The sequence below is a fragment of the Symphalangus syndactylus genome, chromosome 16 (genome assembly GCF_028878055.3).
Source record: "Symphalangus syndactylus isolate Jambi chromosome 16, NHGRI_mSymSyn1-v2.1_pri, whole genome shotgun sequence".
Classification (NCBI taxonomy): Eukaryota; Metazoa; Chordata; class Mammalia; order Primates; family Hylobatidae; genus Symphalangus; species Symphalangus syndactylus.
The window spans coordinates 41127959-41200047 of record NC_072438.2 but is presented as its reverse complement, the minus strand read 5'-3'; positions in this window follow the sequence as shown (position 1 = coordinate 41200047).

Below are 72089 nucleotides of genomic sequence, written 5' to 3'. Positions count from 1 at the left end.
TTTCATCACAGGCTAACAAATCTTAATAAAATAATACAAGACATAAAATAATAAAATATAAGTAAGAGCAAGGCAAACTCACAGAGTTCACAGAACATTACAGAACTTCAGTGAGAATTATAATTTTTAAAAACAATAAGAAATCAAGAACAACTAGGTATAAAGCAAGAATGAATAAATATATCTGAACTCCTATATTGAACAGGCTCCACTGATCAAACAATAACGGTTACAATGGATTGAAACCAATCTAATATGCTTAATTGTGCTGTCTCACAATGATTTTTAAAAATCTATATTTGGATAGTAATAGGGAACCAATTATTGTTTTAAAAGTTAGTAAATAAAGAAAATCAATAAAGGATTTAGTCTTTATTTCTTATATCACTGTAACCATGTAGTATAGGAGTTGTGACTATGTATTAACGAATTTCAACTAATGAATGAAAAATAGTTCAATTATAATATCACTATATTGAAAACACTAATGAATTAATATATCTAGGCATGAGCTTCAATAGTTTTCTGATATTACAAAACATGAGGATAATTAGAAATATTTTTCTGATAAACACCATTTCCCAATGTCTTGACAGAGGGGCTCAACTTAGACCAATGATCTAGATTTAGTTGCTGACCTCAGGAGACACAGAGGTCAGAGCTACAAACTGAACCATACTGTGAATTTGCACTCAGCAACATCTGGCCTATAGAAAACTCTCCAGGTCAAATGGTTGATGCAACAGATAAATTTTAAGAAAATTAATGGGATGGATTCGGATATATTGAATGAAAAGATGGCAGACAAATCTTTTTTGTTTATTTCCCAATGGACAAGCCTATACTACCCTGCACACTTGCATAATATTTTTAATATAAGGAAATAGTTTCTATATAATTCAAGACTGTGATTACTTATGAGGGATGTGAGATCACTGTTGGATGGCCAGCAATGCTTGATTTCTTTTTTGGTTGTAATACCACAAGGGCTCACCTTATAATAATTCATTATGCTATACATTTTTGTTAAGTGACTCTCTATATCTGTGTTCATTTCACAAGAAAAAGTGTGAAAAATTAAAAAATAAAGTCACAATTCTCAAGGAATGGCCTGGATAGTTTGCTTGGAATTAGAACATTTAAAATCAAAATCTATGGATCTCAGCAAAAGCTGTAATTAAAGAATTTTAAAAATCCCCCAAATAACTTAACTGTTCAATAGAAACACATAACTTAATAAAAAATCTTAATATTAACTTTAAGACATTAGTAAAAACGCTACTGCATTAGCCAAGACAGTAAAAAGGAAGAAACAATTCTGTTAAAATTTAAAATTAAGGAAATAGGAAATAAATAAAAAATAAAGGATAAGTCCAAAAAATAATCTTTACAACAAAAAATAAATCCATAAATTCCTCATGTGCTCAGTTAAGAAGAAATCAAAAGAGTGAGCAAAATTATATATGCTTATAAATGAACTTGTAGATCTGACCATTAATATTTTTGTGGGTTTCACCTCCAGGAATACTCACAGTGATTACTCCAAATGAAGTTAAAGAAAATCAAGGAAGCTCTCATATTTTTATATAGGAACTTTTTTTAGTACCTGTGTTTTTTTAATAAATCTAAAACTTTTCTACATATAAAGTGTGTTAATTTATATTTGAAACATCTAACAATTTATACACAATACTAAAAATTATGTAAGTACCTAAGGAAACTAAAGTGATAAATATTCCAGATATATTAAGGCCCTAAAAATAATTTACTTGAAATTTTAAGAAGTTGCTGGGTCCTGCTGTTAATAATTCTAAATTGACCTTTCTTCATAACTTCTTAGAAAGTTTTGAATTAAATATCAATCATGTTTTACCTTCCGCTAATAAACATCTCCTGGTACTCAAAGAATATAATCTTTTTGCATAAAATACTACATAAACAGTAATTTAGCATATCCACAAGAAAGCAGTCATAAGTACTTTGTGAAGAGTTTCCAACAGCTAGGATAATATAAAAATGAGCACTTTCAGTCACTTTATCTTGTTCTTCAACTCTATAATTCTAGGCTGTATATTCACACCTAATATTCCCAACACAATTTGTAGTCTGAAGACAGAATTAAAAAAATGCATATTTTCCTTTTGACTGACTTACAGTAAAAAAAGACATTGCAAATGTGCATAGATAAATCTACAATGAATTTTAAAATTGGTTTCCGTGAATTTCACATATTGAGACTATTTAAATAATTGAAACTTATATTAACTGCATTATTAAAAGTATCCTGTTAAAATTTCTAAAATATAGAGATTTATATCAGACTTTTTTCTTTAGCATCTCTGGAAAATAATGGTTTCATGAATAGCTGATCAATTTTCTTATGTTACATAACCTATGTATTTTCATCTTAACTTGTACACCATAAAGCTTAAAATAAGTATTTTAACTGAGTTGCCTGTTCTCTCCATTATACTTCTTGTTTGATAAAGTTGCTTTTATTGAAGTTTATGTCACCTCAAATAATTTATACAAATAAATAGATAAATTAGATATAAATAAATAGGCAAAACAAGGTAACCAAACAATATAAAACAGCAGGATAACGAGAAGGCCTGTATTGTGACATTCACTTCTAGTAATGATGTGACCCATTAGGTCAGGCATAGATGTCTGTGATTGGGAAAGAGTCTGAGTATTTGGTAAAAAAACATGTCTCTGGTTCTTTTGCAATTTCTTGCTACCATTGGTAACCAAGCAATGAGAAATTTCAGTATTAAAAGGATGTAAAACTTGATCCAATATTTTAAAAAATGGCTCCTACAAGCAAACTATCCAGGCCATTGCCCACAGTCTTTATACAATTCCTCTTCAGAAAATAAAATTGCAAAGCATGATTTAGCTTCATTATCTTCATCAATATCTAAGAAAATATCCATCTCTAACATCACAACAACAAAATACAAAAATTAATTATCCTATTCCAAATATTTTGTTTACATAGCTCTTGCATCAGCCATTACACAATTGTCACATTTTGTTAGAATTTGTAGAAACCCAGTGTTCCTACAAAAAGTCTGCCCATCCAGGCCTAATCTTACTTAGATATTTATAAAAGTGTAAATATCTTCTGATCAACTTGGTTATAGAACTTTGAACACTGCTTTTTCTTTAAATTTAATTTATATATAATCTTAAATAAAATGTTTGTGAAAATTATAATTTTTATCCAAAATTAAAGTCAGAAATATACTACACTAAATCACCTGATCTTAGCAGAAAGGACAGAATGCAAAATGCCTTAAAAGACATGCAATGTGAACGTATATGAGTTCTTCTAAATTTCATTGTCAATAAATACTGAACAAACCTATTTATTCTGACATATCTAGCCACATGAGTTTCACCAACTCAATATTATGGTGATAATCCCCAAGTTTCCAAAGACAGAACATCTGGAAGAGTTGAAAGCATGTATATGCCAATTTCAATTTATGTGCATCGTGGATTATATCTAAGCCTGGGGAATTGGTAAATGCCTAATCTTCACATTTAATCTTGTAAACCTTTAAAGATTGGGGCTTAGTACAACAATTAACAGTTGCTCTGCAAATACAAAGGAAAAAAATGAATAATATTTCCAAAATTCTAAAAGCAGTCTCTTTTCTTTTCAGAATTGATATCTACAAAATAAGGAATGAATTGAAATGTATCCACAATACCTTCCCCTCTTCCAGAGAAAATCATATTTAAGATTTCATCCCTAGGAAACCTTCCTGGAACTTAAAGCCCACTTCTCAGAGATGCGCGTTTATTTTAACACCATCTGTTCTACAATTAAAGACATAAGGTAAAATACTCTTATGTGTGATAGCTCCAGCCTTTAAATGTGGAAAAAATGAAAGAGAAGACAAGGACTACTGAATTCAAATTATTGATAGTTTATGTTTTTACCTAGACCGGAGTCTCCTCTTTTTTACATTTGTGCATTTATATCCTTGTGTCGGCACCCTGTAGAAAGAGGAATTTTATGTACATATGTTCCAGATTATTGGAAATGTCCAGTAAAACCTCAGAAGTAAAGAAAGGATTTACTTCACTGGATCCTTGCTCTTCCTTTATATACATTTTTTGTCAAGTAGTCAATACAGGACCGACGGAATCATGCACAGCTATGCCACACGTGAAAATAGACAAAATTCTAACTAATTTATTAATTTATTCTGTTGAACAGTTGTTTAACAAATACATATTTTGCACCTCTTCTGCATAGAAGCCAGAGATGAAATGGTGAGATAAACTGACATTTTTCTTGCTTTTGTGGAATTTAATGGAGGAGGCAATCATAGTATAGCAGTTGTGTGCATACTGTAGATTTTCAATTCCAATCTATGCTTATTGCTACAAAGAAAATAAAAGAGCCTTATTAACATGCCTGAATTAGACCAGGGGGCAGTGGAAAATGAAGGGTTACCCCAGGAACTGAAGTTTCAGCTGACTTTGAAAGATTAGAAATTATTTCTCTTGTCTCTAAAATAAAGAGTTGAACATGCAGAGATTCAGTGTCAATTTTTCCTCCTGCAAGCTGGGGAGATTCAGATTCATTTATTCCACTGCAGTAGGGGAAAGCCATGGCACTGGTGCACTGAATACATGCAGAGTTAATGTCTTTGGGCAGCCTGCTACAAGTCCATTAAGAGGATTTGTCTTTCCTTCCTTCTATCTCCTTTTATTTTATGACTTGTTCTTCCTAGAGCCTAGTTTTTAAGACTTTCACCTAATCTCACAGCATCAACTCTTATCCCTATATGGCTGATCCTTACTTAAATCTACCAATCCAGTCCAAACCAATCTCTGTGATTTCAGCCTTAAATTTATAGCTGCCTGATTAATATTTTAACTTGAATATGCTAATCTTTCCTTAAACATAATATATCTGAAAAAAAATAAAATAAAAACTTATTTTTCCCTCTATCCCAATCCCAGACGGTTATCCGACCCTGGAAAGTTTAGGATAATATGGATTCCTCACATACTCAATATTCAATCTGTCAGGCCTCTGAGCCCAAGCTAAGCCGTCATATGCCCTGTGACCTGCACGTATACAGCCAGATGGCCTGAAGTAACTAAAGAATTACAGAAGAAGTGAAAATGGCCTGTTCTTGCCTTAACTGATGACATTACCTTGTGAAATTCCTTCTCCTGGCTCATCCTGGCTCAGAAGGTCCCCCACTGAGCACCTTGTGACCTCCACCCCTGCCAGCCAGAGAACAGCCCTTTGACTGTAATTTTCCACTACCTACCGAAATCCTATCAAACGTCCCCACCCCTATCTCCCTTCGCTGACTCAATTTTCGGACTCAGCCCGCCTGCACCCAGGTGAAATAAACAACCTTGTTGCTCACACAAGCCTGTTTGGTGGTATTTTCACACGGACGCGTGTGAAACAACCATTCATTTATTCATATTGATTATCTCGCTTTCTCTCTGTTTCTCTCTCTCTCTGTCTTTCTCTTTCTCTCCTCTCTGTCTCTCTCTGTGTGTGTGTGCCGGTCTAGATGTGTCATTTCTTGAGTTTTTAGATAATTTCCCATCCATGTGTTCCATGCCAATCCATACAACAGAATTTTGGTTTTGTTTTGTTTTCTGTTTTGGTTGACCTTTACATGAATGCAATTTTAACAAGTGTATTTGTTAAATATGTATCCACTCTGTTATGTGTAGCACTTTCTTTCATTTTATTTGGAGTATGGAATTGTATGCATATACTACAACTATTTTATACATTTTAAAATTGTTGAGCCTTTGAGTTATTTCCAGTTTATGGTTGTCATAAATAATATTGCAAAGATTGCTCTTGTAAATGTCTCAGTGTTCATATGTTTAAAATAATTTTAACTGTGCAGTCCAAAATGGTAGCCACAAACCATATGTCACTACATAGTGCCTTAAATGTGTTAAGTGTAACTGAGTTAAGCAATTGAATTTTTAATTTGATTTTATCTAAATTTTAATTTAAACTGTCACATGCAGCTACTGGCTACTTTACTGAACAGTACAAGTCTATGACATACACATAGAAGTGGAATTGCTGAGTTATATGCTACGTTCATCTTTAAATTTAATAAATAATACTACATAATTTTCCAAAATTATTGCAAAAATTTTCCTAGCAATATTTGGAACTTCCTAGTACACAGTATGCTTGCTAGCACTTGGCATTTTTAGGATTTTACATTTTCCCCACACTGATGGGAGTAAAATATTACTTTTTGATGTTTAATTTGTATTTTTCTTATTTCAAATGAATTAAATATCTTTTCATGTAGATATTTATTTTCTTTAATGTGTGTGTGCACACATCTGCACATGGGTTGCCTGCTCAAGTATGTTGCTTTCTTTTTGATTGCCTAGCTTTTTCTCCATAAAGATAGGTGTTCTTTATATTTTCTAGGTATTCGGGGTTTTTTTGTATTATAAACAGATATACACATTACAAATATCATTTTCTTCCTCTCTTTATCTTTCTACTCTTTATGTGCACATTTAATGAATAAAAGTTATTTTAAATGTAAGCATATTTATAAATATTTTCTTTACAGTTATTTGATTTTGGACCACTTTTAGAAAGGAAAACACTTGTTTTCAGTTTAGTAGGTTTTAAGAAGTCTGAGGTTAGCCATTTACTCTCTTTCTGTGTATATTTACACATACACACACTTACACTTACTATTTTTAGGTTATATGCTTTTTTGTCAACTTAGTCATAAAAACCTAAGAAGTTCTACCTTTAACCTATTTTTAGATTTACCTAAATTTTCCATTAGTTTTCCTGGCTTTCTTACTTCCTTTTTCTTTCTCCTTTCCTCCTTTTATCCCCACTTCTATCCTCTCTTCCTTCCATCATTTATTTTCTCCTATAGTCGTGCATGCATTTGACACTGTCATCACCTAACCTCTTAAAATTTCTATTTGTATTGTCTATTAGGTAAATATATTTTTAGAATTCATTTCTTCAGACTGCTGGAAGCTTTTAATTTAAAGGTCTCAGAAATCTGGTCAATGTCACCCCACCCTCATTTCTCACTTGAATTGTCTTTTAATATCCTTGTTTATTTCCTGTAGCACCCACTGTCTCATTCACCACTGCACTCCAGTTTCATTCTCTGTAGAGTAAGCTCCATTAGGCTAACCAAAGCACTTGGGTGAAATTTAAAGTCCACTGAGCTAGATGATTGGATCTATTTAAATACAGATTTTCTCCATGGCTCTGAGATTTATTTCCTGAATCTGAGAGATACAAGACGTAGTCGTTTTGACCACATTTGTTTCTAAATGTATCAGTGAGCTTTGTATTGTTTTTATCTGTGACCCCATTTGCCAAATTAATATGTTTCATAATGGTTCTGTCAACTCTGTCTTCTGAGTGTAAAGTTTCTCTAATCCAGAACATCTATTCAATCTGAAAGAATTTTGGTCTTAGAATTCTTGAAATTTTATCATTTTTTTAATCTTTTCTTATCTTATAATAGTCTAAATTATTGCTTAGAAAATATTTATTCATTTCTGTATCCCACTGAAAGTGGAATATATATCCCTGTACCATTGATACTGACTTTGAGTATTTGACCAGCTTTGGCTAATGAAATGTTAACACTTGTTTTTAAAGCAGAGTTCTTACACAGGCTTGTGATCAGGTTTTATGCTCTGAGAGGCATGTGCCCAAGGTAGACAGAGTCCTGTCAATCTAGAACCCAAACTAAAATTAATCACAGCCTAATGCAGAGGTAATTGATCCACAACCTGAAGAAGAGTCACCCAGTCAAACCAATCCTAGGTCAACTGGACCAGAGTTGCCCTGCCGACCTGCATAAGAATAAATGATCATCGTGCTGTAAACTATTGAGATTGGGAATGGTTTGTTATGCAACGTTACTATGGCAACAGTTGACTCATACCCGTCCTACTGCAAAACAGTTATGTCCGACATCTTTCAGTTCTCTGTTATCTACATACTTTTATCAGATTAACTTGATTTATTCTTCGAGTACCACCTTATTTTCTTCCTTAGACCTTCCTCAGTTTGTATAATTATTCATAATACAAATCTTTTAAGATGAAGATGCTTTGATTTTCTTTCTGCTTTAAGAGAAAAAGTTTTTTAAAGTACAGTCGTTGTTAGCACACTATGTCAAAAATAGCCTAGTGAATTCTTCTGTAATATAAAATAGGAAATAAAAAAGTTGTAGGACAGCACAAAATGTCTACTGCTGAAGCTAATTCTAATGTTTTAACCTGACTTTGTAGGACACTTCTATACTGGGAACACCCTTCCAATAGTCCAAATTTTAACTTAGTTTGAGACTCACTTATTACGAAGAGTCACTTGCTATATATAAATGTCTTGTTTCTTTTTAAATCCGAGTCTTCATCTATACTAACTGTATAGCTTTTATAATCACTGTTTTCTGAGATAGTCTAACTGGAATTCCCAGTATTCCCTTCACAGATCCATTCAAATGTAGTAGAAGTGGCAAATATAATGATCCTAGTCATGTAATAGATTTTCTCTAGTTGCCTGCTTTGTTATTGACTTCCTACCTTAACTTTGAGAAACTGCCTCTCAATAACTTTTTGGATATAGTTTCCCTTTAGGGGAACATTTTTGTGTACTCTCTGAGATTTTCTTTTTTTTCCTCTGTTAAGAGTTCTCTGAGCCCTAGAAATCCTCACTGATTTTGTCATGAATAAAATATCATCCTCTTTCCTAGCTCCACATTTGAAGGCCATTAGTTCCAGCTATATCATTCTGGGTATATTTCTTTTTCCTTTCACATAAGAATAGTTTTGCCTCCAAGATTTCAAAGTTGGTTTCTGTTTTCCTCCATTCTCTGATGTTTCTCTGGCTTTCTCATTGTTATTTTAAAGCTAAGATTATCAATTGTGCTACATTTGTATGCTCATGAGAGTTTGTAAATCATATTTTGTTGTAGATCCCCTGATATCAGAACATCTTAGAAGTAATAGCTGTGTAATCTTAGGCAATTTACTTAATTTTCTATGCCTCAGTGTCCCACTTGTTAAATACAGATTATAACAGTATTTACCTCACATAGCACTTTGGGGAACTAAATGTGATAGTCTATGTATATTATTTAGAATAGTCCTAGCACATCTGAAACACTTATTAAGATGTTGCTTCCAACATTATTATGTGAATTTGGTTGTGAGGAGTAAATGAGATATTCTATGTAAAGCAGTTAGCATAGAGGTGCTCTGCAATAAGTACGGTACAAACATTAATTCCTATTATCTGTATAACCAAAAGTACTTTGTCTGCCATCCAAAGTCTGTGACTGTTTCCAGGTACTTCTGATTCTCAAACCTGAGACTCTTCAGCAAAAAACCTGACTTAAAATAATATACACACATCAAATTTTATATTTACAATTTTTAATTTACATTTACCCTCTCCAGTATGTTCCCTAGTATGTTTTAGTTTGATACAAATCACACATTACTGTCTTCGAAGTAATAAAATATAAAGAGAAAAAAGATAAAGACCAATAAGCATAAAAAATATTGGCTTTATTACAGGCAAGTATGCAATAATCCCTAACCTGCAGTACTTAATAAAGTGGGTAAAAGACCAATGATAAAGCCCCCTACTCCAAGTCTAAACGTAGACCATAAGAAGTGGGTGAATTCCATCCATATGGAAGACTCAGTCAAAGAGCTACTATCCAGCTCTTTGGAGTATTGACTGCTTGACCGACACACAGTTTCTGGCATAAGAGTTAATACAATTCAACACATGACCTTACTAGTTAGTGTGACTCTATCTCCTAAAAAACCCATATCCCAGTTAACATTCTAGGTTTTGCTTATTCCAATTAGCACTACTTCTATTATGTGGAAGAGTGAGGGGGTGAAAAGAGTACAATGATGCCCATTTCAAACCTCTCTCCCCTATATAGAAGGAGCTAGATTATGTTCCTATAATAACACAGAAAGAAAATAAACATTCCTCTAAGCATTCACTAGATTATATTGCAATCTCCTTAATTTATGTAATATATATTGTATCCCTTTTTTTGTATTCTCAGTAATTACTGAATTATCTGGTATCCAGGACAGAATTAATAAATTGAGACACATTTATTGATTGAATATGTTGTAGATAAATAAATACGTTGATGCTAAATTAATCATAATTTGAAACTCTCTATGAATCTTTTCCATTTCCTTTATTCAAAAAAATAAGTTTGCTTGTTAAAGATGAGGCAAAATCTACTGCTCTTCTTCTTGACACTAAAATCTGCAGTCATGAACAAAGGCCATTACATGGCCCACTGACATTTATTTAACTTTTAATCTACTTATAGGGTGAGAGTAGTGGCTTGTAGTGTCATATGAATACCATGAATTCATATAATTAATACAAAAAAGGAATGCTAAGATATTAGATGGTTTATATGCAAATAACATATACAACATATTTTTTTTTCCACTACCCTCTCATTAAGCCCTGCCAATAAGAAATTCTGAACCAAAACAGAGAACATTGAAAACATTGGGAGGAATTTTCTGTCTATAAAAATCCATTGTAGATACATGCACGAGTGGACACTTATTCTGGACTTGTCATGTTCCATGCAAAGTAACTTTGGAATCAGTCTTTCCCTGTCATCGACCTTTATTCTATGTTTTCACAGATAAGATATGAGCTATGTGATTAATGTAATTGGGTGAATAGAGTGACCGTGCTCAGATCAAACAGCTCTTTTCTCATTTTCTTTACTAAAGCCTAGCTTTACAAAACAGTTACCCGCGTCTGCTCCCCATCACTTACTAAGAGGTCTGCAACTTTGTTTGACATACATGTGTGCCATGTCTTTCAATCTAACATTCACCTCTAATAAAAATGTTAATTTCATCTCCTCTCACCTGATTTTGCATCCCTCTCTCAATTGACTCAAATGTCACGTGGGAAAAGTGGATGCTTTTTGAAAACCTCTAGTTTCTTTAATATGTATTTATGTGTGCATATTGTGTGCATGTTTGTGTGGTGTGAATGTGTGTGTGTGTGTGTGTATACACACATCAACATTTTGAATGAATTGATTTTACCATTGTTTAAACATAAAGATGTATTTTACTCAAAACTAAAATACCTCTTTGGTTTTATAATTTATTCTGGGAACTCAAAACTTTCCATTCTAATGTGTATGAGGTTTATTTCGTTTGTTTGTTTTTTAATATTCTAGAGTATTTTATGCTGCATTCTATTGTAATTCAAAATGCCAAAGCTAGTTGATTTCACAGTTTCTCAGACCTTACATCTTAATTTTCCACACTGGAAAAACAAAAGCAAAACTGTAGGTCTTAGTGGAAACTAGCAGTTGCTCTGGCACCTTGCCCATTTTGGCTCTTCTTCCTGAGGTTTCTCTCAGATCACTTTCTTCTCTTTGGCCCCAGATGAGCTTCCAGTTTCTCCTTCTATGGCAAATTCTGACTGGGCAGATACTGTTTTACTTGTTCTTTCTGGGTACATATCTTGGTTTGGATATATTATTAACATGAACATGCCAGAATAAAAATGCATTGCTCTGTTTGGTAGATTAGACAGAACAACTAAGATTCTCTCCCAAAGGGACATAAAATCTAGAATCATTTTTCTATGAGAACAAAAAATTAAGCAAAACCATTTTACTGCAAATTATTTGTCTAATTAACACAAAGTTGTATCTTTAGCTGTAAACATTTTACTGTTTGCACTGAAAATATTAAATACTTCCATTCTGTTAAGAATGGCGTATATCAAAGAGAATGATTGACACATAGATAATATTTTAATGTTGAAGCAGAACATTTCTAAATCCTTCAAGATCTGTAGGCTCTTTTGATACTTCCAAGAAAGTTGTGCTTTTAGCACAGGGGAAATCTGTAGTTCATTTAATCAATTTTTGAGTGTTTTATATATATTGTAAGTTTTAAAATTCCAGCTCCACCTTGATTACACAGCATATCATAGTGTTTATTCCGGCTCAGATATGTACTTAATTCAATGACCTGAAAGAATTATTGAACCTTTTTATACTTCTCCAAAATAGACATAAAATAGAAAAGGAAATATAAATATAATAATAATAATATGGATATGAGCCTTAAGTAAGAAAATGCATTCCTGATGCTTACCTTAAGCATCAGGAGCTGTGAAAAAATAATTTTACCCCAGCTTTCAAAGAGCTTGAGTTGATCTCAAGAGAATGTGATAGAACATTATAGGGAAACTAGACATTAATATACTATAAGCGATACTGCAGTGTTTTAACTCTATGAATTAAAGTGTATTATGGATCTTATTGACAGGTGAGTGATGACAAAGTTGGGTTCTCTGAAAAGTAAAATCTGACAGATTGGCATGGAGGTCAGATTTTGGAGATCAAGCACAGAATCAACATCTGTAAAAGAGGGAAGGAGGTACAATTTGTCAGGTAGAGAAATTGCACAGCAATGTAGGCTCCTTGGGGACCTCTGGATCTAAAATGGCCCTTCAAAGTAGTTCCTAGTAGGGGAAAGAGGGCCAGACATTTTTATACTCCATGTTTATTTAGTGTGGCCACCATAGGAAGTTAACATGACATTGGCCAAGGTGTGTTTCTTCACTGAGACAATTCCTGAAATGACTAAGAGTTGAGGGCTGTTCACTGCAAAAATATCCAACAGCTGGAGAAAAGTCCTCCTGAAGATGTGTCTGAGCACACTGTGTGAGGTTTATCTCAGGGCAGAGACATAAGATGCTAGTATTCTGTGAAAATCCTGTAGAGTGGAATTTTCCCTTAATTCAAGTTAACAGGAGATCCTTGGACAATCTTAGGAATAGCATCACTGTATTTCTGATTGCCCACAATGGACTTTGTGAATGAAGATGTCAATTAGCCTAAAGTACCAAAAATAAACTCTCAGTTTTTATATTATTTACAATTTAAGATGTTTTAATATAGAGAATGCATAGGTGTATAAGCATAAATAAAGGTGTTGACAAAATGTAGATATAGATGAGAGATATAGATATAGATATAGATATTGATCATCTCCATACTGGTCTGATTTAGTATTAAAAGATCTAATTAAAAACTTTACTCCAGAAATAAACGCTACAACTCTTTTTATATCCACTCAACATTAAAGGGCTTACAAATTAACATAATGAATGTTAGAAATGATTCTTTCTTGGTAATGATCAGTAGTAAAAATATGCAGGTAAGGAAAAAATACTTGCAGAAACATCAGTTCTGGTAAGAAAAGTTAAAGGTCTAGTGAACCCAGAAGCCCTGATCAGAATGGAGTCTTAGGCTTAGAACCCTGCCCTCTGTTGGATCAAAATAGCAAACTATTTTGTCATAGGATATTTTTTAAAGGATAATTGAATGCTGAAAAATACTTTCCACACCAAGAATTTACCTGATTGTCTAAAAAAGTCAGAAATGAGACACTTCCTCAGGATTGCTGAAAAGGTTGCACAGCTGTGTCCACACACCTGTATGGAGCACACACGTTTGCTTGCTAACAAATATGTCAGAATATAATCTGTGACTTGGGTTTTATTATAGCATAGCTCATGATAGTAAGGTTTCTGAAGAGAAAATATCCAGCTGCCAGTTACCTTTAACTCTTGGAGGCTATCAATAGTTACTCAAAAAGCATCATAAATCTGAAAAACAAATTAGGTAGTTAGGTTGTGAAACCAAGAAACTTGAAGTAACTCAGATCATAACCCACTGGGTTAATATTTAAATATAAAAATGAAGTGTTTTTTTGTTTGTTTGTTTGTTTGTTTTTGATATGCAGTCTCGCTCTGTGGCCCAGGCTGGAGTGCAGTGGCGCCATCTCCGCTCATTGCAAGCTCCGCCTTCCAGGTTCATGCCATTCTCCTGCCTCAGCCTCCCAAGTAGCTGGGACTACAGGCGCCGGCCACCACGCCCGGCTAATTTTTTGTATTTTTAGTAGAGACGGAGTTTCACTTTGTTAGCCAGGAAGGTCTGGATCTCCTGACCTCGTGATCCGCCTGCCTCGGCCTCCCAAAGTGCTGGGATTACAGGCGTGAGCCACCACGCCCGGCCCCAAAGTTTCTTTTTTTAAACTAAGATTTGCTGTCATAACTTCCATCATACCCAAACCTGCAAAAATCATAAAGCTATGTAGTATTTCCTTCCAGTAAGAAAGATTATAAGGGATGGTTACAGCAAAGTTAAGCCACTTATAAAAAACTTGGAGAAAAATAAGTGAAGCAATCTGAACTCAGAATGCAGCTAAAGATAGATGCCACTTTTGTTAAATACAGGAAAAAAATTACTTATTCTGTGCTAAATAGAAATATCCATGGAGGAACAAACCCCCAAATGTTAATGGAGGTTACATTGCAGGGATAAGATAATTGCTAATTTTTTTCTTTATCTTCATAATTTTTACTTAAAAATTTTCTAAGTTAAGCAATAGGACTTCTATACTTAAAAATTACTGAATTTAAATAATTTGCTTTATTATTTAAGCAATTAATACCTCTTACTTTCTTCCATTGACTCTTTCACATTCTCATGGGTTTTATGGTCTTTATATCATGTTCTTCAGTTGGTGGAGTCCAACTACCGTCATGCACCTCATAACAACATTTCTGTCAATGAAGAACTGGATATATGATGCTGGTCCCATTAGGTTACAACAGAGCCGAAAATTCCTATTATTTGCTGATGATGTAGCCATCCTAGCCATCATAGCACTCATGTGCTTGTGCTAATGTTGGTATAAACAAACCTACTGACCCGTCAGTTTTATGAAAGTATAGCACATGCAGGCCGGGCGCGGTGGCTCACGCCTGTAATCCCAGCACTTTGGAAGGCCGAGGCCGTCTCTACTAAAAATACTAAAAATACAAAAAATTATCTGGGCGCGGTGGTGGGCGCCTGTAGTCCCAGCTACTCGGGAGCCTGAGGCAGAAGAATAGCGTGAACCCGGGAGGCGGAGCTTGCAGTGAGCCGAGATTGCGCCACTGCACTCCAGCCTGGGCGACAGCGAGACTCCGTTTCAAAAAAAAAAAAAAAAAAAACAGTATAGCACATGCAATTATATACAGGACATAATACTTGATAATGATAATAAATGACTGTGTTACTGGTGTGATATGGTTTAGATGTGCCCCCACTGAAATCTCGAATTGTATCTCCCAGAATTCCCACGTATTGTGGGAGGGAGCTAGGGGAGGTAATTAAATCACGGGCCGGTCCTTCCCCTGCTATTCTCGTGATAGTGAGTAAGTCTCATGAGATCTGATGGGTTTATCAGGGGTTTCCCCTTGTGGTTTTTCCTCATTTTCTCTTGCTGCCGCGATGTAATAAGAGCCTTACGCCTCCCGCCATGATTCTGAGACTTCCCCAGCCGTGTGGAACTGTAAGTCCAATTAAACGTTTATTTGTTCCCAGTTTCAGGTATGTCTTTATCAGCAGTGTGAAAACGAACTAATACATGGTGTATGTATTTTACTATAATATACTTATTTATTGCTATTTTAGAATGTATACCTTGTACTTCTAGAAAAAAAGCAGTTAACTGTAAAACACCCTCACGTAGGTCTTTCAGGAGGTATTCTGGAAGAAGACATTGTTACCTTAGGATATGACAGCTCCCTGTGTGCTATTAACCCTGAAGACCTTCCAGTGGGAAAATATGTGAAGATGGAAGGCAGTGATACTGATGATCTTGACCTCGTGTAGGCCTAGGCTAATGTGTATGATTATGGCATAGTTTTTAACAAAAAGTTAAAAAATAATAATAATTTTTTTTTTTGGAAACAGAGTCTTGCTCTGTCGCCCAGGCTGGAGTGCAGTGGCGCAATCTCGGCTCACTGCAACCTCCGCCTCCCAGGTTCAAGTGATTCTCCCGCCTCAGCCTCGTAAGCAGCTGGGATTACAGGCGCGTGCCACCACACCCGGCTAATTTTTGTGTTTTTAGTAGAGACGGAGTTTCACCATGTTGGCCAGGCAGTTCTGGAACTCCTGACCTTGTGATCCGCCTGCCTCGGCCTCTCAAAGTGCTGGGATTACAGGCATGAGCCACTACGCCAGGCCTAATTTTTAAAAGAAAAAAGCTTATACAATTAATATCTAAAGAAATAAATCCTTTTGTACAGCTATACAATATCTTTGTGACTTAAATTGTTTTTACAAGAGTCAAAAGATTTTTTAAAGTAAAAAGTTTATAAAATAAAAATTACAGTAAGCTAAGGTTATCTTATTTAAAAATACATTTGTTTGTTAATTTAGTATAGCCTAAGTGTACAGTGTTCATAAAGTTTTCAGCTGTATATAGTAATGTCTTAGACCTTCATACTTATTCACAACTCACTCACTGACTCACCCAGAGAAATTTCCAATCTTGCAAGCTCCATTCATGGTAAGTGTCCTACACAGGTGTACCATTTTTTTTTTATCTTTTATAGCATATTTTTACTATGCCTTTTCTATGTTCAGATATGTTTAGATACACGAATACATATCATTGTGTTTCAATTGCCTACATTATTCAGTACAGTAACATGCTATCCAGGTTTTTACTCTAGTAGCACTAGGCTATACTGTATAGTTTAGGTGTATGGTAGGGTCTACCATCTGGGTTTGTAAAACTACACTCCATGATGTTTGCACAAGGACAAAATTGCCCAGCAACACATTTCTCAGAACAAATCCCTGCTATGAACTGACACATAACTGTACATTCATTTTCTTAGCTTTACATTCACTTCGCTCATCTACTTCTTCATATAAACTGCTCTATCAAAGCTGACCAATCCTTTTATTCCCCTACCACTAATCCATATAAAATTGTAAAATCCTTTAAAGTACATCAAGAATTCTTCTTCTACGGGTCAAAGGATTCAAACAATTACACATCAAAAAATTTGGGGGTAAATTTGAGAATATTTGCTTGTCCTCCTTTCACTATTACTATTCTTTCTGGAAAAAGAAATGGAAAATTGTCCTATCCTTTATTCAAATACGAATGACATTATCACTGAAAACTACACGAATGATTTTTTTGTTTAATTTTGTCTTTTTTTTTTACAGAAATCAAATTGTAATATATTACTTACACAATTGCTGTTGAGAAGCAAATTTTCTATTCAAAGTAATTATTGCCAATACTAAAATATTGACATCTGGCATCTCAAATATTATGTGTTATAAGCTATTAAAAACAAAGATTAAAAATATTCAATTGTTGAATTAATTCAGGACCATACTATAAAGCATTAACAAAAAATTGAGAGTAATGTCCATTTTTGTAACTTTTCTATGCAGTATATTTTACTATAATGGACTAATTTGATTTCAGAGGTCACGTCTTATTTTTTTTCACCTATTTATACCAAATATCTAGAATAATGTATTCTATTCAAGGATTAGGTAAATATTGAATGAGTGAGTGAATAAAAATCATGAATAAATAAATGAATGGATGTTCAAAACTATGAAGCAGTCATCCTCAAATATTCAGAGTTGCCTCTAAATAAATCTATTATTGAGGAAAAGATCAATGTGTCATTGAGGAACTAGGCTGATTTAAAATTACAAGAACTTTAAAAAATTCAATTACATTACAGAATTATGATCACTTTCATATTTGTTCTAGAAAAAAAAGAATCACATGTATAACCAGGATTACTTTTCATATTTCTTACTTTACCATGAACATAGATGTTACTATGTTTAATGATGTATCTGCTCAGTGTTCCTTAAGTGGTCTAAATGCTTAATGTGTTTGTGGTTCCAACACATGTTGTATGTCTTATATTTCCCTTTGATTATGATCCTCAGAGGAAATTACAAGAAGTAGCATAATACTGTTTCAAAGAAGAAACTTTTTGAGATAAAATGAAAAGTGAAAGTATTTTCAAATGAGAAAAAATACTGGATGAGTAATGGTTAATGGAACATATAGAATGCATTTGAAATTGTGTTAATATATTAACATCGATTTGACTACCACTTTTCCTTGCTTTAGAAACTTGTACTTGCTAAGCAGTTGATGGGAATTAATTAGCTACATAGAAAAGCATTGACAGTGTGCTGCTTTGTAAGGTAATGAGAAAATTAGAATTTTTTTAATTTAGAAAAGCTCATTGACACAAATTTTGACTGAATATGTTTATTACTACACAGAATATCCTGAATAAAATATTTGAATCAGTATCTCATGTAGACACATTCTACAAGTTTAATTATGTAATAATTTTTAATAACTCCAATAAAGATACAAACATTTTACTCCATTTATTTCTGGAAACTACAGTATTTTTTTCTATATTTAAACAATACCTGAAATGCCTTAGGAAGATAAAGAGAAATTATATTAACAATGCATAGTCATCTTTTTTCTTCACTAAAGGGCCTATACCTTCTGAAGTAATTATGAGCACAACTTTTATTTTTATTGTAATTATGTAAATCATCTCAAAATTACAGATCACACATGAATAAACTGGTAAATCCAAAGGTTTTTGATGCACTATTATCAGCACACATGTAATATTTCTTTAGTCATTTTAGGTGCTATCAATTCTAAAATGCATCCTTTAGAAAGTAAAATAGAATATTTGGAGAAAAAAGTCACTTAGAAATAATGCTTAATGTGATTTTATACTCTGCTTTACTTTTTCAAAAATGATCTTTTTTTTTTTGTACTTTAAATGGCTCTGTATGCTATTGAAGAATGCTCCAAATTTTGGTAGATCTTAATAGCTGACTATCTGCTCTGGCTACAGTAATGTTTCTCTTGTGGGTAGAAGTAAACCTTACATCCCTCATATTATACATATTAATGTATTTTGATTCTTGTGTAATAATTTATGAATCTGTGCTACAATTCATATTCATAATGTTTTAAGTGAGTTGTATACAACACCAATACCTAAAATATTGTACAACATTCACCCTATTGTCATTTATATATTGAAACTTAGAAAATATTCATTGAATGAATGATTGGGTAAATATGATTGGTTTTGCCATGTTTCCTTGATTGGTCATTCCATTTGTTTTTTTCATTCATTCACGTATGTTTATACATATTTATTTATTTATTTTGCAAATCAAGAGAAGAAATACTGCAAACCCTAAGACAAAAAACTTTTTCTCTCTTTGGTCACAAATTTCATGCCTCAATCATCTTGGAGGATTTATGCTTTGAAACACATAAGATTATTATTTCTCCAGCATACTGCGTGAATTTATATCCTAAACTCTATTATCTATTCCTTGTAAAGCATGCCATTAAATAAATAAAAGAGTCTGTAATCCCTTCAACACTATTGATGCATACCATCTTCCATGGCAAAAAGAGAGACTACATTGAGAAATGCAAAAACTACAAATGATAAGGATTAGAAGTCCTGGCAAAGACTCTAAAGTACCCTTAAGTTAAAAGAATGAAAGAGTATAAAATACAGAAATCTTCAAAATAAGGAATAATGATCAGTCTCCATCAAGGCAATATTTAGCATCTAATCAAGTGAAAATGAATTTTGTGCAGAAATGTAAACAAGGAAAAAACTGAATTTAACTGAGGTAGCTCTCAAGAGTCAGATATATAAGCCTCACTTTTCAAGCTTTTCAGCTTTTTTACGAAGGACAATTTATTTAAGCTCCTTGAAACATAAGTTATTTCTCTGTAAAATGGTATAAATGACTGTAGTTGTCTCTTAAGGTTTGTTTTTTGTTACCTAATTTTATGATCTTTATAGGATTATGAAAGTAATGCACTGTTACCTAATATTCATTATTATAACATAGCATTCATTAAATGAAAGTTTTACTATTATGCAATAGTAGGTGTTACTGGCCAAATTTTAAACCGAGTACAAACATAAACCTGTGAATATCAGTTGAAGATTTGTATTATCAGGCGAAAGTGGCCGAATCTATGCAATGGTAAATAAAACATGGACAGTGAAATAATAATTGAAATGGGAATCCAGAAACAAAATTGTTATTTTGTGCTTCAGTCTAACTAGATTTGTGATCTTCAACTAGTTATTAAATATTTCCGGACCTCATGTTTCTCAATCAAAAAATTAGATGATTGGGCTAAATGATTTCTGATGACATAAACACTAGCCAGAAACCAAGCTTTACAAAAATTGTTCTTGGAACATTTTCCGTGATATCATTTGATGTACTAGAATCTGTTCCCATTAATCCTGGAAGTTTGTACATAAGCCATAAGCCTTTGGCTAGGTTATAGCACAATTAAGATGGTAGGTCTCTAAGAACTTCTCAGAATATTAACTTTTTTTTTTTTTTTATTTCTTGGGCCAGTTAACCCTGATAAGGTTAACTGTGATCTTTGCTTTCATTTTGTTTTTGGCTTCACTCACCCAAGAGCTATTCTTCCTTGCCATGAAGGAGAAATGGAATTCAATAATATTCCCTGGTAGTAGGAATATTCCTTGATAATCGCAGTGGTGTCCATATTGTTTCTTTCTCCAAAGTAGACAGCCCAGGAATTTCAGCAAACATACCAAGTTCTAGAAGATGTATAAAAAGAATGGTGGATCTAACGTTTTACGTTTTTCCATGACTATGACGACCTGGTGATAAGAAACATAATTATCCAAACTTCTTTTTCTTAATTTTTAAAAAACTGAGGTCTCTGCAACTCTTCAAAAGAGCCTTTAAATCTCTTTCCAGAAACAGAAGAACAAACGTATGTGCTCTATAATAATTTTAGAATGTAAATTCCTTAATACACATTTACAAATACATATGCATATATATGTATTAAGTATCTACATTCATATTGTGTTGTTTTGACTCAGATATCAAGCACCAGGAATATGTTTAGTTTACCTCTACTACTGTAGGCTTTTTATTGTAAAATTATGCGGAAAAGAAGGGAAATGCAGAAAATGTCCCAACAAATAAAGTGAAAACATTAAGGTCATAAAAGTGTTATTTATAATACTGTATCCAGACTAAAGTCACCAAAATAATTCACAACTTAAACTCATACAATTTGGTTTCTATGGTGTCTACTTTTTTTTTTTGCTTGTTTTCTTAGTCCTGCCTCTACCCTTCCACTTCTGGTTATTCTTGGTTTCTTCTGAAAAATGTGTGTTTGTTTGTTTATTTATTTATTATTATTATTATTTTTTGAGACGGAGTCTCGCTCTGTCGCCCAGGCTGGAGTGCAGTGGCGCAATCTCGGCTCACTGCAAGCTCCGCCTCCCGGGTTCACACCATTCTCCTGCCTCAGTCTCTTTGAGTAGCTGGGATTACAGGCGCCCATCACTACGCCCGGCTAATTTTTTTGTATTTTTAGTAGAGACGGGGTTTCACCGTGGTCTCGATCTCCTGACCTCGTGATCCGCCCACCTCCGTCTCCCAAAGTGCTGGGATTACAAGCGTGAGCCACCGCGCCCGGCCTTATTTTTTTATTTTTATTTTTTTCAGAATGCTTGCTCTGCATATCATGTGAGTTTTACTCCCCACAACTGCCTGCAAAAATTACTTTTATGTCGGATGTTAATTAGCTAACAAAAAGAGAGATTTGATTGAGTAGGCTTAAAGATTTTAAAGCCAATCTTCTTCATAAAGCTACTGGCTTCCCTTCTATTTAATGAAACTTTTGGTCAGGCAACAATCTGTGGTCTGAAGAAATTCTCCTGGTCATCAGACTGTAAGGCACGAAACTCACATGCGAAGAACCTTGTCTGAGCGCTTGGCTTGTAAGGGAGCTGTGGTTGCAACAAGAGCTCAGAGTTGTTCATTATACAGTACTCACACAAAATCTATTTTTAGTAAGGAAAGTACTGAAAGTTATGTTCAAAATAAACGTGTGAACATATGTGTGACCGTCTACATTATACAATATGGATATTTATGTATTTAATATGATGACAATTTTCATTGACACGTATTTGAACTTAAGCAATTGATAGCAGTATAAATACAAAGAATTAGGAAGAGAGAAAAAAATGGGATAGTAGTGTTCTCTTTTTTAAAACCTATAATTGTTTTTTAATTTTCAGCACTCAACAATATCTAGTTATTGTCAGAAGTGTTCTTGGAAAGGTTAACTTGTAATATTTTTCCTTAGGATGTGATTTTCATTTAATTTATTTACTAGCATGTGTGAAAGTCATTCTGCACATTGATCAGTCACCATAATGAAATGGCGTTGGTGGTTTATGTGCCCACAGATAATATATTGCTTTTTAAATTAAGATTTACATTTCTATAAGTGCCTGAAAAGATGTTCACTAATACACTATCAAGAGAAAATTAATTCCTAGTAATTCCTTATTAGATAAGTATTGTCTGTCTTACTTTTATAAAGTGTAGCTCCCTTCTCCTACTAGTCCCCAAACATAATTTTCAAACAAGATTAATCACCAAAATGTATACAATAATGCAAATCAGCAATGATATTGATACAACTTTTCAAGAACATTGCCTAAACCACAGAATGAGCCAGAATTTATTTAGGTTACCAAGTTAAAATGTCCCAGACATTGGGTACTAAATACCATACTAACTCTTTACCAGTCCTAACTTTGGTGGTGTTCCCTGTTTGGTTCCCATGATAGCAGATGTAGGAATGCTATGTATTTTTTTAAGATGTGTATTTTAGTATATTTTTGATATTTTATTTATCACTTTTTTGTTGACTAATAAAAATTGCGCATATTTATCATGTGCAACATGTTTTGAAATATGTGGAATGCTACTTATTCTGTTTGCCTTTTTATTTGCAAATACTTAGAAGCACAATTGATCACTACATTTGCTATTTTTTTTACAAACCATATGTTAAGGCAGCTGCGATACGCTAACAGCAGTTTCTATTTAGAACGTAACCACAGAAATCAGTGCTATTGTTAATTATGCCACATACATTTTTTTCATTTTATCTTGCTGATTAAGACCTGTATAAGTGATACCTTTGATTAAAGTAATTAATACATGAAATTGGTAAGCTTCTAAATTGATATGACTAACTTTATCTTGCTTCCATTGCTCACAAAAAACTGAAGGTTTTTGGGGTAATTTGGTCAAATCACTTTAGTGCATCTAATTTCTAGATAATAGCATTCATTAAGATCATGCATGTAAGGTTATCTTGTGCAAGCTGGATAGTTACTTAATTAGTGTAGGCTTTTGCAGTGTCAGAGATATCAGACAAGAGAACTATCATTTTTGTTTCATGCCCATTTCACAAGCCACATCTCTAGCTGTTTATTCCTCTGTGCCATGAGCTGTAGGTGCTCTCCTCTACTCTAAAATATAGGTAGAGAAGATATAAAGTTACAGTTACAGTAATTATATGTTATCTTGAAATAAGAAGAAAAGACATTAAAATATGCGTTTTTGACAACAGTTTTAGTGTTCTGACAAAACTCCCTTCCAGGTCATCTCTATTCTAGAGAAAAAAACTGTGGGACTCTGTTATTTAAGAGAATTCAAAAACTGCCTTTAGCATGGCTTTACACCTTGTTAGTTTTCCAACACAAGTGGCCAAATGAGAGAAGAAAAAATGTATATGTTCTATTTGAGTTGACTATGGGTCACATAATCATTGAATCTAATGATGGGAGCCATTAGTTTGCTCAAGATAGCTTTTAATCTTTTGCAAAAGCCAATTTTTAAATATTCAGAAAATGTGTGAGACAGTTTTTGGACACAGTTATGTTTAAAAATTAATGTATGTAGTTAAATTACATGAATAATATTTTGAAGTGCATTAACTACTCAGAACTCATTGTTTCCCAATGATTAGACTTCCTTTTCCTCTTATCTTGTATTTATATTTCTTGCATCTCTGGACACATGTGCTACTGCACATTTCTTGTCAATGTTATATTAAAAATTTAAAATCGGCTGTGGTAGGAATATATATGCCACTGAAATCTGCAAACACTATAGATCAGGGCTTCATACTTTTTTAAATTGTCCAGACTTTATAATGGAGAATCTTAATAATGGGGAATAAACTTTAACAAATGTTGTATCTTTAGCCATTACATTATTAATACAGCTCTTTTACAGTAACTGGTCAATGGATGTATTCTGAAATCTTCTTGCCTTTATTTGCATCAAATCTGAAAGGTCATCCTTGCTCCAGGGCTACCTGTGGGGTTGAGTAATTTTTCTGTTACCACAGAATTACAATTCACCTTCTGCTAATACCTGTCTTCCTCGCTTGTTAGAGATGTTATTTCCAAGAGCACTTCCAAATAATTTTTTCCATACAAATCTCTATCTAAGAATCTGTTTTCTGAGAAACTCCAACTGTGACAGTTAAAGTCAGGAGCAATTTGGGGAAACATTCTAAAATGGCATTTTGTTGCTGGCTGGCAATGAGGACGCTGTCTTTGACGGTAGTTGGACTATGGATAGCTCCAGGTGTGATGTAATGGTGTAAATGTAAAAATTGTCAATAGGGATGAACTGGGACAACATACCAGTGTAGGTGTATGCATTGTCAGAGGTGGTAGTTTAGGATGTCAAGAGATACAAGAGAAATATTGATTATAAAGACTATGTAATAATATAGCTGTTGTTTATAGATTCATTAGAGAAAGGCAATAAAGGGCTGAAAGTAAATAATCACTAATTATGGCAAAATGTGAAAATCAGAGGGAGAAACTGGAAGCATATAAAGAGATGATCCTCTCTTTCAGCAACAGGGCAGAATAAAAATTAGGATAAGTTTTAGGATTTACTTAAAAGGGTAACAGAGTTCTGAAGTACTTTAAAGTCTCAAATCCAGCAAATCTGTTAGGTCAAGATTAGGTGCTTTACAGGAAAAAATTGAAACTGTAAGAGTTAGTATATGGGGCAAAAGGACTGACATACTGAGATATCATGAAACCTTAGATACCCCTGAGTACTACGGGCCTACCAAAGGGGTCAACTCTTCTGCTTTAGTGGCTAGTTCTACCCTTATTTGAGACAATACGAAGTCTCTATTTTGCAAACAAACAAACAAAACATAAAACAAAATATGAACTGTTTTATTTCTCCTGCACTTCTGGCTTCTAGGGAAATAACTGGTGTCAATACATAACAGAATCTGGATGAGCAAGAACTCAGCTTGATAGAGGAAGAAAGGGGCTATATGCTGAAGAAGTTACAGGGCCAAGCCAAAGTGTTCTGGCAAGAGCTGGGGAGCCATATCTGTGATTGGATCCTGAGGATACTAGGAAGTTATATAAAGTTGGATAAGTTATTTGATATGGTAGCACTCTGCCAGAACACAGGATTTTGCACCCTGACAAAGATTCTGGGAGCCGTGCTAACATGCTGCTAAGATAACTCTTGGAAGCTTGGAGAAAGCAATGTTTCACAGTAAAATTGACATGCTAGAAATGGATGGCAGATGGTAGACAAAAAGATCAAAAGGCTTGGAGAAGTGGGGATATTAGAATGAAAATTCTAATAAAACCAATCTTTGTACTCTTCAGTGGGAGGACTCAGAGGACATTCTGTTCACTAAAGCAGTAATGAATGCTGCATTGAGAAGGAACTAGTAACTTTTGTATGTTTGTTACCCTTTTTGAAATTGCCCCATAGTTTTGGGGTTTCCGTGTATTTTTTTTCTCTCTCTCATTGCATTTCAGTTTGGGGAGTTTCTATTGACCTATTTCAGGTTCATTGATTCTTGTATTGGTAATGTCCATTCCATTAAAAAAACCACAGTTACTTTTGCACCAGCCTAATAGTGAGATGCACATTCCAGGCTCTCTTTATTTCTGTTCAGGTGTTTTTTTAAATTATTTTTTCTCATTTCCCTTTGATTTCTTTTCTTAGAATCTCCATCTCTTTGCTTGCATTACATATCTGTTTTTGAATGTGGTCTACTTTTTCTATTAGAGGTCTTAACATACTGATCATTTTAAGATTCCTATACAATAATTTGAAAATTTGTCATGCCTGAGCCAAGATCTGATGCTTACTTTGGCTCTTCAGACTGTGATTTTTTCCCGCATATTTTAGCATTCCTAATATTTGTTTGTTGTTGAAAGTCAGTCGTGATGTATTAGATGATAGGAACAGAGGTACATAGACATGTACTCTGAGGTTTTAGGTTAACATGAAGAGGAGTTCCACTGTGTTAATTGTTTGCTATGCTGTAGGTGCCAGCTTGATTTGCCACTAGAGTTCTCATTTATGTTGACTTTGGCCTTCTCCAAGTACAAGACTTCTGAGAGATTGAGTCTTGCAATTCACTGTTGTTATACTGGTTTTATTTCTATTGCAATTCACTGTTATTATACTGAAGCTCTATGGGTCTTATGTGAAAATGTCAATATTTTAGTGGGCTTGGATCCCTGAATTGTGACCTTCATAACTGTTTCTTTGCATCCATCCAGTCACTGCCACCCACTCAGGTGAAGAAGGAAGTCTAGATGTTGCTGAAATACGAGAAATGCCCTTCCCTGAGGTGGGATAAGGTGTAATAAAGTCTTTCTCTGGAGGCTAAATCTTTGTGTTGAAAAATGCTCTGGACTTACTTCACAGTCATTACTCTTCCTCTCCTGCAAGAACCAAGAGGGAGTATTTCTGGCTTTTCATTGTGAGAACCTGGTGGGGATCCTGGAGGTAAAAATGCATAAAAGAAATGCCCCCTAAGACTTCAGCCTCTAGAGTTTCTCACCCTTATGCCAGTCCACACTCAGCTTCCATCAGTTTTTCAAAATTACTGTTTAATAGTTTCTATTAACTTATGGCTTCAGCAGCTTCCCCTCTAGGTAAACAGTTCTCATCTTTGACTGTCTAGATTCATTCCCTTCAGATTTTGAGATGGTATTTTGCTGTAGGACCTGTTTTTTGATAGCTTAAAAAAAGTATTCTTAGTGTTCAGCTTTTAATGTTGTAAGGATGGGAATAATGACTACCAAAGATAAGTACACTTATCATCTTTGTACTTAACAGCGTCTCATTATCTAATATTTTAATAAACTCTCTAGGCATCCCTTTTTTAGATTTAGTGCTGTTCCAAGACCAAATTTTTCTTTTATTTTTATTTATTTATTTATTTATTTTGAGACGGAGTCTCCCTCTGTTGCCCAGGCTAGAGTGCAGTGGCACGATCTCGGCTCACTGCAAGCTCCATCTCCTGGGTTCATGCCATTCTCCTGCCTCAGCAGGAGAATTAGCCCGGCTAATTTTTTGTATTTTTAGTGGAAACTGGGTTTCACCATGGTAGCCAGGATGGTCTCTATCTCCTGACCTCGTGATCCGCCCGCCTCAGCCTCCCAAAGGGCTGAGATTACAGGCGTGAGCCGCCACGCCCAGCCCAAGACCAAATTTTTCAAATGGAAGATGGTAGGTATTTCTTCTCTCTAGTTGCCCTGTCACATTCACATGTCCTAGGCTTGACCAGTAAGATGCTCCTGTTAGGTACTGTAAATTTTGAGACCATGGTTTGAATACCAAGGAAAATAGAGAAATCACACGACCCTTGTAGAATGATGCAGTTTGTAATGAAATGGAAATAAGCTAATGGTAGCTATGCTATCTGCAGAGCCTTTACCATTTATTTTGACTTGATTTCCTATTTGTTTTACGTTAGTAAGCTTTCCCTCAGTCCCCGAATATTTTTCAAGCTTGGTCCTCCATCTACTCTATGAATTTTTTAACTATTCAGTATTCTTCAATATTCAATATTCATTCTCCTCTTAAACTAACTAGACTTAGATTTCCTTGCATACAACCATGAAGACTGACTGATAATGGAGATTTATATTTAAAAGTTAACACTGTTTGTGTTTGCCTATTGCAAACATAAAATCCATATTAATAATATCTTCATTGTGATATCATAGGTTATTTTACTGTTTCGTTTACTTTTTTTGATAGGAATATGTATAGTCTGTTCTCACACTCTATAAAGAACTACCCGAGGCCGAGTAATTTATGAAGAAAAAGGTTTAATTGACTCACGGTTTCACAGGTTATACAGGAAACATAGCTTGGAAGCCTCAGAAAACTTACAGTCTTAGCAGAAGGTGAATGGGAAGCAAGCGCATGTTCACATGTTGGAGCAGGAGACAGAAGAAAGAAAGAAGCGCTTACAAACTTTTAAAACAACCAGATCTTGTGAGAAGTCACCCCTTTTCTTGAGAACAGCAAGGGGAAAGTGTGCATCCATGATCCAGTCATCTCCCACCAGGCCCCTCCTCCAACACATGGCAATTACAATTCAACATGAGATTTGGGTGGGGACACAGAGCCAAACCATATCAGAATAACACAAGTAAAAATACTAAAAATCTAATATTTATTGAGTATTTTACAAAGCACTGTGACCTAATAGAAGTTAAGTTACAGTTTAGGTTATTTATGATTCACCCTGTCTCTTCTAAGAAAGTTTATGATGCCAAAAATAGATATTATACTGGCAGTTATAACAAGAATTACTTATTAAAATTCATGATTAAAATAGTCACTGACAGAATAGGTCTGTCAGTGAAATATGAACTTCGAAAACATAGTAAGTTGATATTCATTTCACGCTAAAGCTAGTTCTTATGAGATTAATTTCATATATACACACAGGCACACATAAATTGACTCGTACTATATATAATATACAAACATAAAATACCTAATTGATAAGTTTGCAGAAAGTAGAAATTAATGAAGAAAGAGAATATTTTGATTAAAAGTCCCTGTATCCAGTTGCAATACATTTATTCAATTGAAGTTTTAGATGATTTTTGTTGGTTTTTCAATCTGAGTGAACAGGAGTATGCACTACTTAGTGACTTTTTAGCATAAAATAAAGAAATAATTCTCACAAAGTAATGTCAATGGGCAACAGTTTAAAAATAAAATATCTGTGAGCACTATTTTTCACATTACCATTTGTTAATTATTAGGTTTTTACACACAGTTTAAAAGTGCATGGAAGCTGAATTAATTCACAAGAACTGAGATTACTTAAAAATAATATAGGGAGACAATGAGGAAGTAACTAGGGCTACGATGAAAAAAAGGTATTTCCTTATAGATATTCTGATAAACTGAAACATTCAAATGTCTGCCAAATGATCAGTACTTTCTTCAGGCATTTCTTCCTGTGCCATCCCACTTTGATTTTAAGTGCACCTACACCCACACATACAAGTGATACAGTTGCATGCCGAAATCCATATGTATGTGTATTTCATTTGGCATCCATGTATTCATTTTTAAAAGAATAATACTTATATAGTTTGAATGCAATAAAAATATCAAATTAAATTAGAAATAATGATTAAAAAATAGACATTCAGTAGATCGTGGAATATGAAGCCATATGTCACAAATGTATGAATTAGAAACGAATAAGATGCAGAGTCACATGGAAATTGGAATAAAGTTGTATAACACAGAACTCATTCAGGAAGATTAGGTGGCATTTTGAAACTGAAATTTTGGTATAAATTAAAATTTACAAACATTTTGAGCATTTCTGCAAAGTTAGTTTAGCTGGCTTCAGTGTCAAGAAACACTCTTTAGAATTCATAAATCTTCATGCAATCTTGATATCCATGTTCTTAGGGGTAGCTCTTAAGTTGTTATTGTTGGTGATGCTGGTGTAGGGAAATGAATAGGGGAACTTGACAGAAAAATAACCTAGGTTTTGTAGAAAAAAGTTTCTATCATCAGAGTGAACAGTCAACCTACAGAATGAGAAAATTTTTGCAATCTATCTGACAAAGGGTTAATACCCAGAATCTAAAAGGAACAAACAGATTTACAAGAAAAACACACCCTCATTAGAAAGTGGGCGAAGCATATGAACAGACACTTCTTAAGACATTTATGCGGCCAACAAACACAAGAAAAAAAGCTCATAGTCACTGGTCATTAGAGAAATGCAAATCAAAACCATACTGAGACACCATCTCACACCAGTTAGAATGGCAATAACTAAAGTCAGGAAACAACAGATGCTGGAGAAGATGTGGAGAAATAGGAATGGTTTTACACTGTTGGTGGAGGTTTAAATTAGTTCAACCATTGTGGAAGACAGTGTAGCAATTCCTCAAGGATCTAGAACCAGAAATACCATTTGATCCAGCAATCCCATTACTGGGTATATAACCAAAGGATTATGTCATTCTACTATAAAGACACATGCACCTGCATGTTTATTGCAGCATTGTTCATAATAGCAAAGACTTGGAACCAACCCAAATGCCCCATCAATGATAGACTGGATAAAGAAAATGTGGCATGTATACACCATGGAATACTATGCAGCCATAAAAAGGATGAGTTCATGTCCATTGCAGGGACATGGATAAAGGTGGAAACCATCATTCTCAGCCAGCTAACAGGAACAGAAAACCAAACACCACATATTCTCACTCATAAGTGGGAGTTGAGGAGTGAGAACACATGGACACTGAGGGGAACGTCACACACTGGGGCCTGTTGGGCAGTGGGGAGCTAGGGGAGTGATAGCATTAGAAGAAATATCTAATGTAGATGAGGGGTTAATGGGTGCAGCAAACCATCAAGGCATGTGTATACCTATGTAACAAAACTGCACGTTCTGCACATGTATCCCAGAACTTAAAGTATAATAAAAGAAAAAGAAAAAAATAGTGTCTGTTTTTTGCATCTCCAAAGTCATAACTTAAGAAAAATCACACTTGTACAATATTTTAATGTTTTACTTGCCTTTTAATATATAATATTTGGTCAAGACAATTTATCACAAGAAAAATAAGATGGCTTTGGATTTTCAAACTCAAGGTGATGTCATATATAATGTAATTTAATTTGCATTGTTTTCCAACCCATCAACACATCTTTCTAGTTGTTTATTTCTTTACACACTTTCCAATTTTATCCCTTATCCTGAAGTCTCAAGGTCAACACCTACAGATCCATTAACTATTGTAGTCAACACCTACATCAGCCATTAAGTAACTCTGAATTTTAGAAAAATTCCTCCCAAGTGCCTTTCCTCTTCCCGTTTTCCAACTCCTATAATATATATAGATAGTACAACTCAATTACTTTCCTAAGAATTTTTTTTAAAAAAGTGTTCTTGTTAAATCTTCTCAGTGATTTTCATTGCTGAGAGCAGTCTTTCATAATTATACGCTGACCTACCATTTGCAATCAACAGTGAGTCTAAAAGCTGTTACTTAAAATCCTGAAATTCAATTGCTATTTCCCTTTTTCCTTTGTGGCTTTATGCTATTCTGTCAATTCTAGGATAAGCCACCTCCCCCCTACTTCATGTCTGTTCAAAAAGATAAGAAATTTCACTTAGAGTGAGCTAATATAATTTTTCTCTATCTAATTGAGATATTTTTGTACTTTGTCTTGTCAGGGTATTTTTGATCTTCTCACCTTATGTTGGCGGCCTCCTGCACTCTTGTAAGTTTGTATAGATCGACACTTAGCAAAAGTGATAAAACCTTTTCATGTAACTGCCAATTACATATTTAGTGAGTGATTATTGAGTAAATAAAGAGGCAAAGGAGAAGCAACAGAGAAATAGCAATTAGCTTAGGAAGGAAAGCCAAACTGCAAGTTGGTTTGTTTTTTCTGGGTTCCATTAACATTATTCTCTCATCCCTTTAAAGAATGCTATCTTTGATTTATCTTAAGAAACAGATTTCCTTTGGTCTTTTTAAATTTAAGTACATCTGGATCAACTTTCCTCCCATTCAGGCTTTGTAGTAAAACAATTAATACAGGATACAAACACTGAGCTTCAAATGGCAAACTTCCCTAAAAGCTGGAACTTTGTAGAACTTTGAAAATACAATGCATTATTGACCTGATTGTCTAATACCCAACAGATTTCTTTTTCTAGGGCTTTGTTCCCATATTATCTTTTGATGTTCCCGCGGAAGAGGTGAATACTTGCAACACCAGCAGCTTAATTAGGAATACTCTTTTCACTGGGGAATATCTCAGACTTCCTTCATGCTCAATCATCATGTCTTAAAATATACAGGGTGGGGTAATGCATCTTATAAATGCCAATTTATTTAAGTTCTAATCACAGATACTTCATCAACTGACAAAAGAAAAACCTCAGTAGGTACACCACTTCAAAATCTGGGACAACTTAACATGTAATTTCAGGAATCAGCAGGGACACACAGCTGGAGAAAAATAAAAAGCTTGCTGTAATTGAAAATTGCCTTGCAGCTTGTTTGTGATTAAAATGAACTTCAGTTCCTTGAAATCTTGTTTAGCAATTAAATCTGTTTTACTTAGGCATTGAAATATTGTCTATTGTCCTGGAATGATCAAACTGGTACAGACATGTCTTAGCATTGGATGTTACATGAAAATGTGAATTTAAGAAAACTGTAGTTGCATTGATCCCCAAAAGCAGAAAGTTGTCTTTTAGAGCCGTGAGAGAGAGCAGTTCAGGTAAATTATCCATCTAACTTGGAAATTCAGAATTAAATTAGGTCATTATATTAACAAAAGTGTTAATAATGACAAAGCTGAGAGCCATACCTAGAACTGAACTTTCTCGGGGCCGTCTAGACTAGACAAATGCTGCTTTTCTTCAATCTTTCCTAGTCCACTAATTTCCCTTATGGGCCTATTATGCCAGTATAGGCAAATAAATTTGTGATTAATACAAATCTAGTATCTTCAAGTAGGCTCGAAGTTTCATTGCTTCCCAACAGTTGCTTCAAATAAATAAAGTGAAGTTAACATTTACAAAGGAAAGGAAATATTTCCTGCTCTTCTAGAAAGGCTTGGCTCACAGCAACTAAATAGCAAAATAAAATTTATGTGATTCACTTTGCAGCTCTGGGAACCTGTAATCATCCTGCACCTTCTTGGGAATATGGTTTTTGACAGCTTTGTTTTTTAGTTAATGTTTTTCACTGTTGAAAGGCTTATGTACATTTTCCTCTACTTTAATCTGTTTTCGCATACAGAATGTAATAAGTTCCCCTGCAAATATTTGCATGTCTGTGTATCTCTCTTGGTTGGCTGTTTACATTAAGGCTCTCATGTAAGTTAGATGAGTTCACCTCAGTAGCCATAACTTTATTGTTAACATAGCCTGCATGGCATAGTTCAAAATCCTTCAAATAGAAATTCTGTATAATTGCTGTTACTCTTATGTCCATACCAACTGAATGAACATTGTTAATGCATTTCAGAAAGAATACAAAGGTTCATTTAGAGTGGCTGCCTTAATAGTTAGATTGGTCTGGCCTTCTTTAACAAAAAGTTTTTGAACCACTCTCCCTTTCCCCAAAGGAAGATTTCTGTCAGATGTTTGATTATTCTCCTTGATGCACTTAATTACAAATCACAAATGGCTGTCTCTGCCTTCTTTTTTTTTTGGAGACAGAGTCTCCCTCTTTCGCCCAGGCTGGACTGCAGTGGCGCTATCTCTGCTCACTGCAAGCTCCGCCTCCCGGGTTCACGCCATTCTCCTGCCTCAGTCTCCTGAGTAGCTGGGACTACAGGCGCCAGCCACCGCACCCGGCTAATTTGTTGTATTTTTAGTAGAGACAGGGTTTCACCGTATTAGCCAGGATGGTCTCGATCTCCTGACCTTGTGATCCTTCCGCCTCGGCCTCCCAAAGTGTCTCTGCCTTCTTAACCATAACTGTTCTTTTGTGCTCTGAGATGTTCACCTTGAAAGCTAGAAAGCTAGTTTTTTAATCTCCTGTGAAGGAAAAATATAAAGAAAAATATAAAATATAAATATATAAAAATAAAGATGGCCAGGAGATGGACGTTTCACTTTTATTTCTAAACTCATTTGCTTCAAAAGCAGAGTAGTAACAACACATAATATAGTGCTCTCAAAGCCTAAAATATATAGTATTTGACCCTTTACAGATAAAAGCTTGCTGACTTTTGGAATAAATTATGCTATTCTGTGTGGTTGTGCTCAGATCTATGAAACTCCAAATATATTGGCACATAAATTCAGTTCTGCATCTCTTAATTCCACAACCAATATTCTGATGCCATTACTATTTGCAATAATTTACACCCTTAACATTTATTTGTTGTTCCTTTGTGCCTTTGTCTGCAGAATACTCAACAAATATTACCTTGATTTGAAGAACATGCTTCTTACTGGATTTACTTTTATCTACAGAACAAACTGGACAATGATTTCCATGTCATAAAGCTTTCAAAGATTTGGCTCCAAACTTTCTTTTCAATATCATCATCTATAGCTTCTTTCATCTGTGTACCCTCTGATTCCATAACAGTGAACATGGCATAAACTTTCAAGAAAATCTCTGTGCCTTTGTCTACATAATCTCTTAACATGGAATTTCCATTTTTTTCTAATTATTTTTCATCTTTCAAGACTAAGCTGAAATGCTGTACATCTTGAATGTTTTACATTTTTTTCAGTGTGAGCTTTTCACTACTTCTTTCACATTTTTGCAACTCTAATATGTCAACAAAATTCATTCTAGTATTTTGCAGTAATATCGTAGATGCTTAAAATAAATGATGAATGAATGCATAACACTCAAAGATTTTCTGAAAGATATGGAAATAATTATTCATTTAAGTGTCATATCCTTTGACTTAAAATTTTAATAAAGGATTAAAATTTATTTTTCTCAACACTGAATTTCAGTAATATGTATTATCTCCTTTTTTTCAGCTTTTATTTTGGATACAGAGGGTACACGTGCAGGTTTGTTACATGGGCATATTGTGTAACACAGGCTTGGAGTACAGATGATCCTGTCACCTAGGTAGTGAGCATAGGCGGTTTTTCAGCCAACACCCCCTCCTCCCTCTATCCTCTAAGGGTCCCATCTTTACATAAATGTGTACCCAATATTTATTTCCCACTTATAAATGAGGACATGTGGTATTTAGTTTTCTGTTCCTGTGTTAATTCACTTAGGACAATGGCCTCCTGCTGCACTCATGTTGCTGCAAAGGATATGATTTTCTTCTTTTATGGCTGTTTAGTATCCCATGATGTGTATATGTACCACATACTTTATCCAATACACCATAAATGGATATTAGGTTGATTCTATGTCTTGGCTATTGTGAATACCACTGCAATGAGCATATGAGTTCATGTGAATTTTTGGTAGAATGATTTATTTTCCTTTGGGTATATACCCACTAATTGGATTGCTGGGTCTAATGGTAATTCTGTTTTATTTAGAGTTCTTTGAAAAATCTCCACACTACTTTCCATGGTTGCTGAAATAATTTACATTCCCACTAACAGTGTATAAACATTCTCTTTTTTTCAAAGCCTTGCTAGCATATGTTATTTATTTTATTTTATTTTATTTTATTTTATTTTATTTTATTTTTTGACTTTTTAATGATCTCCATTCTGACTCCTGTGAGTTGGCATCTCATCATGGTTTTGATTTGCATTTCTCTGACGATTAGTGATGATTAGCATTTTTTCTTTTGCTTGTTGGTCCCGTAAATACCTTCTTTTGAGAAGTATCTCTTTATGTCCTTTGCTCATTTTTTACTTGGATTATTTGTTTCCTTCTTTTTGATTTGTGTAAGTTCCTCATAGATTCTGAATGTTAGACCATGAAGTTATCATCCTGATACCAAAATCTGGCAGAGACAAAAAAAAAAAAAAGAAAGAAAGAGAAGAAAACTACAGGCCAATAGATAAACCTAGACACAAAACCCTCAACAAAATAATAACAAGTTGAATCCAGTAGCACATCAAAAAGTAAGTTCACCACAATCAAGTAAGCTTATTCCTGGGATGCAAGGTTGGTTCAGTATATGCAAATCAATACATGTGATTCACCAGATAAACAGAATCAAAACCAAAAACTGTATGATCATCCCAACAGACACAGATTAAGCTTTTGGTAAAATCCAGCTTACTTTCATGATCAAAATCCTCAACAGACTAGGCATCAAAGGAACAGACTTGAAAATAATAAGGGGTAACCAGGACAAATGCACAGCAAATATCATATTGATCAGGCAAAAGCTAGAAGCATTTTCCTTGAGAACTGCACAAGACAAGGACGCCCATTTTCACTGCTCCTATTCAACATAGTCCTAGCCAGAGCAATCAGGTAAGAGAAAAATAAAAGGCTCGGGAGGCCGAGGCGGGCGGATCACGAGGTCAGGAGATCGAGACCATCCTGGCTAACATGGTGAAACCCCGTCTCTACCAAAACTACCAAAAATTAGCCGAGCATGGTGGTGGGCACCTGTAGTCCCAGCTACTTGGGAGGCTGAGGCAGGAGAATGGGTTGAACCTGGGAGGCAGAGCTTGCAGTGAGTGGAGATCACACCACTGCACTTCAGCCTGGGCGACAAAGTGAGACTCCATCTCAAAAAAAAAAAAAGGCATCCTAAACAAACTAACACAGGAACAGAAAACCAAACACCACATGTTCTCACTCATAAGTGGGAGATGAACAGTGAGAACACATGGACACAGGAGGGAACAACACTCACCAGGGCCAGTTGGTGGTAGGGGACAAGGCAAAGGAGAGCATTATGACAAATAGCTAATGCATGATGGGCTTAAAACTTAGATGACAGGTTAATAGGTGCAGTAAACCACCATGACACGTGTATACCTATGTAGCAAACCTGCGTGTTCTGTATTTGTATCCCAGAACATAAAGTAAAATAAATAAATATACTTTTTATGAAAAAATAAGAAATTAAACTATCTCTCTTTGCTGATTATATGATTATTTGCCTAGGAAACCTTAACGACTCCACCAAAAGGCTTGTAGACCCAAGAAACAACTTCAGTAAACTTTGATGATACAAAATCACTGTACAAAAATCAGTAGCATTGCTACACACCAATAATGACCTAACTGAAAGCCAAATCAAGAGCACAATGGCATTTACAGTAGCAACATCAAAAAAATGAACTATCTGGGAATACATCTAACCAAGGAGGTGGAAGATCTCTAAAAAGAACTACAAAACACTGCTGAAAGAAATAAGGAATGTCACAAATAAATGGAAAAAATATTCCATGCTCATGGATTGGAAGAATCTGTATCATTAAAATGGCCATACCATTCAAAGCAATCTACAGATTCAATGCTATTCCTATCAAAATACCAACATTATTTTTCACAGAAATAGAAAAAAAAAATTTACAATTTGTACAGAACCAGAAAAGAACTAATGCAATCCTAAGAACAAAAAAAAGGAAACCAAAGCTAAAGGCATCACATTATCTGAATTCAAACTATACTATAAGACTACAGTACCAAAACAGCATGGTACTGATACAAAAACAGACACATACACCAGTGGAAAATAATAGAGAATCCAGAAATGGAGGTACATACCTGAAACCATGTGTTCTTCAACAAAATTGACAAAAGTAAGCACTGGGAAAAGGACTCCCTATCCAATAAATGATGCTGGGACAACTAGATAGCCATGTAAAGAAAACAGCTGAACCCCTATCTTTCACCATGTACAAAAATTAAGATGGACTAAAGATTTAAATGTAAGACCTCTAATTATAAAAATCCCAGAAGAAAACTTAGGAAATACTCTTCTTGACATCGATTTTGGCAAAGAATTTATGTTTATGTCCTGAAAAGCAATTGCAACAAAAAGAAAAATTGACAAGTGAGGCATAATTAAACTAACGAACTTCCACACAGCGAAAGAGATATCAACACAGTAAACAAAGAGCCTACAAAATGGGAGAAAATATTCACAAACTATGCATTTGACAAAGGCCTATTAGTTCTCTTCTAATGGGAACGCCTCATGATCACTTTGATCAGGTCTTATTTTTGTATATGTCACAAGCCTTATTACAATATTCCATATACAGTAGTTGTTTAAAATTCATGATGAATAAATGAATAATCATCATGATAACTTAGTATACATGTGTCGTGCCTTCTTTTGTTTGTGATGAAGTTGATGATATATACTCATGACTATGGGCCTTTATCCTAATGCATCAACCTTCATTTCGTCTCTATTTACTTAGACCAATTACCAGTTTCACTGTAAAACCCCAGGTGCTATAATTATTATTATTTTTTGCCTGTACTGTAGCATACCTAGCACAGAGATAGAGTTGACCTTTTTATGACTGCCCAGCAAGTATTCCTTAAGTAGAAGAAGGTAGTAAAATTGCATGCAGTGAATAGATCTCAAATATTTGGTACTTGTAATAGTAGAGGCTTTAAAAAGTTTGGTATTTTTATTCTTTTATTACTTCCCAGTCCCAATCTCTGATGCAGCTGGGATAAATTTTCCAATAGCCTAAAGCAGCCCACCTCTTCTTTCTCACCCCACCATACATATATGCACACGCACAGGCTGAGTCCCATGTTTGGTGAAAATATTTAGCTCAAAATAAATTAATATCTTCATCTGACTACTATACAAAGCTGTTAGTCATTAAAAGTTGGGTACATACATGAAGTTAATGTTATAATTTTACAAATTAGAAAGCAAATTTTTCTGTGGGGATGTGGACCAAGAGCAATCCACTCAAATACTTGTATCTCTGTATTCTGAGAGCTATGCTGAAAAGAGAAGGCTCACTAAAATTATGTGTGTGTATTCCTATAAAAGAAATATACATCCATACACTCACATGCACACAAATATAATGTATGTATATGTTAATGTTTATATATGCATGTATATACATTTTAAATTAAATTCCATTAATTTGCACAGGTCTGATAATATTAGGATTCAATGGTAGTAGATGGTAGAGTATATATGCCTAGCCATGCTTCTACAGTTGTGTCACTGTTTTAATACCAGATAGTAACTCACTGTTCACCATAAAATGAAAAAGAAACTTAAGAGATTCATGCAAGCATAGAGTTCCTCCCCTGTAAGTGATAAGGTAGGAACAAATCAACATTTCTTGATTTGTCTCAAGAAACAAATCAACATTTTATCAAAAATACATACAACTAAACAGCTATAATTCTCTACTGTGTTTTTCTTCCATTAAAGTTTGTCATGGGAATGTGATGCACCTATATTACAAATCAATCCAAGGCCATTTCAAGGTTATACTCACTCTCTGGGGCATTGAGCTAATGAATTTGAGTGACTTTATTCATTATATAAAATTTATTACATACTCATTTAGTATTGCACATATGTTTCTCTTAAAGATAATACAAAACACAATAAATAACATATAAGATATTCATGATAAAGACAAAACTCAGTGTTAATCATAGTTCTTCCACAGAAAGTAGAAATCTACCACAGTAACACATATAGAAAAGGTACTAAATAATATCCATTTGATAGATAAATAGCATACTCTATGCAATGTACAAAACAGTGAATAAACAAATAGAAGAAGGAATGCAGAATAAGGATAAATTAATTATGTTTTTAGAAGGCAGTGCAAAAGAAACTTCCTATAAGTGGTGGCTCTTGATTTGAGCCTTAAAAGATGCCTTAAAGTTCTTGATGATGAATATGGTTTTGGAAAGGTAGAAAAATATTCCATTACTTGAGGTATGAAAGTAACCCATATATGGAATTATAAATGTGTCTACCTCTCTAGTAGAACATTTGAAGGGTAGTATGAATTGTGGTTAAAGGGTTGACCTGTTAAAATCTTGTCATATTTATATACTTAATAGTTAGTGAATTTGAATAAGTTAGCTAACTCCTGACTTTGGGCTTCTGTTTCCGCATTTGTAAAATTTAGATAATCATAATGTTGCCTTCTTTGAGGATTACATAAGCTGATACAGGAAAATAATGCATAGAATATTGCTCAATGCTAGTGCTCAATTATATGGAAGCTATTATTAACAAATTGTCTTGCCGTGAATTGTCTACATAGCACAATCACATACTGAAAATCTTTAGAATGGGTGCTATCATTCAGGTACTGTTAAAATGGCTCTGTTGTTTTAGTATGTTTTTCTAAAAGAAAAACTTGGTGTCTCAAAATTTATCCTTGAGAAAAAGAATAAATGCTAATGTAATACCTATTATTGTGCCAGCTGTGTAAGTGTTGTATTGTCTCATGTGTTGTACTCGTTTTAGGTAACTTTCTTGTTACCCTTTGAATAACCAAGAAAAGGTACACTTTTTCCATATTCTCTGCTGATTAAAACATGCTAACAACTCCTGTTTTCCCAAAGTAAGAATTTTAAATTCCTGAGTTATATCCATGTTCTTGTCCAAGCTTACCTCTCTAGTTTCACCTGTAATTGCTTCTCTAACACACTATGATCTAACAATAGCCACCTAATAACTATGTTTTCTCTTTTAGCTTGAGCTATTCATTCCACCTGAAAAGCCCCACTCACCCTGCCTACCTGAAAAATTCATTATCTTTTGCAACAGTGCCAAAGTATTGCCATTTTTCAAAGCCTTCTTTCCCCCTATTTCTACCCTATTTTCAGAGTGAAGTTTACACGTCTCTACACGTTTATATAGTTTTATTATGGCATGTCAGTTGTCACTTTAAGTTTTGATTGTCTGTTCTGTCTCCCCCACACTGACCTGAACTACTGTGCTCAGTCAAGTCCAGGTAAACTTAAGTATCTAACAAATAGTGGTTCATCAACTGGGCCAGGGTCTTAAAAAACAAAAAAAAAAAAAAAAAAAAGAAGAAAAATACCACTAGCTATATTTTATTTTTCTTTAGATAAAATATGTGTGCTGTGCCCATCTTTTAAATATGACTAAAATATATTTTAGAATTAATACATAGGTAAAGTTAACTGAGTTGCCTGGGATGCCTTCAAGACAGGAGTTGCTCTTCAATTAGCCCTTCAATATAGTTAAATGAAGTGACTTTAGATCCAATGAGGAGTTAGAAACTGAAAACTGCAAATGGTGTATGGATACATAACCATGACCAGATAGTTCAAGAGATGATGGCAGTGATCTTCAATGAGGAGTTAGAAACTGAAAACTGCAAATGGTGTATGGATACATAACCATGACCAGATAGTTCAAGAGATGATGGCAGTGATCTTCAGAAGTGATCTTCAGAAGTAAGTTTTATACCAGTGGGAGCATCATAGCTTTTCTTTCACCACTGCATAAAAGGCTAACTCCTGCCAGAAGAGTGCAGCTCTTGGCTGGGTGCAGTAGCTCACGCCTGTAATCCTAGAATTTTGGGAGGCTGAGGTGGGTGGATCATGAAGTCAGGAGTTCAAGACCAGCCTGGCCAACATAGTGAAACCCCATCTCTACTAAAAACTCAAAAAATTAGATGGATGTAGTGGCAGGCGCCTGTAATCCCAGCTACTCGGGAGGCTGAGGCAGGAAAATGGCTTGAACCCGGGAGGAGAGGGTTGCAGTGAGCTGAGATCATGCCATTGCATTCCAGCCTGGGCGATAGAACAAGACCCCATCTCAAGAAAATTAAAAAAAAAACAGTGGAGCTCTCTTGGACACATACATCTCTCAAAGAGAACTTAACAGTGGATCAGAAAATAGTGTATCACTAATCTCATAAAGTTCTTCCTGTCAGTTCAACTTTCCCAACACCAGTCCCTAAGAACTAAGACTTTGTAATGACTTAAAAAGTAAGTCCATATCAGACTCTCCTTTTATATATTCTATACTGGTTTGTGAAAAGCTTGTGAAAATAGAGAAAAAAACTTGCAAATGAGAAAGATAATTTACAGTAGTATTTTTTCCCCACAGTGTATGGGAAAAACAACAGTGATTGCCCATGTTGATTACCTTCAAATATTCTCAATAAGCAAAAATGTGTAATAGCTCCTTTTCATACATTTATGTCTAATGAATATGTCTAGGAGGTTTTAACAATTTTTAAATAATTGTGGATATATGCGAATTGAAAAATGAAAAGATAAATGTTTTCTGGTAGAAAAGCATTATCATTTACAAAGCCTCAAAGATATGTCACACCGTTGTCAGAATCCTAAGATTAAAATTTTGTCTCTAAATTAACTTAAGGATTATATTCAGTTCAATAGGGTGCTATGTGGTCTGCGAGAGCTTATCACTGGAAAGTAAGATAGCAAATCTGTCTATCAATGTTGATGATTGATTGAAAAACACTCTGACTGATTCCACAATTGAACTCTGCAAAATTCACTAAAAAAAAAAAAAAAAAAAAAAGTCGATCACTGTTTCCATAATTTTTTTTTCAACTTTCGACAACCTAATGAATACTTCAAATAAGGCAGAAAATAAACCCGTTTAAATTTCAAAGGTCATTATTAGTAGTTTCTGTTGAATGTGTAATTGACATATATGCATTTTGTTGCACTTTTCACCTTAATAATGGGAAAATTGTTAACCATGACTGACAATATGACTATGACACTTTTTGAAAACCTTAAGTCAACAATATCTAACCCTGTATTAAAAGAAAAATAAGGATACTTTTGTCCAAAGTCAATGAAAAATCAGGACACTTTTGTTGAAGGTAAATGAAGTGGTGAAGGAGAAATCATTATTCACTTAGTTGATAATTATTCACACATATGTTTAAGTTACGTTAATAAACAAACATGCCTAGTATATGAAATGATTTTTACTGAAAATCTTTCCAAAGTACTTATTGTATTTTCCACCACGTGAACAAGGGGAGGTTTTTGCTGCAATTAACTTAAGTATGAAAAATAATACATTGAACCAAAATTGTGAAAAGACTTCTCAGAGCATTAGTATTTCAATGATTATTCTGAGTCTTCCAGAGAGAGCTATATCATGCAGGAAGTTGACTTGTATATTTTGTACATCTAATTCTCCTTAACTAATATTCTGAAAAGGATGAGATAAGGAGTATACATTTGGAAATTTCAAACTGCCTGAGCCTGCTCTATTTGCTTTTTCTGATAGAAAGAGCCATCCATTGTAGGACAACATGCCTAGTTTAAAATACAAGTGCCCACGTGCACACACTGTACATTTTTTAAAAATTATTTTTAACAATTTAATTCAACCAGGTATTTAATGTTAACTGTTAGGAACTGTGCTAACCCTTAGTGGGAAATTTTTAAAAATTAAGATGTGGTTTTGTCTATCAAGGAATGCCCTATTAATTTAGGGAGTAAGTTGCATAGATAAATACTTCTGTATACAATATTAACATAATAAAAACACTTAAGCCTAAGATCACATAGTGAGTGTCCTCCTGTACCCAAAGGGACTAAATCATGTTCATAATTATAATTGTTATCATTTATAGGAGGTCAAATTTCTATAGAAATATCTCTTCCAGTCATGATCTTGAAACATATAATAAACATTTCATTATTTAGATTTCATATGAGATATATTAACTAGACTATATATTTTAAAAAACTTTAAAATATGTAGCTTTGGCCGGGCACAGTAGCTCACGCCTGTAATCCCAACACTTTGAGAGACCAAGGCAGGAGGATCACAAGGTCAGGAGATGGAGACCATCCGGGCTAACATGGTAAAACCCCGTCTCTACTAAAAATGCAAAAATTAGCCAGACGTGGTGGCAGGCGCCTGTAGTCCCAGCTACTTGGGAGGCTGAGGCAGGAGAATGGCATGAACCCGGGAGACAGAGCTTGCAATGAGCCGAGATTGCACTGCTGCACTCCAGCCTGGGCGACAGAGCGAGACTCTGTCTGAAAAAATAAATAAATAAATAAATTTAAAAATAAATATGTAGCTTTGAGAGTTATTGCAGCATGTGTAGAAGTACAGAATTCCTTATACTGAACTGGGATTTGAATTTGTAACTTTGGAAAAATTATCTCTTCATCCACAAGTTGGGATGGTTAATAGCATTTTCCTCATAATAGTGCTGAGGAGATCAGTTACAATTGTGGGTATACAAAAGGTGCTCAATAACTACTAGTAGTTATCTCATTGACTTAACAGAATAATAATGAACTTATTTTACCTATATTATATATTGGTAATAATACAATTTATTTATATTGTGATTATTTTATGCCATGCAATATCGCTTTTTCCTCAAATGTTAATATAAATGATTATAAATATCTGAAAATAATATTAATATGTACCATCATTATAATATAAAAACCTATTATATTAGGGCAAGGAGAACTTCCAACTTTCTAATGTTACAGGCATTTGCAAATAAATTTATCAAAATGCTTTATTTTGTTAAACAGAGTTCTGTTTATGAGATACCTACAAAACATATGGCTATTATTAATATAGGTATCATTCAGACTTTATTTATGAAAAGTAATTACAAAATTTGGAGCATTATTTTACACAAGGTTGGCTCATCTCAGCCATTATCAAGCCTAACTGTAGAGCACATTGCCATTTCTAATGATTGATTTTTTTTTTTTTTTAGTTACATAGGACACTCGCAATGTAAGTTATCCCTAAATGTGAAAAAGTGGGCCTGGACCTCCAATTACAATTACTGATAATTGATTTTTGCTGCATTTTCATACCATAATGTATTCCCTGAATGCATCCAAGATTCCATGAAGTGCCTGGAAAGGTCCTATTAATCATTTTCATGTGTTGTTTTCATATTTATTAAAGTGCTAAACAGGCACTTTAATCTCTTCAAAAAATCCATTTACTTATGTTATCAGAAAAATAATGAATTAGACATGACCATAGGCAAACTTTATTTTTTAATCACTGTGCCATATCAATTTGAGTATTTCATCAGGAAAAAATGTAATTATATTAATGTAGAAGATTTTACAATGTTATATGTAGCTTATTTCTATACTGCCTTTTTGATACTTCTTAGGAAAGTCTTCTGTCACAGCTTCATTAATATTGCCAGCACTCCAGGGCAATAAAAATACTGAGACAATTTATGGAAATGCAATTAAGCTACTGATTTAATAATCCAGTACTCAGGGGCTCATTCTTTGTCCCTCGTTTTTTTTTAATTTAATTCTCTTGTTCCCGGGACAACTCAGTAAAGATATGGCTACATCCAAGCAGACATTTTGTTTGTTTTAAATCATTTTAACCAATGATTTTCCCGTTAGGAATTGAGTTACAACTTCAAATTTGTTCAAATATCCTTTAATGCTACATTTTCAATTAAGTTTTAAAATTAAAAACAATTTTCATGAAAAAGTCTTTATTGTAATGTTCGATGTCTATAAATAGTAGTCATTATCCATATGCCTACAAGGAAACAGAAGCAACAAGAAACTTGTCTCATTTTTAGAACTATCTATTGCAATAACCTTAAGTTTTGTCTATTTATGTATCCAGTTATTAATAATTATATATTTACGTTTCACTAATGAGAACAGATTTTTTTCAGATAACGTAAGTAAATGCATTTTTTGGAGACTTTTGAAAATATGTGAATAATATCCTGAAGAAAATAGAAGTACCCTAAAACCCCATTTCAACAGTAAAAAACAGTAATTTCCATGGCTGTTTTTCATGTATCTTCTTATGCATACACACACACAGCTTTATTCCAATGAAGTCAGATCATACGTTGTTTTTCTTACCCCATTCTCATTCATACATCCATCAAACAACCTTAAAAACCCAGTTTTTATTCCTTCAGTTTATCCATAGCATTCTTCATACTCTTAATCATATAAAAACATGTCTGGACACGCAAATACAGAATTGGAAAACTGTTATTGCTTACTTTAGGAAAAATTGAGTAATATCACATACTCTTTCTAAATCTTGTAATATATAAGTGCCTGCAAGTCAATTTAAACTTCGTGGTTGCCTGACAGTTAATGCTATAATATATCAACAGGTGATTCAACCATTCTTGTACTGATGAACTTTCATTTTCCTTTTCTTTTCCTTTCTCCCCAAATCATACTGAAATAATCCTGTTTCTACAAAATATCCTTATACTGTTGTATTCTTATATCTATGGGGATAATTTGTGCAGGTGAGATTAAAGAGTAAAAAGCACATATTTTTAATTGTAGTAGATAGTGCTAGATCACCTTCGAAATGCTGTAATTGTTCTTTTCACCAAATGTAAAAGTATACCCTATCTTCATCATTCCTGGCCAGCAGTACGGGTAATCTTTTTTACCTAACTTTTGCCAACTTAAAAGTAGCATCAATAGTTATTTTTATTTGCATTTATCTGACTATTAGACATGTTAAGCTTTTGGCTGGGCATGGTGGCTCGTGCCTGTAATCCCAGCACTTTGGGAGGCCAAAGCAGACTGATCATGAGGTCAGGAGGTTGAGATCATCCTGGCTAACATGGTGAAACCCTGACTCCACCAAAAATACAAAAAAAATAGCCAGTCATGGTGGCGGGTGCCTGTAGTCCCAGCTGCTTAGGAGACTGAAGTCAGAGGATCACTTGAGCCTGGGAGATGGAGGCTGCAGTGAGCTGACATTGCACCACTGCACTCCAGCCTGGACAGCAGAGCAAGACCCTGTCCTCTCAATCCCCCAAAAAGATTACTACACTCTATTGAATGCCATTTGACATGGGTAATTGTGTAGCATATACATTTTGCAAGTTCATTACCTGGTAATTGTGTCATATACACATTTTGCAAGTTCATCTCCAAGCAAAAACCAGTTCCCCTTCTCTGTAAAATAACTCCATGGCAGTGGTTTCCCAGTAGCTATAATGTTACTCTATGACCCTTCTCACAAGCTATTGCTAATTATATCATAAATATTTGTTAATTAATTTCAGTATCCTATAGAAAAAAAGTTAAGTGAAAGCTGATATTTATTAGGATTGCTTGTCACACTTGCAATAAAATAACAATATACACATGACATAAAAATTCCAGATTAAAATAAAATAAATGCACCAGATCAGCAAAACACTGGGTGCTTCATCAGGTAGCATATGACCCTTCAGAATCTTACTAAAAAGAACAAGAAAATGTAAAGTTACAAAAACAAAGAGACACATACTTCAGACAGACAGGCTTGAGTTAGTACTGCCAAAGAAAAAGGGATTATACTTGGCTGTATGTTGAATTCACATTTATATAACCCAACCTAGGTGGCATAATATCAAGAAGATAAAAAGAGTAGGAAATATGACCATACTCTGAATTGACTAATGAAACCCTTATAATCACTACCAAGTCAATCTTCAATAGCAAAGATGATATGGAATCTAACTTTAAAGTCAGAGTTAAAAACAAGTCCACTTGAATTAATGCTTAAAACATAACATGGCAAATACTTATTGACAGTAGTTTCTCTTTTCATTTTTGGATTGAGAAGAATGGACAAAAAAACCTCTAGAAACATAACTTTGTTTTCTTTCTTTTTTTTTTTTTTTTTTTTTGAGACAGAGTCTCGCTTTGTTGTCCAGGCTGGAATGCAGTGGCACGATCTCGGCTCACTGCAATCTCCGTCTCCCAGGTTCACGCCATTCTCCTGCCTCAGCCTCCCAAGTAGCTGGGACTACAGGCGCCTGCCACCACACCCAGCTAACTTTTTTTTTGTATTTTTAGTTGAGACGGGATTTCACTGTGTTAGCCAGGATGGTCTCAATCTCCTGACCTCGTGATCTGCCCCCCTTGGCCTCCCAAAGTGCTGGGATTACAGGTGTGAGCCACCGCACCCGGCCTGGAAACATAACTTTATTTTCTAGTGTTGTATTTGTATATATACTTTAATAGCCCTGAGTTTTAATAAAGTTGCTTTTAAAATATATATCTTATATTTCAGAAATATACCCTAAGGCATGTGATTAGTTGGGTGGCATGTTCTTTAGTTTTTACAATTGAAGGATTGTCATTCCTTTATCCAAAAATAAATAAATAAACAAAGGTGAATTTTTATCATACTAGAAGAAAGAAGGCAGATACTAAATAATAAATACTGTATGCTTCCATGTAGATAAAATTTGAAATTATATAAAGACAGAATGCTTTAAACTTTTCTGGGGTTGAAGTGGGGAATTTCATTGGCAAAGGTCATGCAATAAATGTGTAGGTGAAGGGAATATTCTATATTTGATTGTGTAGGTGATTATCAAGCTTTATAAATTTGTAAAACTGAACTGGACTCAAATGTGTGCCTTATACACAAATTATAATTCTATTAAATTGATTAAAACTAGTTAGATAGGAGAGAATCAGTCAAGGGGAAAAGAAAGAAAAGGCAAGTGAAAAAATAATGCCAATGCACTAGAATTATCTTTGATGACATTAAGTTAGCCTGGCCTTCTCAATTCTTTTTAAAATTAATGTAGATTTCTCAATCCTTTGATACTTTTTCCTCAACACATCTTATATTCTCATATATGTTAATATATGGCTACATAAGAGAGGACTCTCTTACAGTTGGACTGGAACAGCTTGATATTTATATCTAGGGATGCATTGGAAGCATGACACTGACCCGTGAGCAAGATGAAAATGGCATGTGCTAGTTAGTGATTCATAATATGTTGTTTTAAATTTAGTGCCAACTGGTCTATATCATTGAGAATGTTTAGTTTGTTGGTTTACACAACTTGGCTTGAGATGTATATGACCAACAATGTATGAGAGAGCCTGCTATAAAGACTTTCCCTGCACTTCCCTTAAATTATTATAGTAAGCTCAAATCTTGAAGGTTCATAATATACAGATAAAATGTGTCCATGAGACTGAGAAAGGATCTTTAGGGAGAAAGGCTCTGTTCCTGAAAGACAGACTTTCAATGATTTCCTGCATTTTATTTCTGTTGTACTTTACCTTTACTTTATTAAACACTAATCAGATTCTTCTTATAGGGCCTCATAGGCCTTTTTAGTTTTCCAACCTATTCATACTTGGTGCAAACCTAGTAATTTCTTGCATGATAGTGTTGGGATTTTACTCTGAGGCTAAGCTTCAAACTGTAAAAACTGCTTTTTGGAATTGTATCCTTTTCGGTCTTTCCATCCTGTTGCACTGTCCCAGCCACACACACACCAGATATCAAGACTAAAAGCAATCTCAAAAGGTAACACATCTATAGTAGATGTTTTTACCTCTTGTAAAATCTAAGGAAAATATACTAAAAATGAAGACGTGACTAAAATAGTATCATTTTAGGTTGACCTCGAGTATTTCAATATGTCTAGCTTCAGAACAATACATTTGCAAGGGGAAATGGGGTGCTTTTGTGGTTTTTTTACACCTGTTATTTCAGTTGAAATTGAAAAAAAGAACCAATTTGAACTGACTAACCATAAAAAGAAGGTTCTATCAGTATTGAAATAAAATAACAGAAAATGCATTTGTGGGTCTGACCTCAGGACGGATTTTAAGTAGTCAATACTACCTCTAGCTCTCATTCCCCTTCTCTGAGCATCAGCTTTATTCTTATTCCATCTTACTTAATTTGGCACTGACAGATACAGACTCATTCTTACAACATATACCATCAGAAGTGAAACCTCCACACTCTCCAACTCTTGAAAAAATCTGAGATGCACTTTGACTATTCTCAGATCATGGATCTATTACTTGGGTCAAAAAGTACTGAACAGGGAAGTAGCTACTATAATCTCTGATATTACAGTTTCAAGGTTGTATATGATGTATATGAGTGAGAAACGGATAGCTCCCTAACGAGGGAGTATCATAGAAATGATATTTTCATGGTCATACTTTTGTGAACTAGGCAAACATCCCTTCATGTCAACTACACCTCTACTCTAAACAGATAAATATCCATGCATATACAAGATTATACAGTAATATAAGCATGACTTTTCGTTAAAATTTTAACCAAAACAGTCTATTTAGGTGAATAAATACTGATACAGGAGATAGTTCTGCTTGAATGATCTTTACCCTTGGGGAGACATAAATAAAAGAATGTCATACTTTATTATGAAATGACTATCCAGCATATTTATGAGTAAACTTTCATAATAAATTTCTTTATTGTCTAAAATAAGCCCAAAAACCCTTTTAGTTAATTAATATCCCTTTTTAATATACAGAATAAATATAAGAAAATAGCACAAATGGTATTATGCTAGCACACAGAAATAGTTCCAGTTAAAAGTCAATCCTGTATTTTGAGAACTTGACAAAATCATAATTGAAAATAGTGTATTATCTTACATGCAGATGTTGTGTAATCAGGGACATCCAAATCAACTTACATCCAAATATTTCACAATTAGTCTTTGACATATTCTGTGAAGTATTATAAAACCATGCCCTCAGGAATATAAAAGCACAAAGGGAGACAGGACTCTAAATAGCCATTTATTCATTTCCTAAGGTTAGGTACAATGAGGACTGAATTTTCAACATTATCAGGGCCACACAGACATTGGAGCTTAAGGATAAGATCCAATTTCATAGCAATCTGTTAAACTATAAGCCAGTCTAATGACCCAAATGTTCACCATAATAATTACCATCTTGAGTGATGATGCTGTGAATACAAAGGAACACTGCATCTCTAAAATAAACTACGTTTATATGACATGAGACCAATTTGATGAAAAGAAGGCAAACTGTGAATGGTAATTTTGTTTTTTTAATTGTTTTTATTGTGTGTACTCATATCTGAAAATATAACACCATGTAATTAGAAAAGTTATCATAACAGAAAATAAAATAAGACTGGAAGCCTTAACTTTTTATATCAAATGTTCTGCACACAAATACAGCCTTTTACTGATGATCTATGGCTCCAAAATATTGGTAGCTATAATTATGCTTTGTAAAACAGAAGCTATGAATGCGTTGCTACAGAAAGACACAAATAATAATTTCCTTACTCATTCACTGCTAGTAGACCCTGAGGCACAGCATTTACAGCCCAGATACCTGATTATTAATCCAGTTTTTGTTAGGGGTATACTAACATTAACTAACGGAGATTGGTGTTTAAACCAGTTAATGTAAAGAAATGCTGTAGGAATTGAAATATTCCTTTTAAATTAACAAAAGTGTTCTTTCTAGATAGACGAAGTTACATGAGGACCCAAATGTATACCAGAAAATCATTTGATGAATATGGAATTAATAAAAGAATGTTTTGTTATGTGGTTTTAGTACTTTTTTGGTGCCGGGTTAAAGACATGTGGCTGAGACTTTGCTGAAGTTGCTAATCAGCTTAAGGAGATTTTGGGCTGAGACAATGGGGTTTTCTAGATATACAATCATGTCATCTGCAAACAGGGACAATTTGACTTCCTCTTTTCCTAATTGAATACCCTTTATTTCCTTCTCCTGCCTGATTGCTCTGGCCAGAACTTCCAGCACTATGTTGAATAGGAGCGGTGAGAGAGGGCATCCCTGTCTTGTGCCAGTTTTCAGAGGGAATGCTTCCAGTTTTTGCCCATTCAGTATGATATTGGCTGTGGGTTTGTTGTAGATAGCTCTTATTATTTTGAGATACGTCCCATCGATACCTAATTTATTGAGAGTTTTTAGCATGAAGGGTTGTTGAATTTTGTCAAAGGCCTTTTCTGCATCTATTGAGATAATCATGTGGTTTTTGTCTTTGGTTCTGTTTATATGCTGGATTACATTTATTGATTTGCATATGTTGAACCAGCCTTGCATCCCAGGGATGAAGCCCACTTGATCATGGTGGATAAGCTTTTTGATATGCTGCTGGATTCGGTTTGCCAGTATTTTATTGAGGATTTTTGCATCAATGTTCATCAAGGATATTGGTCTGAAATTCTCTTTTTTGGTTATGTCTCTGCCAGGTTTTGGTATCAGGACGATGCTGGCTTCGTAAAATGTGTTAGGGAGGATTCCCTCTTTTTCTATCGATTGGAATAGTTTCAGAAGGAATGGTACCAGTTCCTCCATGTACCTCTGGTAGAATTCAGCTGTGAATCCATCAGGTCCTGGACTCTTTTTGGTTGGTAAGCTATTGATTATTGCCACAATTTCAGAACCTGTTATTGGTCCATTCAGAGATTCAACTTCTTCCTGGTTTAGTCTTGGGAGGGTGTATTTGTTGAGGAATTTATCCATTTCTTCTAGATTTTCTAGTTTATTTGCATAGAGGTGTTTGTAGTATTCTCTGATGGTAGATTGTATTTCTGTGGGATCGGTGGTGATATCCCCTTTTTCGTTTTTTATTGCATCTATTTGATTCTTCTCTCTTTTCTTCTTTATTAGTCTTGCTAGCGGTCCATCAATTTTGTTGATCTTTTCAAAAAACCAGCTCCTGGATTCATTAATTTTTTGAAGGGTTTTTTGTGTCTCTATTTCCTTCAGTTCTGCTCTGATTTTAGTTATTTCTAGCCTTCTGCTAGCTTTTGAATGTGTTTGCTCTTGCTTTTCTAGTTCTTTTAATTGTGATGTTAGGGTGTCAATTTTGGATCTTTCCTGCTTTCTCTTGTGGGCATTTAGTGCTATAAATTTCCCTCTACACACTGCTTTGAACGTGTCCCAGAGATTCTGGTATGTTGTGTCTTTGTTCTCGTTGGTTTCAAAGAACATCTTTATTTCTGCCTTCATTTCATTATGTACCCAATAGTCATTCAGGAGCAGGTTGTTCAGTTTCCATGTAGTTGAGCGGTTTTGACTGAGTTTCTTAATCCTGAGTTCTAGTTTGATTGCACTGTGGTCTGAGAGACAGTTTGTTATAATCTCTGTTCTTTTACATTTGCTGAGAAGAGCTTTACTTCCAACTATGTGGTCAATTTTGGAATAGGTGTGGTGTGGTGCTGAAAAAAATGTATATTCTATTGATTTGGGGTGGAGAGTTCTGTAGATATCTATTAGGTCCACTTTATGTAGAGCTGAGTTCAATTCCTGGATATCCTTGTTAACTTTCTGTCTCGTTGATCTGTCTAATGCTGACAGTGGGGTGTTAAAATCTCCCATTATTATTGTGTGGGAGTTTAAGTCCCTTTGTAGGTCACTGAGGACTTGCTTTATGAATCTGGGTGCTCCTGTGTTGGGTGCATATATATTTAGGATAGTTAGCTCTTCTTGTTGAATTGATCCCTTTACCATTATGTAATGGCCTTCTTTATCTCTTTTGATCTTTGTTGGTTTAAAGTCTATTTTATCAGAGACTAGGATTGCAACCCCTGCCTTTTTTTGTTTTCCAGTTGCTTGATAGATCTTCCTCCATCCCTTTATTTTGAGTCTATGTGTGTCTCTGCACGTGAGATGGGTTTCCTGAATACAGCACACTGATGGGTCCTGACTCCTTATCCAGTTTGCCAGTCTGTGTCTTTTGATTGGAGCATTTAGCCCATTTACATTTAACGTGAATATTGTTATGTGTGAATCTGATCCTGTCATTATGATGTTAGTTGGTTATTTTGCTCGTTAGTTGCTATAGTTTCTTCCTAGCCTCGATGGTCTTTACAATTTGGCATGTTTTTGCAGGGGTTGGTACCGGTTGTTCCTTTCCAATTAATGTACAAAAATCACAAGCATTCTTGTACACCAATAACAGACAAACAGAGAGCCAAATCATGAGTGAACTCCCATTCACAATTGCTTCAAAGAGAATAAAATACCTAGGAATCCAACTTACAAGGGATGTGAAGGACCTCTTCAAGGAGAACTACAAACCACTGCTCAATGAAATAAAAGAGGATACAAACAAATGGAAGAACATTCCGTGCTCATGTGTTGGAAGAATCAATATCGTGAAAATGGCCATACTGCCCAAGGTAATTTATAGATTCAATGCCATCCCCATCAAGCTACCAATGACTTTCTTCACAGAATTGGAAAAAACTACTTTAAAGTTCATATGGAACCAAAAAAGAGCCCGCATCACCAAGTCAATCCTAAGCCAAAAGAACAAAGCTGGAGGCATCACGCTACCTGACTTTAAACTATACTACAAGGCTACAGTAACCAAAACAGCATGGTACTGGTACCACAACAGAGACATAGATCAATGGAACAGAACAGAGCCCTCAGAAATGATGCCGCATAGCTACAACTATCTGATCTTTGACAAACCTGACAAAAACAAGAAATGGGGAAAGGATTCCCTATTTAATAAATGGTGCTGGGAAAACTGGCTAGCCATATGTAGAAAGCTGCAACTGGATCCCTTCCTTACACCTTATACAAAAATTAATTCAAGATGGATTAAAGACTTATATGTTAGACCTAAAACCATTAAAATCCTACAAGAAAACCTAGGCAATACCATTCAGGACATAGGCGTGGGCAAGGACTTCATGTCTAAAACACCAAAAGCAATGGCAACAAAAGCCAAAATCGACAAATGGGATCTCATTAAACTAAAGAGCTTCTGCACAGCAAAAGAAACTATCATCAGAGTGAACAGGCAACCTACACAATGGGAGAAAATTTTTGCAACCTACTCATCTGACAAAGGGCTAATATCCAGAATCTACAATGAACTCAAACAAATTTACAAGAAAAAAACAAACAACCCCATCAAAAAGTGGGCAGAGGACATGAACAGACACTTCTCAAAAGAAGACATTTATGCAGCCAAAAAACACATGAAGAAATGCTCCTCATCACTGGCCATCAGAGAAATGCAAATCAAAACCACAGTGAGATACCATCTCACACCAGTTAGAATGGCCATCATTAAAAAATCAGGAAACAACAGGTGCTGGAGAGGATGTGGAGAAATAGGAACACTTTTACACTGTTGGTGGGACTGTAAACTAGTTCAACCATTGTGGAAGTCAGTGTGGCGATTCCTCAGGGATCTAGAACTAGAAATACCATTTGACCCAGCCATCCCATTACTGGGTATATACCCAAAGGACTATAAATCATGCTGCTATAAAGACACATGCACACGTATGTTTATTGCGGCACTATTCACAATAGCAAAGAGTTGGAACCAACCCAAATGTCCAACAACGATAGACTGGATTAAGAAAATGTGGCACATATACACCATGGAATACTATGCAGCCATAAAAAATGATGAGTTCGTGTCCTTTGTAGGGACATGGATGAAACTGGAAAACATCATTCTCAGTAAACTATCGCAAGGACAAAAAACCAAACACCGCGTGTTCTCACTCATAGGTGGGAATTGAACAATGAGAACTCATGGACACAGGAAGGGGAACATCACGCTCCGGGGACTGTTGTGGGGTGGGGGGAGGGGGGAGGGACAGCATTAGGAGATACACCTAATGCTAAATGACGAGTTAATGGGTGCAGGAAATCAACATGGCACATGGATACATATGTAACAAACCTGCACATTGTGCACATGTACCCTAAAACCCTAAAGTATAATAAAAAAAAAAAAAAAAAAAGACATGTGGCTCTAGATAGGATAACTCTACCGAAGAGAATTTAATTTGTTTACCTGCTTCACTAGAAATCCAACAATTAAGTCAGTGACTCTATTTTCCAATATTCATTTCCTCCATTTTCTCATCTCTTTTTGATTGATGGTATCATTTCATTATTTTATTTTCATTGACATGGAATTCATTTTGGCTAAAATGACTTTTTGACTATTTGTAATATGATTTTAAAATCAATGAACAATGTTGTTTCTCTGTTTCCAAGATTATCCCTCTATATTCTCTAAAGTCGATACTGTGAAACAGTCCAGATATGAGTCTAGGAATGGCAGTACGAAATACTGTAAAACTGGAAGCAACTCAACTCGGTAGGTAATCAATAGGGAAAATGAAACTCAATATAATTGACTCTAGTTAGTTAATGTAATGATGCATTCATTTTATATTTTTCATACAAGTATTTTTTCATATTTTAAAATTTCAAAGTTAAGTATACATGTGACTACAGTTCCTCCCAACTTCTTTAAGGTACTTTATCTGGCAGTCACTAGCAGATGTGTTTGTCTAATTATTTCTTATGTTTTTTTTTTCCGCCTCATAATTTTGTTCACATTTGCTGTGGAGATTTTAGAAATCATCTAGATTGTTTGGTACAGGAAGGAAATCAACCCTGGGCTGCCTAATTACTGACAATCTTCCTGTTTTTCCTTGGATACATTTTCATCCTTACATACATTGATGATTTTGGTTAACCCTTTCCACAAACAACTCAACCATACATCCCGTGATAGCTTGCTGTATATTAAATCAAACCATTTTTATATTGAAAGTGGATAAAGTAAGCCAAGGTATTCCATAAGAAAATACATTTGGTTCAATATTTTTAAAAATAAGCTATAGCTTGAAAGTTTCACATGCAGTCCTAACAAGAAAAGAATTGGGAGCAATAGTCCAAATACATGAAACACATAAAAAAAATGAATCTATATCAAGTGTAATAAATTGTTTACACCTCAGGTTTTATCTGCTTTGAATTTGTTTGACATTTGACCACATTCATTTCTGTCGTATTCACATCTAAAAATAGAACAGGAAAGATGTGGACAACAAAAATAGGATATGAATTGAGAGAAGACATGAACTTTCAGAAGAGGAGAAGCATGAAATAAGGATAATTAGCATCGAGATATTAAATCTCAACAAAATAGGACATGGTGGTATAGATAATGATGAAAGCATGCTTGATATGTAGACTAGCAATTTGGTCGAGCAAGAAATTTTGACATTCATATTGAATACAAATAATTTAATAAAATTAGACCACAAACTGCATAGTGTGCTCACGTAATTGTTTTTATTTTTTCAAATTTTTTCCTTGCTCTGAATTCAGATCTGACAGAGGAACAGATGATACAAATAACAGTTGATCCCCTTACATTATCTAGCTAGACAAAACTATGCATATATACTACTACCAATGGAAGTTTTCTTCTTTTCCTTGTATCACTAATCTTACTTATTTTAAAATTTTATCTATTTCAATTTATACCTTCTATTTTTCTTTTGTTACCTAAAAGGTGCTATGTGAATTACTTTCAGGGAAGCTTGGATTAATGCTGCATCTGTTCAATATGTGACATTTTCCAGTTTCTCCATAATATTCCAGTTAAGTGTGTATGGCCCATTAACCTCCTTCTTTGTGTTTCAGTGCACGATCCTCTCTCATTAATCATCTGTACAACTAAAAATTCAGTTCTTTTTTAAAACTCACATCAGACTAAAGCTTTAAAGATTTGACAGGCACTGGATACTTTTTATTTTCAAAAGAATAGTCAAAATGTCTCATAACTATCAAAATGAGGCTTAGATGGGGAATATGTTTAAGATAGACTTTGACTAAGGGGAAAAAAAAAGAAATAACAAATCCTTGGGTCCAAGTACTCCAGCAACAAGCTTCAAGTATAAATGCAATCCTTTTAGTTGAATGAGTTACTTATTTTAGTTTAAGTAATGTTGATATCAGACATTTTGGTATTTTATATATAATTGCTAGGATTAATAATTGATTTTATAGAAAATTGGCTCATTTTTCTTTGGGATAGCATGAGATACTGAAATTAACTCTAGAAAACAGAAAATACTTTTATTTTACTTGAATATTTACCATACATCTTTTGGGGCATTTCATTTTTTAAAGTACTTTTTTTTATAAGTACATATAAGCATATGATAACAATATCAGCACACTAGCAAACACACTGTTAAAGTTTGTGAAAAGGCTCATTGGCTTATGGATTCAAACATTTACAAGGTTACTGTATCACTCACTAAGAAAGCATAATTCATTTATCACTGACTAGAATAGTATGCCTTTTTTTTGAAAGCCCAGAGATTATATTAACTTAGAAAGGGAATATAAAATTGCTTTGCATTTTATTGGTATAGGAATATTTTATTTAAATTGCTTAGTGACTTTTTGCTATTTTGATTTTGTCGTGGTGGTGGTGGTTGTTAAATTCCTTCATTCTAGCCATATTTTCTCCTCCCAATTTTTTCATTCATTTATTGATAATGCATTTATTAATTAATTCATTTATTCATTATCTAATTCATTTATTATTATGTGAGTAAACATTGAGTTGGACCACCTGATGTAGATATAAAGATGAATTAAATTTTTCTTGCCATCAAGCATAATTGAGGCAGACATAAAAATATTTGACAAATATTATAATTGTTATAGTGGAAGTCACTGTTAAATAACAAAGTAGCACAATTTGAGCTTAAACTCCACTTAGAGTGTAAAGGAAGCCTTCGTAGAAGTACGGCATGAACTGGACTTTGAAGGTTGAGAAGGCTCACTTAAGAAGGCTGGGGGGTTGGCAGTCATATACAAAGCCTCAGAAAAGTATAACCACATGGAGTAATTGCAGAAATTGACATAATTAATTTAATATTGCTTTGAAATTGCATAGAAGTGGTTAAATATAAAACTGGATATGTCAGACCAGGGTCAGGTGCATATGTTCAGCTAAAGAGGTTTAACCCTGTTTCTTGAGAAATGAGGAGTCATTTCAAAAAAGAGGAATCATATAAATAGATTTCTGTATTACTGAAATTATCCAAGAAACAGTGAAGATGACTGAGTTCATAGTCAAAACTGGAGTCAGAGAGATAACAGAATAATTCAATAATGTATATATGGGAGGAGGAGAGTCAATTTAACACAGGCATAGTGTAAATGATGAGCAAAGAATAAATATAAGAAATCATAATAAATTTCAGAGATTATAAACCTGGAGTCAGTTTTATAGGACAAATAGAAGTGGTGGATAAATGAGAAGAAGTAGTTTTGACAAAGATCAATTTTCTATGAAAGAAGAAGTACAGTGCACATTTTGCCTTAAGGCAGCTGAGGGTCCTTCAGGTAGAGATGTTTAGTGTTCACTAAAATATACAGCAAAATTCTAGAATAAAGATATAGAATTAACCAGATTCCAAGCTACAGGTAAAGCATTAGCAATTTTCAATGCACAGTTTGTTAAACTCTACCCACTTTACAGTAACTATATTGTGTTTAACTAGAAATGTTTTTTTGAGAAATAGATTTTCAATAAAAGTTATCCTTAGCTAAGAAAAAGTGAAGAAAAGAGTGGGTATCTGGAGTCTAAAGAAAAAAGTATTACTCCTCTATGGAATAATTTTTCTTTCTGTCAAGCAACAGTTGAGTAATGGAAGTTATACTGTCCCTCAGGGACCAAAACTGGCTATGTAAAATAATAATAATAATAAGATTATACTATTTTATGTATAAAGTATGGATATAAACATAGTAAATAAATACACAGTATAACTGTGGTATTAAAATTTAATGAAAGGCAATGACTTGGAAAAAGAAATGTTCATGAATGCTCCTAGGAAAAGGTAAATGTATTTTTAAAAATGAAGTTGAGAAACATTAATCTGATAGAGAGATGTGTTTTCCTTTTTTTAGTGAAGGTATTTCTGAGTGTTGTATGTAATTTGTGAATTCAGCTCTCATACTAAATGTGACTTAATGGCCACAAAATCACAAAGACTGGTGATCTCCTTCTCTTACATTCTTACATCAAATTCACAGTCTGACATTCTGACATATTCTGCCCGCTTAGCTGCTGTGGAGTTGAACTCCTCTGTCAAGTCCATATCCCTAAGGGATCATAAGCTTTTATTTCTGAGTAAGCCAGAAACTTAATGCCAAGATAATTAGTGTTAGTTATTGGAAGATCATTAATGGCATCAGCATCAAAAATCACTTCAAGTGGGAGAGCTTCGTTTCTCTTGTGGAGTTTTCATTTAATAAGCCATGTTTCCACTTAACATGACCAAAGAAATCGGTTGTATTTTATAAATTTTTTTTTTTACAATTTATATATTCAAAATGAGTATAGATCTTATTTACAGGATATTTTTAATTGTATATTAAAAGTTTTCTTCTTAGCACATATAGTCTTCTGCATAAGGAAGCCAAGAAGAAACTATAATGATAAGACTTCTTCTCTGGTACTATCACATAAATAATGAGTTGTAAACAAGCTTAAAAAAAATATATACAATATAGAATATATAGGTATGCACTACTTAACTAAGGGGATACATTCTAAAAATTGTGCCATGCAACATGGTGAAACCCTGTCTCTACTAAAAATACAAAAATTAGCTGGGCGTGGTGGCGCACGCCTGACGTCCCAGCTACTCAGGAGGCTGAGGCAGGGGAATCACTTGAACCCAGGAGGCAGAGGTTGCAGTGAGCCAAGATCGTGCCACTGCACTCCAACCTGGCTACAGAGTGAGACTCCGTCTCAAAAAATAAATAAATAAGGGCCGGGCGCGGTGGCTCACGCCTGTAATCCCAGCACTTTGGGAGGCCAAGGCAGGCGGATCATGAGGTCAGGAGATGGAGACCAACCTGGCTAACATGGTAAAACCTCATTTCTACTAAAAATACAAAAAAAATTAGCAGGCATCTGTAGTCCCAGCTACTGGGGAGGCTGAGGCAGGAGAATGGCGTGAACCCAGAAGGGGGAGCTTGCAGTGAGCCGAGATCGCACCACTGCGCTCCAGCCTGGGAGACAGAGCGAGACTCCGTCTCAAAAATAAATAAATAGATAAATAATAAATAAATACAACACAATAAATAAATAAATAAATAAAAATAAAAATTTTGCCATTAGGTGATTTTGTCATTGTGCAACCATCATTGGGTATACTTATACAAACCTAAATGGTATAACCTACTACATACCTAGGCTATATGGCATAGCCTATTCCCCTAGACTACAAACGTGTGCAACATGTTACTGAACTGAATACTGTAGGCAATTTTAGCACAGTGGTATTTATGTATCTAAACATATTTAAACATAGAAAAGGTACCTAAAAATACACTATTATAATCTTATCAGACCACTGTTGTATATGCAGTCTGTCATTTAGACTGAAAAGTCATTATGTGGTGCATGACTCTATTGTTTAAAATAAGCAAGTGGCTTTGCCTAACGTATGCATGATGCAAGCACATGAGATGTGTAATCTAATTCCTCTCATGCAGAAAGTCAGTTTGGATAGATAAGAGCTGCCTAATCCCTAGCTGAGGTTAAGTGCAAATGGGTTTGCACCTTTAATTTCTAAATTCTAGCAAGCAAAATTGTTTAAAGTATGTGAAATTAACAATCTGATTTTAAGTTATACTTTTTCTAAATTATTTTATTAACAAATGAATTTAAGGATTTTTAAAACGTATCAATTGACTGTGACTCAGTAAAATTCCATCCAAGAAAGTCAATTTTTTTCTTTCAGTCTTTTCTTATGCTTTCACTAGGGATCTAGAACTGGGGTAGAAAACGTAAGGTTTTCCTTTCTAACATTTTACTCTCTTGTATGAAAAAAGTTTTAACATAGGGTCCATAAATTGCTGCTGCAAGCAAGGGTCTGTTCAGCTGCAAAAATGGTAGAAAAAATGTGAATGTATATTCTTTTGTTTACTTTTCCCCCTTTAGGAGAGATTTTTCAAAGGAGTTCTTGACTTGCAAGCATTAACGTTTGTCTGGTGCTTTTTCGGCTTCACTCTTCCTTTTGTGTTTGGAGGGAGCTAGTATCATTCTTTATTTGGCAAGAGACAGAGAAAAGTCACCTCCATCACATAATTGTATGGTTCCCCTTTAGCCAGGCTTATGCTTACTGCAGTGACAGCCAATTTCTCTTGCTTAGCACAGGAAGAGGCAAGCTGACTTGTCTTGGCTTGCTGTCTCTCCAAATCCACTTCTTTCCTCATTGGGCCTGGCCAATACTAAAGTCTCTGACGAGGCCAGGAAATCTCACATAACCTAACAAATGATATATACTTTTTAAGTAAATTTAATATTAATCATAAATGTTTCATGCTGCAGGCATTAACAATGAATTTCACTAGACTATTGCTAATGGAAGAGCTGGAATCATATCTATTGTGCCAGTTTGTTTTTTTCTTAAGTGTAAATTAATAGAATTATTTAATGACGTTATTGGAAGTGATTAAGAAAAAAAACACAAGAAATAAACCATGAGACAAGAACATTATTCCTTTGCATATTTTAATATGGACTGAAATGCAGTAATACGTTAAAAAACTAGTAATAAATAAAACCAGAAAACATTGGCAGCAATCTTCTTTGGGGAAGAAGAAAGCATTTACTTTTGCCATAGGGTATACATTTACATCATAATAACACAGTACCTGTGTCTTTTACAACCTAGAGAATTGAACTCTTACATGATGTCACTTTTTAATAATAAATGCAAGAAGTTCACCTTGAGAGTAAATAGTAGCTAGAGCTCAGTAAATTAACTGAAGGAAGAGACAAAAACATATGAATAAACAACAGAATGTTTTCCCTTGAGGAGAAGAGCAATGGAATATTCACAGAAAAGCAATTACTCTGAAACATAGTAAGGTATGCAGAAAAAGTGAAAGGAAAGTTACTGTGTTTAATAGAAAGATGGCAATAAGAAAAATAGGTTATTAAAATGTTAAACTTATCAATAAATACATATCTATATGTAATATCTGTAGGTCATCCGCTTCTTGAGTGCATTTATATGCACAACTTACCACTTTTGCTAGATTGTAAACTACATGAGAACAGAATCTGTAATATATTCATTTTAAAATAACTGACATCTCCTATTAGAATGCCTATCCTGGAGTTCAGATCTCAGAAACACATTCTATAACTAGTATCTATCCGAACATCCAGATCCAACACGTATAAATTGTCTGAGAATATTTCCTGATCTAGGTCTAGGTTGTCACTTAGAGGTTCTCTTGAACTTAAAAATCCAGCTCAGAAAAGACTTCCATATGTCTTTCCCCATGTTTCTCTGTGTTCAAACATCTGAGTCCCAAAGGCTAATGATCATTCAAATAGAAACACAAAACAAGAGCCTTAGCAAAAAGTATAATTTCTAAACCATGCTGCAGCAAAGATTCCCTTGTAAATGTGATATTTAAGGAAGTAAGTCTAAACCTTTACCTAATCTAAATTTCAATGACGTATCATTTCTTCCATCATAAAGGCAAATGCTTTGTTAGTTTGGCTTAATTTCTTAAAGTATTACCACACTTACCCAAAGGTGGCCATTGGGTCAGGGTTTTTGCATTATAGTCCCTTCTGTGGTAGCCAGAAATATGTTACAGGAATAGGGTCCCAATCCAGACCCCATGAGAGGATTCTTGGATCTCATGCAAGAAAGAATTCAGGGCAAGTCCAAAGTGCAAAGTGAAAGCAAGTTTATTAGGTAAGTAAAGGAATGAAAGAATGGCTAATCTATAGGCAGAGCAGCCCTGAGGGCTGCTGGTTGCCCATTTTTACTGTTATTTCTTGATGATATGCTAAGCAAGGAGTGGATTATTCATGCCTCCCCTTTTTAGACCATATAGGGTAACTTCCTGACGTTGCAATGGAATTTGTAAATTGTCATAGTGCTGGTGGGAGTGTAGCAGTGAGGACGACAAGAGGTCGCCCTCATCGCCATTTTGGTTTTGGTGGGTTTTGTCGGCTCCTTTATTGCAACCTGTATTATCAGCAAGGATTTATGACCTGTATTTTGTGCCAAGCTCTTATGTCATCCTGTGACTTAGAATGCCTTAATTGTCTTGGAATGCAGCCCAGTAGGTTTCAGCCTCATTTTACACAGCTCCTATTCAAGATGGAGTTGTCCTGGTTCATGTGCCTCTGACATTAATGCTGTGCCTTAAACTATTATTGCAAGAGATCAAGAGGATGTTGATACTCCCCTCAGCTTGACTAATCTTTAGACAGGATTCTTCTTATTCTAGGCCTCTGACCTCTCTTTTCTTAGAACATTTACATCAGAACACTTATCATTCCATATTATCTCTTTGCCCCTTTGAGATGTAAATCTTGTTAAAAGCATCTTGCCAGTTTAGAATTTAGGAATGTCTTCCTAAAGGATGTGGGAACCATCTCTTTGAAATGTAAATATTTGAGGAGATATCACCCCACTTTCCAATCTCCTTGGGAGGGCAGACTCCTAACATCAATGGGTACCAATTAGCAAACACAGATGACATAATCTCAAAGAAAAACATTTGAAAACTCAGGAATAACTAAATGTGATCCATATATCCCACAGATCAGACGCCCTTCTAACATCTTGCAAGCTGTTTTCACTGGCTTACCCTAGTATATAAAAACTCTCCCACTTTTTGTTTCATCTGAGTTGAGTTCAGAGTGAGTTCTGCCCTCTATCACCTACTGCAGTGGCTTTGAATAAAGTATTCCTTGTCTATTTAACTTTATCCAGTGCAATTTTTTATTTGACAATAGTTATCAAAAAAGTAGTCATATCAAATTGATTTTTAATTTACCCTGTAGTTGTTATAAAATTACCTGTGGATTTTGTTTTTGTTGTTTTGAGATAGAGTTTCACTCTGTCACCCAGGCTGGAGTGCAGTGGAGTGATCTTGGCTCACTGAAACCTCTACCTCCTGGGCTCAAGCCATGCTCCCACCTCAGCCTTCCAAGTGTCTTGGACTATAGGTGTGTGCCACCATGCTTGCTAATTTTTGTATTTTTTGTAGAGATGGGGTCTCTCCATGTTGCCCAGACTGGTCTCAAACTCCTGAACTCCAGCAGTCCACCAGCATTGGCCTCCCAAAGTGCTGGGATTATAGGCATGAGTCACTGACTTGGCCTACTATCTGTTTTGTGATTAAGGGTCTCTGTGTTACAGGATTCTCTCCTTAGTTCAGTTAAAGATGGGATCCTTGTCACATGGCCATGAAAAATTAGTCTTGCAGACAATTTGAAGGGTGAGGAAAATGGGATTTATTGGGAAAAAAGGGGGAAAGGGACCCTCCACAAATCCAGAGTCCCTGCTGTTCACTTCCTGCCTTGCAGATTGAATACCAGGTTCTGCCCAGGAAGAGGAGGAGCCAGGCTCCTCCTTGCTGCAAATGGCACAAACTTCCTGAGGCTCCACCGCAGTGCACACCAATCCCAGTGTGCAGGCTGGGTGGGGTTTGCCGATAACCCCTTTATACTGGCTGTTTCATGGGAAATGTCTTTCATAGGATGATCACAATAAATGTTATTTTTTATTGTTTTTTCAATGGATAAACTTTATGTTGTTGAGTTATTGATGATATATTGAAATGGACTTTTCATTATCATTGAGGAAAAAGTGGCTTCCCTTTATCTTCCTAGATTATTTCGTTAGACTACAAATTAAATGATCATAAAACAGATTACAACAAAAAAAACTATAGTTAACTATGTACATGCACAGGAGTCCAACAGAAATATGAGATTCAGTGAAAAGCCAGATGATTGATGCTTATATAGCATTCTGAGCTATAGAACAATATTGAGGCTTGGGGTTTCTGAAGGGTGGTGAAGACAAGTTATAAGGGTGAGGGGTGGAGATGTGTGGTAAATAAATGTCTTGTTCTGCAGATAAAAAAATCTCTCAAGTAATAAAATTGTCTCAGAGGAGCTATCTTCCTGTATTAGACATCTGTATTAAGTACTTTTACTAAAGCAGTGAAGAGGCAAAGAGAAAACTTCCCCTTCACCCTTGGAAGTTTCACTGAAAATTCAACTCACAAAAGGAAGATTAATAAGAGAAAAGCCATCTCATTTATTAAGGTGCACATGGAGAGATCCGGAGTGATTACCCAAACCCCTAATGGGGTATAGAAGCTTATATACCACTTTGAGGTTACAGGTAGAATGGGGACTCAGAGCCCAGGCAAAAACAGGTCATGGTAGTAAATCAGGTTATAGTAGCAAGGCAGGTTATGGATGGAGGCTTGGCTAGCAAAGTTGACCTTGTAATGTAAATGAAACCTTGCATGTAGCTGTCCTCAGATAGAATAGATGGTATATATTTCTTTCAGGCCTTTAAAGCTGTCAGACTCTCAGTTACTCTTTGCTAGATCCAGGAAAGGGAAGTCCTGGCTACATCAATGCAGATTGTCCACAGATGCAAATCCCTGCCACAAAAGACAGCTTTGTAGGGCTACATCTGTTTGCTGGCTCTCTGAACAGCCATCTCCACGTATGCCAAATAACCATATTTTGGGGTATGATATCCTTTGGGTCTGTGTCCCAACTCAAATCTCATCTTGAATTGTAATCCCTGCATGTTGAGGGAGGGACCTGGCTGGAGGTGATGGAATCATGGTGAGGTTCCCCCATGCAGTTCTTGTGATAGTGAGGGAGTTCTCATGAGATCTGATGGTTTAAAAGTATGTGGCAGTTTCCCCCTTGCTGTCTCTTTTTTTGCCCCCTTGTGAAGAAGAAGGTGCTTGCTTCTTCACCTTCCACCGTGATTGTAAATTTCCTGAGGCCTCCCCAGGCATGCGGAACTGTGAGTCAATTAAAACTCTCTTCTTTATAAATAACCCAATCTCAGGCAGTTGTTTATAGCACTGTAAAAACAAACGAGTACAGCATAAAATATTTTTATTTTCTTCAGTAGATTTTCCTTATAGATTACAAAAGGACAGTTTTCAGAGCTACTCCTTTGTCTGCAGTTTCTCAGGATAACTAGCTGAAAATATACCAAACGAATCTACTTTGTAGTGGCACATTCTGCTCTCCAACAGTCATATGAGAGTTAGGTTCAGATGTACCCTGAGACCTGAGAGTCCCAAATCACTGGTATAAACCAAAAGTAAAATTCTAAAGCCCCTTAGCCACCTGAATAGACCCCCTCCTCTCAGTCAAGACCATTCCAAAGTTAACGTGAAAAACTAGTTGAGGCCATGATGGGAATGGGAAGCCAGCCATGTCTCATTATACTCCTCTGTTTTGGAATTGCTGATAGAACAGACTCTGAGTCTAATAGGAAACATTTACAATCTATTCTCTGAAGCCTGCTACCTGGAGGCTTTGTCTGCGCAGTAAAACCTTGGTCTCTACAACCCTTCAACTTAACCCAGACAATTCCTTTCCATTGATTTTAAGTCTTTATATAATAACTTAATTCTTCCTACCAATTGCCAATCAGAAAATCTTTGAATCTAACTGTGACTTGGAAGCCAGTTGTCATGCCTTTCTGGAGTGAATCAGTGTACATCCTACATGTATTGATTGATGTCTTTTGTCTCCCTAAAATGTATAAAACCAATTTGTGTCCCAACAACCATAGGCACGTTTTCTTAGGATCTCTTGAGGGCTGTGCTGTAGGCCATTGCTTACTCATACTTGGCTAAGAATCAATGTCTTCAACTATTTTACAGATTTTGGCTCTTTTTGTCAACATTGGTAAGAATATAAATTGTTATGATTTTGTAGAGAGCAACTTAATGTGTTTCAAGAATTTTATCACATTCACACTTTTTGACCAAGTAATTTCAGAACTAAGAATATGCACTAAGAGAATAATTAGAGATTTACATAATTATTTACAAAAATGTTTCTAAATGTGAAACTGAAAAAATGTATAATTAAAGTGTAGAAGAAAATTTATTGTAAAATATCAAATATTATTGGTAAAATATTTAATAGAATATGTTTATTGTTGTTGTTGTTTTTAGTGCCAATTGGGAATAGAAAGAGTTTTGTTACGACCATATGCTAACCATATCAAAAGAAACTATCTAAGCAGTGGGTGATTTTGAAGGTTCAAGAAGAGTTGTAAGGGTGACAATGTGTGATACCTTTCCTTACCCATCATAGGTGTCATAGCCAACACTCCTATAACAAAAGACACATTAATAAGAGAAAAGCATAACAAATTTATTTAATCAAATATTTATGTGACATCAGATTTCAGAAATGAAGGCCCAAGGACACAGGGAAAAGTGTTGTTTTATGCTTAGGTTAGATGAGAAATGGTAGCCACGTAAAAAATTTAATTGGACAAAAGAGTATTATCTAGTGGTAATAGAACATTAGATTTAATAATTTAGTGAAAATTGAGCTGTACCTGCAAGTTTTGTTTGTTCAGATACTTCTTGGTCTCTCTGTGTAGCATTCATTATTTCCAAATATGAGGCAAGACACTTCTTGCTCCATACCTGGGGCAACAAACCTGGAGGAAATAAGGGTGGTCAAGGGAGAAGGATGAGTGTGGCTTGTCCAGGTTTTATGGCTTTTTTGGGGGGAAGGTTCTAGCTTATATAACTTGCTTTGAGGAAGACAAACCTTGTTTTGTATGAATTGCTTCAGGGAGAGAAAGGCAGCAGGAGACAGGAGTACAGGAGACGACGGTCAGAGACTTGGCTTCCAAGGCTTCCATTTCCTTTATTTCAAAGTACTGAGCACGCCCAAGTGCCATACTTTGGGGTATGGTTTTCTGAGCCCTAACAGAGTAAAATCTGTATATGAGGTAACAGTGTGCTAGAGACACAGTGACAAATAGCTTTGTTAATGGGGTAGCTATTTGAATAAGGCATCTTTTCCTAGAACCTGTCAATTCTCAAGGACAGCTTTAGGAAATATGTGTCTCCTCCCAAACTAACATGGAGATTTTGTGATGTTTATGTATTTTTCCGGACAAGAAGTTTTTCTATTTAAGTCAGTTCTCAATGGATTAAATCTTCAAAATCTTAAGAACAAACCCATTTAAATTAATAGAAGAGCATCTCTTTTGTTGGAACAGAGTAATTTTTCAGCTATTCCAATAATGATATAGAGGTACTATGTTTAGACATTCCTCTGGGCATGCACAGCTTTCTGGCAAATTCAGGCCCATCATCTAAATATCATAGTTAAAAACATAAATGGAACAAAAATGATTTTATTAAACAGGTGTCTTCCATTTACATTAGCCAATGTTGCTTTCATCAAATTGTACACAATACCCACAATGTTGCTAAGAGTGACAGAGATTAATGGAATCAAAAGTTATCTCTCACTCATGCAGGTGCAAGTTAGATTTCAAATTGTATAGCCATTTGCTTTGTTCTAGGGAAAACTGTTTCTTCAGTAATAGCATTCTACTTTCTATGGTAATTGAGCTTTCCGAAAGCAAACTGCTTCTTCAATTATGTTTCATTGAATGAAATTTTTGCAGAGTATATGAAGAGTTCTGTTTCTTTAAACACTTTAAAACATTAGTTTACCTTTTAATATACTGCACTAGTGCAATGAACTGAACTCATTAACTATTATTTAATTGTGATGCTGAAAGCTAAAATATTACATTGCAAGAGCTTTTAGTGATCATCATTTAGCATTTTAAAGGTACTAAAAGCACTATTCATCCATCAAATTGTTCATTGTTTAAAACATGTGCAACAAAAACTGAGTGTACCTAAAAGCACAAAATAAATCTGCTCCCTTGCACTTTAGTTAGATGAAGCAGAATGTGCACAGGTAAGGTCAGTAGAAACACATACACACACGCGTGCACACACACACACACACACAAACACAATATGTTTTATGTACTCCAAGAAGTTCAATAACACTTGAACGTACATTCATAACACATCTTTGGAAGACACATGAATATAATTTTAAATCCTGAAACAATAAAAAAGAGAATTGTCACAAGATTGGTTTGGATTTAGTATCATTATATTAGAAGTAAACTTCATAATCATTTTAAGAACAGCAATCATTTGTCTTATTTTGCATTTCTTTCCTTTCCTTGTTTCCCTCTCTCTGCTTCTGGGCTATTAGTTTCTCAAATTGTTTGTATCACATAGATACCCATGTAAATGCTGCAGAGTTGACTCCAAGACTATTTGAGACACAAGTGTGCTTGTATTTCAATTCTTGTAATTATAAGTGGCCCCACTTCAGACTATTCGGTTTTCTATGAAACACAACAGAAAGCATCAAATTAGGGGAAAAGAGTGGCTCAGGCTGCCCCAAGCAATTAAAGAAAATTACTACTGGATGCTTTATGTACAGCAGGGGCTCTGTGCATGAAGAAATATAACTGCTAGTCACACCTGTGCTGATTCTCACTGTGGAATTGAAATTATCATGAGTAAATATAATTACTTAGCAAATTTAATAAATGTTGTTTGGGGTTCTGAAAACAGCACTTGGATCTACAAATTACACAGTGATAAATGTGGCAGCACAAGTTCAGTGGTATCTAATAGCACTAAAATATGTAGAGCATCCTGGAATGTACCAGGAAAGCTTATGAGTAAGTAAAGGTAATAAGTTGCTACAAAAAAAATGGGTACTAAGCCACTCATAGTTACCCATGCTTTCATGTTTTTCTTTGATTATGTAATTTTCACAAAATTATTTTTTTTTCAAAATCCCTGGTAGGTTAGATATCCAAGCTGTCCTCCTGAATTACAAATAAGTTTATTCCTAGCAAGAAATTAGTAAGTATTTGGTAACACTTGAAATGAAGTGCTCTAAATAAGTATTTAATTAAGAAATAAAACAGTTATTGCTGTTGGGTTGTGATGATTGACAATAATTACTTTACATGATTTAATGGTTATAAAATTAACAGAGATAAGTCATAAAAAGAAGAAATTAAGCTACACTTTCCATCATAACTTTAATTTGTATGCTCTTAAGAATCATTATAATGATTAGTCTTTTATTAAATGAATATTAAGATGAACCTTCATATAACCTATCTTATCTTTGAAGAATGTTGAATCATTAAGTCATAATTTGTAGTTAAAATGCAATACAATTTATTTTGTCAAAAAGAAGTAAAGTATTTATGTATTTTGTAAAATTGCCATAGGGTAAAAGCCTATTTAGAGTATAAGGCTTCTGCTGTAATACTATTAACCATAAGTCTTCTACTTTAAATCAAGAAAATTTTAGAAAATGTTTAATAGCTTTAGTATATTTAAACAATTCATCAAAACTATTTAAAATACTGTTCTTTTGCTAGGGCTGTCATAACAACGTGCCACAATTGGGTGACCAAAGTCACAGAAACATACTCTCTCACAGTTATGGAGGCTACAAGTCCAAAACCAAGCTTTCTGTGGGACCATGATCTCCACAAAGGCTCTGGGAATGAATGCCTCCTTGATCTTCTACCTTCATTCCTTGTTTTGTAGACCTGGCACTGAAATCTCTACTTTCTTTATCATGTGGTCTTCTCCCCTGTGTCTTCATGTCTTCATCTCTTCACATCATCTTCCTTCTCTGTATATTCACATCATCTTCCTTCTCTGTATATTCACATCATCTTTCATCTGTGCCTATGTCCCAATTTCTCCCTTATTAGGGAAAGGAAATTATCTAGTATCCAATGTCTTAAGTTCAATAATGGATTTTGTGGCTGCACTAGTTTAATATGACTATATATGAACTTGATTACATCTATAATAATCCTATTTCCAAATAAAATTACATTCACAGATTCTGGGTGGGCATGAGTTTTCAGGGGCCACTAATTAACTCAGTACAAATATAAAGTGTTAATGTTTTGTAAGTCATATGGCTGACTTCTCCCTGTTTTGTCAGTGCCCACTTAGTATTCACCTATACACAAAAAAGAATATTTATTATGCTCTAATGGAGGAATCAGGGTCAGAACACTTGTTCTGTGACCAGATAATACATATTTTAGGCTTTGCAGACCACGTGGTCTTTGTTACAACTACTCACCCCTGCTGTAAACAATAGGTAAATGGATTAGCATAGTTGGATTTGGCCCCAAGTCATGATTTTGCCCACCTTTCCTATGGTGGAAAGGAATTGTTTATTTTATTTTGTTTAACAGAGTAAATTTAAATATATATATCAAGGAAAATCTGTTCTTTGAAAGGATTGTCCACAATTTTTCAAAACCCCGATTTTATTTTTAAAGCTATTTCAAGACCTAGGAAACATAATGTATTTTAAAAATCAAACCCATATGAAGAAGTAAAGAAGCCTAGAGAAAAATATATGTATATATTTGGGGTGAATTTTAAGTTCAGACACAAAGCCCTTCTGAGTGTGGGACCCCATGTGACTGCACAGATGATATGCCCTTGAAATTGCTTCTGTCTGAAAGTATTTTTGAAATCTTCTTCTTTCAACATACTAGGTCTTACTAAGTGGGATTTTTATAAAGTCACTAATAATACTTACAAATGGATCAAATGAATAATATATTAAAGTGCCTACTATAATGTTTTGGATATTGAGTGATGTCCCAGTACAGAGGTTTTTAGATGAATTTATTTACACCTTTAATAATATAAATATCAAGTGGTGAGTATTGCCCCAATATAAGGTTATTTTAAATGCGATTTATTATATAATTAACAATATTATTCTTATAATCATAGTAATATTTTAGTCAAATATCAACAAATAACATGCTATTGATTTATGATTGTTTTGTAGAAATAGTCAAAGTTCTAGCTATGAATCCTGAAAAGTCAACATTTAGTGAAAACTTTGGATCACTAAAAAAGTATACAACAACCAATTTTGTGGAATTATTGTTGCAAGTCTCATTAAGTGTGATTAACAAAGGAGGTTAAATTT